The following is a 72,089-nucleotide window of genomic DNA, read 5'->3' as shown; positions in this document are numbered from 1 at the left end:
GATTAAATCACACTGAGTTTAAATTAACATTGTGGGAGGGAGTGTGGAATCAGGATTAAATCACACTGAGAGTTTAAATTAACATTGTGGGAGGGAGTGTGGAATCAGGATTAAATCACAGAGAGAGTTTAAATTAACATTGTGGGAGGGAGTGTGGAATCAGGATTAAATCACACTGAGTTTAAATTAACATTGTGGGAGGGAGTGTGGAATCAGGATTAAATCACACTGAGAGTTTAAATTAACATTGTGGGAGGGAGTGTGGAATCAGGATTAAATCACACTGAGAGTTTAAATTAACATTGTGGGAGGGAGTGTGGAATCAGGATTAAATCACACAGAGTTTAAATTAACATTGTGGGAGGGAGTGTGGAATCAGGATTAAATCACACTGAGAGTTTAAATTAACATTGTGGGAGGGAGTGTGGAATCAGGATTAAATCACACTGAGAGTTTAAATTAACATTGTGGGAGGGAGTGTGGAATCAGGATTAAATCACACTGAGTTTAAATTAACATTGTGGGAGGGAGTGTGGAATCAGGATTAAATCACACTGAGTTTAAATTAACATTGTGGGAGGGAGTGTGGAATCAGGATTAAATCACACTGAGTTTAAATTAACATTGTGGGAGGGAGTGTGGAATCAGGATTAAATCACACTGAGTTTAAATTAACATTGTGGGAGGGAGTGTGGAATCAGGATTAAATCACACTGAGAGTTTAAATTAACATTGTGGGAGGGAGTGTGGAATCAGGATTAAATCACACTGAGAGTTTAAATTAACATTGTGGGAGGGAGTGTGGAATCAGGATTAAATCACACTGAGAGTTTAAATTAACATTGTGGGAGGGAGTGTGGAATCAGGATTAAATCACACTGAGTTTAAATTAACATTGTGGGAGGGAGTGTGGAATCAGGATTAAATCACACTGAGAGTTTAAATTAACATTGTGGGAGGGAGTGTGGAATCAGGATTAAATCACACTGAGTTTAAATTAACATTGTGGGAGGGAGTGTGGAATCAGGAGTAAATCACACTGAGTTTAAATTAACATTGTGGGAGGGAGTGTGGAATCAGGATTAAATCACACAGAGTTTAAATTAACATTGTGGGAGGGAGTGTGGAATCAGGATTAAATCACACTGAGTTTAAATTAACATTGTGGGAGGGAGTGTGGAATCAGTATTAAATCACACTGAGTTTAAATTAACATTGTGGGAGGGAGTGTGGAATCAGGATTAAATCACACAGAGTTTAAATTAACATTGTGGGAGGGAGTGTGGAATCAGGATTAAATCACACTGAGAGTTTAAATTAACATTGTGGGAGGGAGTGTGGAATCAGGATTAAATCACACTGAGAGTTTAAATTAACATTGTGGGAGGGAGTGTGGAATCAGGAGTAAATCACACAGAGAGTTTAAATTAACATTGTGGGAGGGAGTGTGGAATCAGGATTAAATCACAGAGAGTTTAAATTAACATTGTGGGAGGGAGTGTGGAATCAGGATTAAATCACACTGAGTTTAAATTAACATTGTGGGAGGGAGTGTGGAATCAGGATTAAATCACACTGAGTTTAAATTAACATTGTGGGAGGGAGTGTGGAATCAGGATTAAATCACACTGAGTTTAAATTAACATTGTGGGAGGGAGTGTGGAATCAGGATTAAATCACACTGAGTTTAAATTAACATTGTGGGAGGGAGTGTGGAATCAGGATTAAATCACACTGAGAGTTTAAATTAACATTGTGGGAGGGAGTGTGGAATCAGGATTAAATCACACTGAGAGTTTAAATTAACATTGTGGGAGGGAGTGTGGAATCAGGATTAAATCACACTGAGTTTAAATTAACATTGTGGGAGGGAGTGTGGAATCAGGATTAAATCACACTGAGTTTAAATTAACATTGTGGGAGGGAGTGTGGAATCAGGATTAAATCACACAGAGAGTTTAAATTAACATTGTGGGAGGGAGTGTGGAATCAGGATTAAATCATACTGAGTTTAAATTAACATTGTGGGAGGGAGTGTGGAATCAGGATTAAATCACACTGAGTTTAAATTAACATTGTGGGAGGGAGTGTGGAATCAGGATTAAATCACACAGAGTTTAAATTAACATTGTGGGAGGGAGTGTGGAATCAGGATTAAATCACACTGAGTTTAAATTAACATTGTGGGAGGGAGTGTGGAATCAGGATTAAATCACACTGAGTTTAAATTAACATTGTGGGAGGGAGTGTGGAATCAGGATTAAATCACACTGAGTGTTTAAATTAACATTGTGGGAGGGAGTGTGGAATCAGGATTAAATCACACTGAGTGTAAATTAACATTGTGGGAGGGAGTGTGGAATCAGGATTAAATCACACAGAGTTTAAATTAACACTGTGGGAGGGAGTGTGGAATCAGGATTAAATCACACTGAGTTTAAATTAACATTGTGGGAGGGAGTGTGGAATCAGGATTAAATCACACTGAGTTTAAATTAACATTGTGGGAGGGAGTGTGGAATCAGGATTAAATCACACAGAGTTTAAATTAACATTGTGGGAGGGAGTGTGGAATCAGGATTAAATCACACTGAGAGTTTAAATTAACATTGTGGGAGGGAGTGTGGAATCAGGATTAAATCACACAGAGTTTAAATTAACATTGTGGGAGGGAGTGTGGAATCAGGATTAAATCACACTGAGTTTAAATTAACATTGTGGGGGGGAGTGTGGAATCAGGATTAAATCACACAGAGAGTTTAAATTAACATTGTGGGAGGGAGTGTGGGATCAGGATTAAATCACACACAGTTTAAATTAACATTGTGGGAGGGAGTGTGGAATCAGGATTAAATCACACACAGTTTAAATTAACATTGTGGGAGGGAGTGTGGAATCAGGATTAAATCACACTGAGAGTTTAAATTAACATTGTGGGGGGGAGTGTGGAATCAGGATTAAATCACACTGAGTTTAAATTAACATTGTGGGAGGGAGTGTGGAATCAGGATTAAATCACACTGAGTTTAAATTAACATTGTGGGAGGGAGTGTGGAATCAGGATTAAATCACACTGAGTTTAAATTAACATTGTGGGAGGGAGTGTGGAATCAGGATTAAATCACACTGAGTTTAAATTAACATTGTGGGAGGGAGTGTGGAATCAGGATTAAATCACACTGAGTTTAAATTAACATTGTGGGGGGGAGTGTGGAATCAGGATTAAATCACACTGAGAGTTTAAATTAACATTGTGGGAGGGAGTGTGGAATCAGGATTAAATCACACAGAGTTTAAATTAACATTGTGGGAGGGAGTGTGGAATCAGGATTAAATCACACTGAGTTTAAATTAACATTGTGGGAGGGAGTGTGGAATCAGGATTAAATCACACTGAGTTTAAATTAACATTGTGGGAGGGAGTGTGGAATCAGGATTAAATCACACTGAGTTTAAATTAACATTGTGGGAGGGAGTGTGGAATCAGGATTAAATCACACAGAGTTTAAATTAACATTGTGGGAGGGAGTGTGGAATCAGGATTAAATCACACTGAGAGTTTAAATTAACATTGTGGGAGGGAGTGTGGAATCAGGATTAAATCACACTGAGTTTAAATTAACATTGTGGGGGGGAGTGTGGAATCAGGATTAAATCACACTGAGTTTAAATTAACATTGTGGGAGGGAGTGTGGAATCAGGATTAAATCACACTGAGTTTAAATTAACATTGTGGGAGGGAGTGTGGAATCAGGATTAAATCACACACAGTTTAAATTAACATTGTGGGAGGGAGTGTGGAATCAGGATTAAATCACACTGAGAGTTTAAATTAACATTGTGGGAGGGAGTGTGGAATCAGGATTAAATCACACAGAGAGTTTAAATTAACATTGTGGGAGGGAGTGTGGAATCAGGATTAAATCACACAGAGTTTAAATTAACATTGTGGGAGGGAGTGTGGAATCAGGATTAAATCACAGAGTTTAAATTAACATTGTGGGAGGGAGTGTGGAATCAGGATTAAATCACACTGAGAGTTTAAATTAACATTGTGGGAGGGAGTGTGGAATCAGGATTAAATCACAGAGAGTTTAAATTAACATTGTGGGGGGGAGTGTGGAATCAGGATTAAATCACACTGAGTTTAAATTAACATTGTGGGAGGGGGTGTGGAATCAGGATTAAATCACACTGAGTTTAAATTAACATTGTGGGAGGGAGTGTGGAATCAGGATTAAATCACACTGAGTTTAAATTAACATTGTGGGAGGGAGTGTGGAATCAGGATTAAATCACACTGAGTTTAAATTAACATTGTGGGAGGGAGTGTGGAATCAGGATTAAATCACACTGAGTTTAAATTAACATTGTGGGAGGGAGTGTGGAATCAGGATTAAATCACACTGAGTTTAAATTAACATTGTGGGGGGGAGTGTGGAATCAGGATTAAATCACACAGAGAGTTTAAATTAACATTGTGGGAGGGAGTGTGGGATCAGGATTAAATCACACACAGTTTAAATTAACATTGTGGGAGGGAGTGTGGAATCAGGATTAAATCACACACAGTTTAAATTAACATTGTGGGAGGGAGTGTGGAATCAGGATTAAATCACACTGAGAGTTTAAATTAACATTGTGGGGGGGAGTGTGGAATCAGGATTAAATCACACTGAGTTTAAATTAACATTGTGGGAGGGAGTGTGGAATCAGGATTAAATCACACTGAGTTTAAATTAACATTGTGGGAGGGAGTGTGGAATCAGGATTAAATCACACTGAGTTTAAATTAACATTGTGGGAGGGAGTGTGGAATCAGGATTAAATCACACTGAGTTTAAATTAACATTGTGGGAGGGAGTGTGGAATCAGGATTAAATCACACTGAGTTTAAATTAACATTGTGGGGGGGAGTGTGGAATCAGGATTAAATCACACTGAGAGTTTAAATTAACATTGTGGGAGGGAGTGTGGAATCAGGATTAAATCACACAGAGTTTAAATTAACATTGTGGGAGGGAGTGTGGAATCAGGATTAAATCACACTGAGTTTAAATTAACATTGTGGGAGGGAGTGTGGAATCAGGATTAAATCACACTGAGTTTAAATTAACATTGTGGGAGGGAGTGTGGAATCAGGATTAAATCACACTGAGTTTAAATTAACATTGTGGGAGGGAGTGTGGAATCAGGATTAAATCACACAGAGTTTAAATTAACATTGTGGGAGGGAGTGTGGAATCAGGATTAAATCACACTGAGAGTTTAAATTAACATTGTGGGAGGGAGTGTGGAATCAGGATTAAATCACACTGAGTTTAAATTAACATTGTGGGGGGGAGTGTGGAATCAGGATTAAATCACACTGAGTTTAAATTAACATTGTGGGAGGGAGTGTGGAATCAGGATTAAATCACACTGAGTTTAAATTAACATTGTGGGAGGGAGTGTGGAATCAGGATTAAATCACACACAGTTTAAATTAACATTGTGGGAGGGAGTGTGGAATCAGGATTAAATCACACTGAGAGTTTAAATTAACATTGTGGGAGGGAGTGTGGAATCAGGATTAAATCACACAGAGAGTTTAAATTAACATTGTGGGAGGGAGTGTGGAATCAGGATTAAATCACACAGAGTTTAAATTAACATTGTGGGAGGGAGTGTGGAATCAGGATTAAATCACAGAGTTTAAATTAACATTGTGGGAGGGAGTGTGGAATCAGGATTAAATCACACTGAGAGTTTAAATTAACATTGTGGGAGGGAGTGTGGAATCAGGATTAAATCACAGAGAGTTTAAATTAACATTGTGGGGGGGAGTGTGGAATCAGGATTAAATCACACTGAGTTTAAATTAACATTGTGGGAGGGGGTGTGGAATCAGGATTAAATCACACTGAGTTTAAATTAACATTGTGGGAGGGAGTGTGGAATCAGGATTAAATCACACTGAGTTTAAATTAACATTGTGGGAGGGAGTGTGGAATCAGGATTAAATCACACTGAGTTTAAATTAACATTGTGGGAGGGAGTGTGGAATCAGGATTAAATCACACTGAGTTTAAATTAACATTGTGGGAGGGAGTGTGGAATCAGGATTAAATCACACTGAGTTTAAATTAACATTGTGGGAGGGAGTGTGGAATCAGGATTAAATCACACTGAGTTTAAATTAACATTGTGGGAGGGAGTGTGGAATCAGGATTAAATCACACAGAGTTTAAATTAACATTGTGGGAGGGAGTGTGGAATCAGGATTAAATCACACTGAGAGTTTAAATTAACATTGTGGGAGGGAGTGTGGAATCAGGATTAAATCACACTGAGTTTAAATTAACATTGTGGGGGGGAGTGTGGAATCAGGATTAAATCACACTGAGTTTAAATTAACATTGTGGGAGGGAGTGTGGAATCAGGATTAAATCACACTGAGTTTAAATTAACATTGTGGGAGGGAGTGTGGAATCAGGATTAAATCACACACAGTTTAAATTAACATTGTGGGAGGGAGTGTGGAATCAGGATTAAATCACACTGAGAGTTTAAATTAACATTGTGGGAGGGAGTGTGGAATCAGGATTAAATCACACAGAGAGTTTAAATTAACATTGTGGGAGGGAGTGTGGAATCAGGATTAAATCACACAGAGTTTAAATTAACATTGTGGGAGGGAGTGTGGAATCAGGATTAAATCACAGAGTTTAAATTAACATTGTGGGAGGGAGTGTGGAATCAGGATTAAATCACACTGAGAGTTTAAATTAACATTGTGGGAGGGAGTGTGGAATCAGGATTAAATCACAGAGAGTTTAAATTAACATTGTGGGGGGGAGTGTGGAATCAGGATTAAATCACACTGAGTTTAAATTAACATTGTGGGAGGGGGTGTGGAATCAGGATTAAATCACACTGAGTTTAAATTAACATTGTGGGAGGGAGTGTGGAATCAGGATTAAATCACACTGAGTTTAAATTAACATTGTGGGAGGGAGTGTGGAATCAGGATTAAATCACACTGAGTTTAAATTAACATTGTGGGAGGGAGTGTGGAATCAGGATTAAATCACACAGAGTTTAAATTAACATTGTGGGAGGGAGTGTGGAATCAGGATTAAATCACACTGAGTTTAAATTAACATTGTGGGAGGGAGTGTGGAATCAGGATTAAATCACACTGAGTTTAAATTAACATTGTGGGAGGGAGTGTGGAATCAGGATTAAATCACACTGAGTTTAAATTAACATTGTGGGAGGGAGTGTGGAATCAGGATTAAATCACACTGAGTTTAAATTAACATTGTGGGAGGGAGTGTGGAATCAGGATTAAATCACACAGAGAGTTTAAATTAACATTGTGGGAGGGAGTGTGGAACCAGGATTAAATCACACTGAGTTTAAATTAACATTGTGGGAGGGAGTGTGGAATCAGGATTAAATCACACTGAGTTTAAATTAACATTGTGGGAGGGAGTGTGGAATCAGGATTAAATAACACTGAGTTTAAATTAACATTGTGGGAGGGAGTGTGGAATCAGGATTAAATCACACAGAGTTTAAATTAACATTGTGGGAGGGAGTGTGGAATCAGGATTAAATCACACTGAGTTTAAATTAACACTGTGGGAGGGAGTGTGGAATCAGGATTAAATCACACTGAGTTTAAATTAACATTGTGGGAGGGAGTGTGGAATCAGAATTAAATCACACTGAGAGTTTAAATTAACATTGTGGGAGGGAGTGTGGAATCAGGATTAAATCACACTGAGAGTTTAAATTAACACTGTGGGAGGGAGTGTGGAATCAGGATTAAATCACACAGAGTTTAAATTAACATTGTGGGAGGGAGTGTGGAATCAGGATTAAATCACACTGAGTTTAAATTAACATTGTGGGAGGGAGTGTGGAATCAGGATTAAATCACACAGAGTTTAAATTAACATTGTGGGGGGGAGTGTGGAATCAGGATTAAATCACACTGAGTTTAAATTAACATTGTGGGAGGGAGTGTGGAATCAGGATTAAATCACACTGAGTTTAAATTAACATTGTGGGAGGGAGTGTGGAATCAGGATTAAATCACACTGAGTTTAAATTAACATTGTGGGAGGGAGTGTGGAATCAGGATTAAATCACACAGAGTTTAAATTAACATTGTGGGGGGGAGTGTGGAATCAGGATTAAATCACACTGAGTTTAAATTAACACTGTGGGAGGGAGTGTGGAATCAGGATTAAATCACACTGAGAGTTTAAATTAACATTGTGGGAGGGCGTGTGGAATCAGGATTAAATCACACCGAGAGTTTAAATTAACACTGTGGGGGGGAGTGTGGAATCAGGATTAAATCACACTGAGTTTAAATTAACATTGTGGGAGGGAGTGTGGAATCAGGATTAAATCACACTGAGAGTTTAAATTAACATTGTGGGAGGGCGTGTGGAATCAGGATTAAATCACACCGAGAGTTTAAATTAACACTGTGGGGGGGAGTGTGGAATCAGGATTAAATCACACTGAGTTTAAATTAACATTGTGGGAGGGAGTGTGGAATCAGGATTAAATCACACAGAGTTTAAATTAACATTGTGGGAGGGAGTGTGGAATCAGGATTAAATCACACTGAGTTTAAATTAACATTGTGGGAGGGAGTGTGGAATCAGGATTAAATCACACAGAGTTTAAATTAACATTGTGGGAGGGAGTGTGGAATCAGGATTAAATCACACAGAGTTTAAATTAACATTGTGGGAGGGAGTGTGGAATCAGGATTAAATCACACTGAGTTTAAATTAACATTGTGGGAGGGAGTGTGGAATCAGGATTAAATCACACAGAGTTTAAATTAACATTGTGGGAGGGAGTGTGGAATCAGGATTAAATCACACTGAGAGTTTAAATTAACATTGTGGGAGGGAGTGTGGAATCAGGATTAAATCACACAGAGTTTAAATTAACATTGTGGGAGGGAGTGTGGAATCAGGATTAAATCACACAGTTTAAATTAACATTGTGGGAGGGAGTGTGGAATCAGGATTAAATCACACCGAGAGTTTAAATTAACACTGTGGGGGGGAGTGTGGAATCAGGATTAAATCACACTGAGTTTAAATTAACATTGTGGGAGGGAGTGTGGAATCAGGATTAAATCACACAGAGTTTAAATTAACATTGTGGGAGGGAGTGTGGAATCAGGATTAAATCACACTGAGTTTAAATTAACATTGTGGGAGGGAGTGTGGAATCAGGATTAAATCACAGAGTTTAAATTAACATTGTGGGAGGGAGTGTGGAATCAGGATTAAATCACACAGAGTTTAAATTAACATTGTGGGGGGGAGTGTGGAATCAGGATTAAATCACACTGAGTTTAAATTAACATTGTGGGAGGGAGTGTGGAATCAGGATTAAATCACACTGAGAGTTTAAATTAACATTGTGGGAGGGAGTGTGGAATCAGGATTAAATCACACAGAGTTTAAATTAACATTGTGGGGGGGAGTGTGGAATCAGGATTAAATCACACTGAGAGTTTAAATTAACATTGTGGGAGGGAGTGTGGAATCAGGATTAAATCACACTGAGTTTAAATTAACATTGTGGGAGGGAGTGTGGAATCAGGATTAAATCACACTGAGTTTAAATTAACATTGTGGGAGGGAGTGTGGAATCAGGATTAAATCACACAGTTTAAATTAACATTGTGGGAGGGAGTGTGGAATCAGGATTAAATCACACCGAGAGTTTAAATTAACACTGTGGGGGGGAGTGTGGAATCAGGATTAAATCACACTGAGTTTAAATTAACATTGTGGGAGGGAGTGTGGAATCAGGATTAAATCACACAGAGTTTAAATTAACATTGTGGGAGGGAGTGTGGAATCAGGATTAAATCACACTGAGTTTAAATTAACATTGTGGGAGGGAGTGTGGAATCAGGATTAAATCACAGAGTTTAAATTAACATTGTGGGAGGGAGTGTGGAATCAGGATTAAATCACACAGAGTTTAAATTAACATTGTGGGGGGGAGTGTGGAATCAGGATTAAATCACACTGAGTTTAAATTAACATTGTGGGAGGGAGTGTGGAATCAGGATTAAATCACACTGAGAGTTTAAATTAACATTGTGGGAGGGAGTGTGGAATCAGGATTAAATCACACAGAGTTTAAATTAACATTGTGGGGGGGAGTGTGGAATCAGGATTAAATCACACTGAGAGTTTAAATTAACATTGTGGGAGGGAGTGTGGAATCAGGATTAAATCACACTGAGTTTAAATTAACATTGTGGGAGGGAGTGTGGAATCAGGATTAAATCACACAGAGTTTAAATTAACATTGTGGGAGGGAGTGTGGAATCAGGATTAAATCACAGAGTTTAAATTAACATTGTGGGAGGGAGTGTGGAATCAGGATTAAATCACACTGAGAGTTTAAATTAACATTGTGGGGGGGAGTGTGGAATCAGGATTAAATCACAGAGTTTAAATTAACATTGTGGGAGGGAGTGTGGAATCAGGATTAAATCACACTGAGTTTAAATTAACATTGTGGGAGGGAGTGTGTAATCAGGATTAAATCACACTGAGAGTTTAAATTAACATTGTGGGAGGGAGTGTGGAATCAGGATTAAATCACACACAGTTTAAATTAACATTGTGGGAGGGAGTGTGTAATCAGGATTAAATCACACTGAGTTTAAATTAACATTGTGGGAGGGAGTGTGGAATCAGGATTAAATCACACAGAGTTTAAATTAACATTGTGGGAGGGAGTGTGGAATCAGGATTAAATCACACTGAGTTTAAATTAACATTGTGGGGGGGAGTGTGGAATCAGGATTAAATCACACTGAGTTTAAATTAACATTGTGGGAGGGAGTGTGGAATCAGGATTAAATCACACTGAGTTTAAATTAACATTGTGGGGGGGAGTGTGGAATCAGGATTAAATCACTGAGAGTTTAAATTAACATTGTGGGAGGGAGTGTGGAATCAGGATTAAATCACACACAGTTTAAATTAACATTGTGGGAGGGAGTGTGGAATCAGGATTAAATCACACTGAGTGTTTAAATTAACATTGTGGGAGGGAGTGTGGAATCAGGATGAAATCACACTGAGTTTAAATTAACATTGTGGGAGGGAGTGTGGAATCAGGATTAAATCACACTGAGAGTTTAAATTAACATTGTGGGAGGGAGTGTGGAATCAGGATTAAATCACACTGAGAGTTTAAATTAACATTGTGGGAGGGAGTGTGGAATCAGGATTAAATCACACTGAGAGTTTAAATTAACATTGTGGGAGGGAGTGTGGAATCAGGATTAAATCACACTGAGTTTAAATTAACATTGTGGGAGGGAGTGTGGAATCAGGATTAAATCACACAGAGTTTAAATTAACATTGTGGGAGGGAGTGTGGAATCAGGATTAAATCACACACAGTTTAAATTAACATTGTGGGAGGGAGTGTGGAATCAGGATTAAATCACACTGAGTTTAAATTAACATTGTGGGAGGGAGTGTGGAATCAGGATTAAATCACACAGAGTTTAAATTAACATTGTGGGAGGGAGTGTGGAATCAGGATTAAATCACACACAGTTTAAATTAACATTGTGGGAGGGAGTGTGGAATCAGGATTAAATCACACTGAGAGTTTAAATTAACACTGTGGGAGGGGGTGTGGAATCAGGATTAAATCACACAGAGTTTAAATTAACATTGTGGGAGGGAGTGTGGAATCAGGATTAAATCACACTGAGAGTTTAAATTAACACTGTGGGAGGGAGTGTGGAATCAGGATTAAATCACACTGAGTTTAAATTAACATTGTGGGAGGGAGTGTGGAATCAGGATTAAATCACACAGAGTTTAAATTAACATTGTGGGAGGGAGTGTGGAATCAGGATTAAATCACACTGAGAGTTTAAATTAACATTGTGGGGGGGAGTGTGGAATCAGGATTAAATCACACTGAGTTTAAATTAACATTGTGGGAGGGAGTGTGGAATCAGGATTAAATCACACACAGTTTAAATTAACATTGTGGGAGGGGGTGTGGAATCAGGATTAAATCACACTGAGTTTAAATTAACATTGTGGGAGGGGGTGTGGAATCAGGATTAAATCACACTGAGAGTTTAAATTAACATTGTGGGAGGGGGTGTGGAATCAGGATTAAATCACACTGAGTGTTTAAATTAACATTGTGGGAGGGAGTGTGGAATCAGGATTAAATCACACAGTTTAAATTAACATTGTGGGAGGGGGTGTGGAATCAGGATTAAATCACACTGAGTGTTTAAATTAACATTGTGGGAGGGAGTGTGGAATCAGGATTAAATCACACTGAGTTTAAATTAACATTGTGGGAGGGAGTGTGGAATCAGGATTAAATCACACTGAGAGTTTAAATTAACATTGTGGGAGGGAGTGTGGAATCAGGATTAAATCACACTGAGAGTTTAAATTAACATTGTGGGAGGGAGTGTGGAATCAGGATTAAATCACACTGAGTGTTTAAATTAACATTGTGGGAGGGAGTGTGGAATCAGGATTAAATCACACTGAGTTTAAATTAACATTGTGGGAGGGAGTGTGGAATCAGGATTAAATCACACTGAGTTTAAATTAACATTGTGGGAGGGAGTGTGGAATCAGGATTAAATCACACTGAGTTTAAATTAACATTGTGGGAGGGAGTGTGGAATCAGGATTAAATCACACAGAGTTTAAATTAACATTGTGGGAGGGGGTGTGGAATCAGGATTAAATCACACTGAGTTTAAATTAACATTGTGGGAGGGAGTGTGGAATCAGGATTAAATCACACTGAGAGTTTAAATTAACATTGTGGGAGGGAGTGTGGAATCAGGATTAAATCACACTGAGAGTTTAAATTAACATTGTGGGAGGGAGTGTGGAATCAGGATTAAATCACACTGAGTTTAAATTAACATTGTGGGAGGGAGTGTGGAATCAGGATTAAATCACACTGAGAGTTTAAATTAACATTGTGGGAGGGGGTGTGGAATCAGGATTAAATCACACTGAGTTTAAATTAACATTGTGGGAGGGGGTGTGGAATCAGGATTAAATCACACTGAGAGTTTAAATTAACATTGTGGGAGGGAGTGTGGAATCAGGATTAAATCACACTGAGAGTTTAAATTAACATTGTGGGAGGGAGTGTGGAATCAGGATTAAATCACACTGAGTTTAAATTAACATTGTGGGAGGGAGTGTGGAATCAGGATTAAATCACACTGAGAGTTTAAATTAACATTGTGGGAGGGGGTGTGGAATCAGGATTAAATCACACTGAGTTTAAATTAACATTGTGGGAGGGGGTGTGGAATCAGGATTAAATCACACTGAGAGTTTAAATTAACATTGTGGGAGGGGGTGTGGAATCAGGATTAAATCACACTGAGTGTTTAAATTAACATTGTGGGAGGGAGTGTGGAATCAGGATTAAATCACACTGAGTTTAAATTAACATTGTGGGAGGGAGTGTGGAATCAGGATTAAATCACACTGAGTTTAAATTAACATTGTGGGAGGGAGTGTGGAATCAGGATTAAATCACACTGAGTTTCAATTAACATTGTGGGAGGGAGTGTGGAATCAGGATTAAATCACACTGAGAGTTTAAATTAACATTGTGGGAGGGAGTGTGGAATCAGGATTAAATCACACACAGTTTAAATTAACATTGTGGGAGGGGGTGTGGAATCAGGATTAAATCACACTGAGTTTAAATTAACATTGTGGGAGGGGGTGTGGAATCAGGATTAAATCACACTGAGAGTTTAAATTAACATTGTGGGAGGGGGTGTGGAATCAGGATTAAATCACACTGAGTTTAAATTAACATTGTGGGAGGGAGTGTGGAATCAGGATTAAATCACACTGAGTTTAAATTAACATTGTGGGAGCGAGTGTGGAATCAGGATTAAATCACACTGAGTTTAAATTAACATTGTGGGAGGGAGTGTGGAATCAGGATTAAATCACACTGAGTGTTTAAATTAACATTGTGGGAGGGAGTGTGGAATCAGGATTAAATCACACTGAGTTCAAATTAACATTGTGGGAGGGAGTGTGGAATCAGGATTAAATCACACAGAGTTTAAATTAACATTGTGGGAGGGAGTGTGGAATCAGGATTAAATCACACTGAGAGTTTAAATTAACATTGTGGGAGGGAGTGTGGAATCAGGATTAAATCACACTGAGAGTTTAAATTAACATTGTGGGAGGGAGTGTGGAATCAGGATTAAATCACACTGAGAGTTTAAATTAACATTGTGGGAGGGAGTGTGGAATCAGGATTAAATCACACTGAGAGTTTAAATTAACATTGTGGGAGGGAGTGTGGAATCAGGATTAAATCACACAGAGTTTAAATTAACATTGTGGGAGGGAGTGTGGAATCAGGATTAAATCACACTGAGAGTTTAAATTAACATTGTGGGAGGGAGTGTGGAATCAGGATTAAATCACACTGAGTGTTTAAATTAACATTGTGGGAGGGAGTGTGGAATCAGGATTAAATCACACTGAGAGTTTAAATTAACATTGTGGGAGGGGGTGTGGAATCAGGATTAAATCACACAGAGTTTAAATTAACATTGTGGGAGGGAGTGTGGAATCAGGATTAAATCACACTGAGTGTTTAAATTAACATTGTGGGAGGGAGTGTGGAATCAGGATTAAATCACACAGAGTTTAAATTAACATTGTGGGAGGGAGTGTGGAATCAGGATTAAATCACACTGAGTTTAAATTAACATTGTGGGAGGGAGTGTGGAATCAGGATTAAATCACACAGAGTTTAAATTAACATTGTGGGAGGGAGTGTGTAATCAGGATTAAATCACACTGAGTTTAAATTAACATTGTGGGGGGGAGTGTGGAATCAGGATTAAATCACACAGAGTTTAAATTAACATTGTGGGAGGGAGTGTGGAATCAGGATTAAATCACACTGAGTGTTTAAATTAACATTGTGGGAGGGAGTGTGGAATCAGGATTAAATCACACAGAGTTTAAATTAACATTGTGGGAGGGAGTGTGGAATCAGGATTAAATCACACTGAGTTTAAATTAACATTGTGGGAGGGAGTGTGGAATCAGGATTAAATCACACTGAGAGTTTAAATTAACATTGTGGGAGGGAGTGTGGAATCAGGATTAAATCACACAGAGTTTAAATTAACATTGTGGGAGGGAGTGTGGAATCAGGATTAAATCACACTGAGAGTTTAAATTAACATTGTGGGAGGGAGTGTGGAATCAGGATTAAATCACACTGAGAGTTTAAATTAACATTGTGGGAGGGAGTGTGGAATCAGGATTAAATCACACTGAGTTTAAATTAACATTGTGGGAGGGAGTGTGGAATCAGGATTAAATCACACAGAGTTTAAATTAACATTGTGGGAGGGAGTGTGGAATCAGGATTAAATCACACTGAGTTTAAATTAACATTGTGGGAGGGAGTGTGGAATCAGGATTAAATCACACACAGAGTTTAAATTAACATTGTGGGAGGGAGTGTGGAATCAGGATTAAATCACACTGAGTTTAAATTAACATTGTGGGGGGGAGTGTGGAATCAGGATTAAATCACACTGAGAGTTTAAATTAACATTGTGGGAGGGAGTGTGGAATCAGGATTAAATCACACAGAGTTTAAATTAACATTGTGGGAGGGAGTGTGGAATCAGGATTAAATCACACTGAGTTTAAATTAACATTGTGGGAGGGAGTGTGGAATCAGGATTAAATCACACTGAGAGTTTAAATTAACATTGTGGGAGGGAGTGTGGAATCAGGATTAAATCACACTGAGTTTAAATTAACATTGTGGGAGGGAGTGTGGAATCAGGATTAAATCACACAGAGTTTAAATTAACATTGTGGGAGGGAGTGTGGAATCAGGATTAAATCACACTGAGTTTAAATTAACATTGTGGGAGGGAGTGTGGAATCAGGATTAAATCACACTGAGTTTAAATTAACATTGTGGGAGGGAGTGTGGAATCAGGATTAAATCACACTGAGAGTTTAAATTAACATTGTGGGAGGGAGTGTGGAATCAGGATTAAATCACACTGAGAGTTTAAATTAACATTGTGGGAGGGAGTGTGGAATCAGGATTAAATCACACAGAGTTTAAATTAACATTGTGGGAGGGAGTGTGGAATCAGGATTAAATCACACTGAGAGTTTAAATTAACATTGTGGGAGGGAGTGTGGAATCAGGATTAAATCACACAGAGTTTAAATTAACATTGTGGGAGGGAGTGTGGAATCAGGATTAAATCACACTGAGTTTAAATTAACATTGTGGGAGGGAGTGTGGAATCAGGATTAAATCACACAGAGTTTAAATTAACATTGTGGGAGGGAGTGTGGAATCAGGATTAAATCACACTGAGTTTAAATTAACATTGTGGGAGGGAGTGTGGAATCAGGATTAAATCTCACAGAGTTTAAATTAACATTGTGGGAGGGAGTGTGGAATCAGGATTAAATCACACTGAGTTTAAATTAACATTGTGGGGGGGAGTGTGGAATCAGGATTAAATCACACTGAGTTTAAATTAACATTGTGGGGGGGAGTGTGGAATCAGGATTAAATCACACTGAGTTTAAATTAACATTGTGGGGGGGAGTGTGGAATCAGGATTAAATCACACTGAGAGTTTAAATTAACATTGTGGGAGGGAGTGTGGAATCAGGATTAAATCTCACAGAGTTTAAATTAACATTGTGGGAGGGAGTGTGGAATCAGGATTAAATCACACTGAGTTTAAATTAACATTGTGGGGGGGAGTGTGGAATCAGGATTAAATCACACACAGTTTAAATTAACATTGTGGGAGGGAGTGTGGAATCAGGATTAAATCACACTGAGTTTAAATTAACATTGTGGGGGGGAGTGTGGAATCAGGATTAAATCACACTGAGTTTAAATTAACATTGTGGGAGGGAGTGTGGAATCAGGATTAAATCTCACAGAGTTTAAATTAACATTGTGGGAGGGAGTGTGGAATCAGGATTAAATCACACAGAGTTTAAATTAACATTGTGGGAGGGAGTGTGGAATCAGGATTAAATCACACAGAGTTTAAATTAACATTGTGGGAGGGAGTGTGGAATCAGGATTAAATCACACAGAGTTTAAATTAACATTGTGGGAGGGAGTGTGGAATCAGGATTAAATCACACTGAGAGTTTAAATTAACATTGTGGGAGGGAGTGTGGAATCAGGATTAAATCACACACAGTTTAAATTAACATTGTGGGAGGGAGTGTGGAATCAGGATTAAATCACTGAGAGTTTAAGTTAACATTGTGGGGGGGAGTGTGGAATCACGATTAAATCACACAGAGTTTAAATTAACATTGTGGGAGGGAGTGTGGAATCAGGATTAAATCACACTGAGAGTTTAAATTAACATTGTGGGGGGGAGTGTGGAATCACGATTAAATCACACAGAGTTTAAATTAACATTGTGGGAGGGAGTGTGGAATCAGGATTAAATCACACTGAGTTTAAATTAACATTGTGGGAGGGAGTGTGGAATCAGGATTAAATCACACTGAGAGTTTAAATTAACATTGTGGGAGGGAGTGTGGAATCAGGATTAAATCACACAGAGTTTAAATTAACATTGTGGGAGGGAGTGTGGAATCAGGATTAAATCACACTGAGAGTTTAAATTAACATTGTGGGAGGGAGTGTGGAATCAGGATTAAATCACACTGAGAGTTTAAATTAACATTGTGGGAGGGAGTGTGGAATCAGGATTAAATCACACTGAGTTTAAATTAACATTGTGGGAGGGAGTGTGGAATCAGGATTAAATCACACAGAGTTTAAATTAACATTGTGGGGGGGAGTGTGGAATCAGGATTAAATCTCACAGAGTTTAAATTAACATTGTTCGAGGGAGTGTGGAATCAGGATTAAATCACACTGAGAGTTTAAATTAACATTGTGGGAGGGAGTGTGGAATCAGGATTAAATCTCACAGAGTTTAAATTAACATTGTGGGAGGGAGTGTGGAATCAGGATTAAATCACAGAGAGTTTAAATTAACATGTGGGAGGGAGTGTGGAATCAGGATTAAACCACACAGAGTTTAAATTAACATTGTGGGAGGGAGTGTGGAATCAGGATTAAATCACACAGAGTTTAAATTAACACTGTGGGAGGGAGTGTGGAATCAGGATTAAATCACACTGAGTTTAAATTAACATTGTGGGAGGGAGTGTGGAATCAGGATTAAATCACACTGAGTTTAAATTAACATTGTGGGAGGGAGTGTGGAATCAGGATTAAATCACACTGAGAGTTTAAATTAACATTGTGGGAGGGAGTGTGGAATCAGGATTAAATCACACTGAGAGTTTAAATTAACATTGTGGGAGGGAGTGTGGAATCAGGATTAAATCACACTGAGTTTAAATTAACATTGTGGGAGGGAGTGTGGAATCAGGATTAAATCACACAGAGTTTGAATTAACATTGTGGGAGGGAGTGTGGAATCAGGATTAAATCACACAGAGTTTAAATTAACATTGTGGGAGGGAGTGTGGAATCAGGATTAAATCACACTGAGTTTAAATTAACATTGTGGGAGGGAGTGTGGAATCAGGATTAAATCACACTGAGAGTTTAAATTAACATTGTGGGAGGGAGTGTGGAATCAGGATTAAATCACACTGAGAGTTTAAATTAACATTGTGGGAGGGAGTGTGGAATCAGGGTTAAATCACACTGAGTTTAAATTAACATTGTGGGAGGGAGTGTGGAATCAGGATTAAATCACACTGAGTTTAAATTAACATTGTGGGAGGGAGTGTGGAATCAGGATTAAATCACACTGAGTTTAAATTAACATTGTGGGAGGGAGTGTGGAATCAGGATTAAATCACACTGAGTTTAAATTAACATTGTGGGAGGGAGTGTGGAATCAGGATTAAATCACAGAGAGTTTAAATTAACATTGTGGGAGCGAGTGTGGAATCAGGATTAAATCACACTGAGTTTAAATTAACATTGTGGGAGGGAGTGTGGAATCAGGATTAAATCACACTGAGTTTAAATTAACATTGTGGGAGGGAGTGTGGAATCAGGATTAAATCACACTGAGAGTTTAAATTAACATTGTGGGAGGGAGTGTGGAATCAGGATTAAATCACAGAGAGTTTAAATTAACATTGTGGGAGCGAGTGTGGAATCAGGATTAAATCACACTGAGTTTAAATTAACATTGTGGGAGGGAGTGTGGAATCAGGATTAAATCACACAGAGTTTAAATTAACATTGTGGGAGGGAGTGTGGAATCAGGATTAAATCACACTGAGAGTTTAAATTAACATTGTGGGAGGGAGTGTGGAATCAGGATTAAATCACACTGAGAGTTTAAATTAACATTGTGGGAGGGAGTGTGGAATCAGGATTAAATCACACTGAGTTTAAATTAACATTGTGGGAGGGAGTGTGGAATCAGGATTAAATCACACAGAGTTTAAATTAACATTGTGGGAGGGAGTGTGGAATCAGGATTAAATCACACTGAGTTTAAATTAACATTGCGGGAGGGAGTGTGGAATCAGGATTAAATCACACAGAGTTTAAATTAACATTGTGGGAGGGAGTGTGGAATCAGGATTAAATCACACAGAGTTTAAATTAACATTGTGGGAGGGAGTGTGGAATCAGGATTAAATCACACTGAGAGTTTAAATTAACATTGTGGGAGGGAGTGTGGAATCAGGATTAAATCACACTGAGTTTAAATTAACACTGTGGGAGGGAGTGTGTAATCAGGATTAAATCACACAGTTTAAATTAACATTGTGGGAGGGAGTGTGGAATCAGGATTAAATCACACTGAGAGTTTAAATTAACATTGTGGGAGGGAGTGTGGAATCAGGATTAAATCACACTGAGTTTAAATTAACACTGTGGGAGGGAGTGTGGAATCAGGATTAAATCACACTGAGTTTAAATTAACATTGTGGGAGGGAGTGTGGAATCAGGATTAAATCACAGAGAGAGTTTAAATTAACATTGTGGGAGGGAGTGTGGAATCAGGATTAAATCACACAGAGTGTTTAAATTAACATTGTGGGAGGGAGTGTGGAATCAGGATTAAATCACACTGAGTTTAAATTAACATTGTGGGAGGGAGTGTGGAATCAGGATTAAATCACAGAGAGAGTTTAAATTAACATTGTGGGAGGGAGTGTGGAATCAGGATTAAATCACACTGAGTTTAAATTAACATTGTGGGAGGGAGTGTGGAATCAGGATTAAATCACACTGAGTTTAAATTAACATTGTGGGAGGGAGTGTGGAATCAGGATTAAATCACACAGAGTTTAAATTAACATTGTGGGAGGGAGTGTGGAATCAGGATTAAATCACACTGAGAGTTTAAATTAACATTGTGGGAGGGAGTGTGGAATCAGGATTAAATCACACTGAGTTTAAATTAACATTGTGGGAGGGAGTGTGGAATCAGGATTAAATCACAGAGAGAGTTTAAATTAACATTGTGGGAGGGAGTGTGGAATCAGGATTAAATCACACTGAGTTTAAATTAACATTGTGGGAGGGAGTGTGGAATCAGGATTAAATCACACTGAGTTTAAATTAACATTGTGGGAGGGAGTGTGGAATCAGGATTAGATCACAGAGAGAGTTTAAATTAACATTGTGGGAGGGAGTGTGGAATCAGGATTAAATCACACTGAGTTTAAATTAACATTGTGGGAGGGAGTGTGGAATCAGGATTAAATCACACTGAGTTTAAATTAACATTGTGGGAGGGAGTGTGGAATCAGGATTAAATCACACAGTTTAAATTAACATTGTGGGAGGGAGTGTGGAATCAGGATTAAATCACACAGAGTTTAAATTAACATTGTGGGGGGGAGTGTGGAATCAGGATTAAATCACACTGAGTTTAAATTAACATTGTGGGAGGGAGTGTGGAATCAGGATTAAATCACAGAGAGAGTTTAAATTAACATTGTGGGAGGGAGTGTGGAATCAGGATTAAATCACACTGAGTTTAAATTAACATTGTGGGAGGGAGTGTGGAATCAGGATTAAATCACAGAGAGAGTTTAAATTAACATTGTGGGAGGGAGTGTGGAATCAGGATTAAATCACACTGAGTTTAAATTAACATTGTGGGAGGGAGTGTGGAATCAGGATTAAATCACACTGAGTTTAAATTAACATTGTGGGAGGGAGTGTGGAATCAGGATTAAATCACACTGAGAGTTTAAATTAACATTGTGGGAGGGAGTGTGGAATCAGGATTAAATCACACTGAGTTTAAATTAACATTGTGGGAGGGAGTGTGGAATCAGGATTAAATCACACTGAGTTTAAATTAACATTGTGGAGGGAGTGTGGAATCAGGATTAAATCACACTGAGTTTAAATTAACATTGTGGGAGGGAGTGTGGAATCAGGATTAAATCACACAGAGTTTAAATTAACATTGTGGAGGGAGTGTGGAATCAGGATTAAATCACACTGAGTTTAAATTAACATTGTGGAGGGAGTGTGGAATCAGGATTAAATCACACTGAGTTTAAATTAACATTGTGGGGGGGAGTGTGGTATCAGGATTAAATCACACTGAGTTTAAATTAACATTGTAGGAGGGAGTGTGGAATCAGGATTAAATCACACTGAGAGTTTAAATTAACATTGTGGGGGGGGAGTGTGGAATCAGGATTAAATCACACAGAGTTTAAATTAACATTGTGGGAGGGAGTGTGGAATCAGGATTAAATCACACTGAGAGTTTAAATTAACACTGTGGGAGGGAGTGTGGAATCAGGATTAAATCACACTGAGTTTAAATTAACATTGTGGGAGGGAGTGTGGAATCAGGATTAAATCACACACAGTTTAAATTAACATTGTGGGAGGGAGTGTGGAATCAGGATTAAATCACACTGAGTTTAAATTAACATTGTGGGAGGGAGTGTGGAATCAGGATTAAATCACACTGAGTTTAAATTAACATTGTGGGAGGGAGTGTGGAATCAGGATTAAATCACACACAGTTTAAATTAACATTGTGGGAGGGAGTGTGGAATCAGGATTAAATCACACAGAGTTTAAATTAACATTGTGGGAGGGAGTGTGGAATCAGGATTAAATCACACTGAGTTTAAATTAACACTGTGGGAGGGAGTGTGGAATCAGGATTAAATCACACTGAGTTTAAATTAACATTGTGGGAGGGAGTGTGGAATCAGGATTAAATCACACTGAGTTTAAATTAACATTGTGGGAGGGAGTGTGGAATCAGGATTAAATCACACTGAGTTTAAATTAACACTGTGGGAGTGTGGAATCAGGATTAAATCACACAGAGTTTAAATTAACATTGTGGGAGGGAGTGTGGAATCAGGATTAAATCACACTGAGAGTTTAAATTAATATTGTGGGAGGGAGTGTGGAATCAGGATTAAATCACACTGAGTTTAAATTAACATTGTGGGAGGGAGTGTGGAATCAGGATTAAATCACACTGAGTTTAAATTAACACTGTGGGAGGGAGTGTGGAATCAGGATTAAATCACAGAGAGAGTTTAAATTAACATTGTGGGAGGGAGTGTGGAATCAGGATTAAATCACAGAGAGAGTTTAAATTAACATTGTGGGAGGGAGTGTGGAATCAGGATTAAATCACACTGAGTTTAAATTAACACTGTGGGAGGGAGTGTGGAATCAGGATTAAATCACACAGAGTTTAAATTAACATTGTGGGAGGGAGTGTGGAATCAGGATTAAATCACACTGAGTTTAAATTAACATTGTAGGAGGGAGTGTGGAATCAGGATTAAATCACACTGAGAGTTTAAATTAACATTGTGGGAGGGAGTGTGGAATCAGGATTAAATCACACTGAGTTTAAATTAACATTGTAGGAGGGAGTGTGGAATCAGGATTAAATCACACTGAGAGTTTAAATTAACATTGTGGGAGGGAGTGTGGAATCAGGATTAAATCACAGAGAGTTTAAATTAACATTGTGGGAGGGAGTGTGGAATCAGGATTAAATCACACTGAGAGTTTAAATTAACATTGTGGGAGGGAGTGTGGAATCAGGATTAAATCACACTGAGTTTAAATTAACACTGTGGGAGAGAGTGTGGAATCAGGATTAAATCACACTGAGAGTTTAAATTAACATTGTGGGAGGGAGTGTGGAATCAGGATTAAATCACACAGAGTTTAAATTAACATTGTGGGAGGGAGTGTGGAATCAGGATTAAATCACAGAGAGTTTAAATTAACATTGTGGGAGGGAGTGTGGAATCAGGATTAAACCACACAGAGTTTAAATTAACATTGTGGGAGGGAGTGTGGAATCAGGATTAAATCACACAGAGTTTAAATTAACATTGTGGGAGGGAGTGTGGAATCAGGATTAAATCACAGAGAGTTTAAATTAACATTGTGGGAGGGAGTGTGGAATCAGGATTAAACCACACAGAGTTTAAATTAACATTGTGGGAGGGAGTGTGGAATCAGGATTAAATCACAGAGAGTTTAAATTAACACTGTGGGAGGGAGTGTGGAATCAGGATTAAATCACACTGAGTTTAAATTAACATTGTGGGAGGGAGTGTGGAATCAGGATGAAATCACACTGAGAGTTTAAATTAACATTGTGGGGGGGGAGTGTGGAATCAGGATTAAATCACACAGAGTTTAAATTAACACTGTGGGAGGGAGTGTGGAATCAGGATTAAATCACACTGAGAGTTTAAATTAACATTGTGGGAGGGAGTGTGGAATCAGGATTAAATCACACAGAGTTTAAATTAACATTGTGGGAGGGAGTGTGGAATCAGGATTAAATCACAGAGTTTAAATTAACATTGTGGGAGGGAGTGTGGAATCAGGATTAAATCACAGAGAGTTTAAATTAACATTGTGGGAGGGAGTGTGGAATCATCATGCGACGCATGGCAAAGCAATAGACCTTTATTTGATCCAACAGATACAAAATAGTGAGGGGTCACTCACCACGTTTCAAATATATAACACTGATTTTTTTTACTCAAAAACACTGGCATTGGTACGCGTAACGTGGAGTATAAAAGACAGTCAAGGAGGTGGAAGACTACAGAAGCTGCCCTCTTTGAGAATGATCGAACTTCAGTAAACTGGGACAGAGGGTGAGGACGCGCTTGCGAATAACTGTGGAGTAATAGCGTGTTGGCTAAGAATCTACAGCTCTGCTTGTGACAGAGTGCGAGTGCGACATAGTGAACAATATGCGTCAACGTTGTAGCTGATCTGATATAGATGATACATAGTCGAGCGAGGCCTTAGTACTGATGCCTGGGCCCAGAGTTATTGCAGTTTAATGCTGAGTTCTAATGCTCTTGCCCGTTCGAGACTTCAGAACATGAGCACAAAACAGCTGAAACTTCAAAAACAAAAGAACCTTGGCGTTTATACGGGGAGTGAGGGGCAAGGGGCTAGTCGCCATCAGAACCCTTTGAGTGTTAACCTGACCGTGCTTGGGTCTGTGATGTGGGGGCTACCTCCCGGCTCGCCGCAATGTCACTGTCCTTCTCACGGTCAATCATTATTGCTTTTCGGTCGTATTTATTGACAGGAGGGAGGCAGCTTTAAAGGAGGAAAGTGCCTTATTCTCCGAAGACCGGGGTATGGGTTGAGAAGGAGTGACGAGAGTCCGCCGGTGGACAGCTGGAGGGGATTAACAGCAAGCGCCACCAGGTAGAGACCGTCGAGGTTCAGAGTGAAGCTGCCCGGCTGCTGGTGCTCAGGGCCTGCCTCAGTCCAGCTGTCGGGCGGACGGTTGTGGGGCGGAGGGGTGTGAGGGACGGAGGTGTGTGTGGGGACGGAGGGGTGTGAGGGACGGAGGGGTGTGAGGGACGGAGGGGTGTGAGGGACGGAGGGGTGTGAGGGACGGAGGGGTGTGAGGGACGGAGGGGTGTGAGGGACGGAGGGGTGTGAGGGACGGAGGGGTGTGAGGGACGGAGGGGTGTGAGGGACGGAGAGGTGTGAGGGACGGAGGGTTGTGAGGGACGGAGGGGTGTGAGGGACGGAGGGGTGTGAGGGACGGAGGTCTGTGAGGGGCGGAGGGGTGTGAGGGACGGAGGGGTGTGAGGGACGGAGGGGTGTGAGGGACGGAGGGGTGTGAGGGACGGAGGGGTGTGAGGGGCGGAGGGGTGTGAGGGACGGAGGTGTGTGAGGGACGGAGGGGTGAGAGGGACGGAGGGGTGAGAGGGACGGAGGGGTGAGAGGGACGGAGGGGTGAGAGGGACGGAGGGGTGTGAGGGTCGGAGGGGTGTGAGGGACGGAGGGGTGTGAGGGACGGAGGGGTGTGAGGGACGGAGGGATGTGAGGGACGGAGGGGTGTGAGGGACGGAGGGGTGTGAGGGGCGGAGGGGTGTGAGGGACGGAGGTGTGTGAGGGACGGAGGGGTGTGAGGGACGGAGGGGGGTGAGGGACGGAGGGGTGAGAGGGACGGAGGGGTGAGAGGGACGGAGGGGTGAGAGGGACGGAGGGGTGAGAGGGACGGAGGGGTGAGAGGGACGGAGGGGTGAGAGGGACGGAGGGGTGTGAGGGACGGAGGGGTGTGAGGGACGGAGGGGTGTGAGGGACGGAGGTGAGAGGGACGGAGGGGTGTGAGGGACGGAGGGGTGTGAGGGACGGAGGGGTGTGAGGGACGGAGGGGTGTGAGGGACGGAGGGGTGTGAGGGACGGAGGGATGTGAGGGATGGAGGGGTGTGAGGGACGGAGGGGTGTGAGGGACGGAGGGGTGTGAGGGACGGAGGGGTGTGAGGGACGGAGGGGTGTGAGGGACGGAGGGGTGTGAGGGACGGAGGGGTGTGAGGGATGGAGGGATGTGAGGGACGGAGGGGTGTGAGGGACGGAGGGGTGTGAGGGGCGGAGGGGTGTGAGGGACGGAGGGGTGTGAGGGACGGAGGGATGTGAGGGACGGAGGGGTGTGAGGGACGGAGGGGTGTGAGGGACGGAGGGGTGTGAGGGACGGAGGGGTGAGAGGGACGGAGGGGTGTGAGGGACGGAGGGGTGTGAGGGACGGAGGGGTGTGAGGGACGGAGGGGTGTGAGGGACGGAGGGGTGAGAGGGACGGAGGGGTGTGTGGGACGGAGGGGTGAGAGGGACGGAGGGGTGTGAGGGACGGAGGGGTGTGAGGGACGGAGGGGTGTGAGGGACGGAGGGATGTGAGGGACGGAGGGGTGAGAGGGACGGAGGGGTGTGAGGGGCCTGGGGGTGTGAGGGACGGAGGGGTGTGAGGGACGGAGGGGTGTGAGGGACGGAGGGGTGTGAGGGACGGAGGGGTGTGAGGGTTGGAGGGGTGTGAGGGACGGAGGGGTGTGAGGGACGGAGGGGTGTGTGGGACGGAGGGGTGTGAGGGACGGAGGGGTGAGAGGGACGGAGGGGTGTAAGGGGCGGAGGGGTGTGAGGGACGGAGGGGTGTGAGGGACGGAGGGGTGTGAGGGACGGAGGGGTGTGAGGGACGGAGGTGAGAGGGACGGAGGGGTGTGAGGGACGGAGGGGTGTGAGGGACGGAGGTGAGAGGGACGGAGGGGTGTGTGGGGACGGAGGGGTGTGGGGACGGAGGGGTGTGAGGGACGGAGGGGGGTGAGGGACGGAGGGGTGTGAGGGACGGAGGGGTGTGAGGGACGGAGGGGTGAGAGGGACGGAGGGGTGAGAGGGACGGAGGGGTGAGAGGGACGGAGGTGTGTGAGGGACGGAGGGGTGAGAGGGACGGAGGGGTGAGAGGGACGGAGGGGTGAGAGGGACGGAGGGGTGTGAGGGACGGAGGGGTGTGAGGGACGGAGGGGTGTGAGGGACGGAGGGGTGAGAGGGACGGAGGGGTGAGAGGGACGGAGGTGTGTGAGGGACGGAGGGGTGAGAGGGACGGAGGTGTGTGAGGGACGGAGGGGTGAGAGGGACGGAGGGGTGAGAGGGACGGAGGTGTGTGAGGGACGGAGGTGTGTGAGGGACGGAGGGGTGAGAGGGACGGAGGGGTGAGAGGGACGGAGGGGTGAGAGGGACGGAGGGGTGTGAGGGACGGAGGGGTGTGAGGGACGGAGGGGTGTGAGGGACGGAGGGGTGTGAGGGACGGAGGGGTGTGAGGGACGGAGGGGTGAGAGGGACGGAGGTGTGTGAGGGACGGAGGTGTGTGAGGGACGGAGGGGTGAGAGGGACGGAGGGGTGAGAGGGACGGAGGGGTGAGAGGGACGGAGGTGTGTGAGGGACGGAGGTGTGTGAGGGACGGATGGGTGAGAGGGACGGAGGGGTGTGAGGGACGGAGGGGTGTGAGGGACGGAGGGGTGTGAGGGACGGAGGGGTGTGAGGGACGGAGGGGTGAGAGGGACGGAGGGGTGTGAGGGACGGAGGGGTGTGAGGGACGGAGGGGTGAGAGGGACGGAGGGGTGAGAGGGACGGAGGGGTGTGAGGGACGGAGGGGTGTGAGGGACGGAGGGGTGTGAGGGACGGAGGGGTGAGAGGGACGGAGGGGTGAGAGGGACGGAGGGGTGTGAGGGACGGAGGGGTGAGAGGGACGGAGGGGTGTGAGGGACGGAGGGGTGTGAGGGACGGAGGGGTGAGAGGGACGGAGGGGTGAGAGGGACGGAGGGGTGAGAGGGACGGAGGGGTGAGAGGGACGGAGGGGTGAGAGGGACGGAGGGGTGAGAGGGACGGAGGGGTGAGAGGGACGGGGGTGTGTGAGGGACGGAGGGGTGAGAGGGACGGAGGGGTGAGAGGGACGGAGGGGTGAGAGGGACGGGGGTGTGTGAGGGACGGAGGGGTGAGAGGGACGGAGGGGTGAGAGGGACGGAGGGGTGTGAGGGACGGAGGGGTGAGAGGGACGGGGGTGTGTGAGGGACGGAGGGGTGAGAGGGACGGAGGGGTGAGAGGGACGGAGGGGTGAGAGGGACGGAGGGGTGAGAGGGACGGAGGGGTGTGAGGGACGGAGGGGTGTGAGGGACGGAGGGGTGAGAGGGACGGAGGGGTGAGAGGGACGGAGGGGTGAGAGGGACGGAGGGGTGAGAGGGACGGAGGGGTGAGAGGGACGGAGGGGTGAGAGGGACGGAGGGGTGTGAGGGACGGAGGGGTGAGAGGGACGGAGGGGTGAGAGGGACGGAGGGGTGTGAGGGACGGAGGGGTGTGAGGGACGGAGGGGTGTGAGGGACGGAGGGGTGAGAGGGACGGAGGGGTGTGAGGGACGGAGGGGTGTGAGGGACGGAGGGGTGTGAGGGACGGAGGGGTGAGAGGGACGGAGGGGTGTGAGGGACGGAGGGGTGTGAGGGACGGAGGGGTGTGAGGGACGGAGGGGTGGGTGGGGCGAACGCCCTCTAGCAATTGGTGGTGTGTTTGCCGCCCAGCTGGCCCAAGGCCAGGATGAGGATGTCCTTCTTCTCCTTGTAGAAGCGCAGCTCCTTGCCCGCCAGCCTGGCGTCCTCCAGCTCTCGCTCGGCCGTGGCCAGCTCGCTGCCGATTACCCCCAGCAGCTGGTGCTCCCGGTTGACCCAGTCCATTGCCATGTGGGTGCGCATGTCATCGTCCAGGGCTCGGTGCGAATAGTGAGCCAACACCTCCTGGGGAAAGGAAGAGAAGATGCATATCAGTATTCGGGGCACATCGGGACCCCGACAGGGGAGTGGGCACATCGGGACCCTTCGACAGGGGCGTGGGCATGCTGAGACCCTTCGACAGGAGCGTGGGCACGCTGGGACCCTTCGACAGGGGAGTGGGCAGATCGAGACCCTTCGACAGGGGCGAGGGCACATCGGGACCCTTCGACAGGGGCGTGGGCATGCTGAGACCCTTCGACAGGGGCGTGGGCAGATCGAGACCCTTCGACAGGGGAGTGGGCACGCTGGGACCCTTCGACAGGGGCGTGGGCACGCTGGGACCCTTCGACAGGGGCGTGGGCAGATCGAGACCCTTCGACAGGGGCGAGGGCACATCGGGACCCTTCGACAGGGGCGTGGGCACGCTGGGACCCTTCGACAGGGGCGTGGGCACATCGGGACCCTTCGACAGGGGCGTGGGCACGCTGGGACCCTTCGACAGGGGCATGGGCAGATCGGGACCCTTCGACAGGGGAGTGGGCACGCTGAGACCCTTCGACAGGGGCGTGGGCACATCGGGACCCTTCGACAGGGGACTGGGCACGCTGAGACCCTTCGACAGGGGCGTGGGCACGCTGAGACCCTTCGACAGGGGTGTGGGCAAGCTGGGACCCTTCGACAGGGGAGTGGGCACATCGGGACCCTTCGACAGGGGACTGGGCACGCTGGGACCCTTCGACAGAGGCGTGGGCACGCTGAGACCCTTCGACAGGGGAGTGGGCACATCGGGACCCTTCGACAGGGGACTGGGCACGCTGGGACCCTTCGACAGGGGCGTGGGCACGCTGAGACCCTTCGACAGGGGTGTGGGCACATCGGGACCCTTCGACAGGGGAGTGGGCACGCTGAGACCCTTCGACAGGGGCGAGGGCACGCTGAGACCCTTCGACAGGGGCGTGGGCACATCGGGACCCTTCGACAGGGGCGTGGGCACGCTGAGACCCTTCGACAGGGGAGTGGGCATGTCAAGACCCTTCGACAGGGGAGTGGGCACGCTGAGACCCTTCGACAGGGGCGTGGGCACGCTGAAACCCTTCGACAGGAGCGTGGGCACGCTGGGACCCTTCGACAGGGGAGTGGGCACATCGGGACCCTTCGACAGGGGACTGGGCACGCTGGGACCCTTCGACAGGGGCGTGGGCACGCTGAGACCCTTCGACAGGGGCGTGGGCACATCGGGACCCTTCGACAGGGGCGTGGGCACGCTGAGACCCTTCGACAGGGGAGTGGGCATGTCAAGACCCTTCGACAGGGGAGTGGGCACGCTGGGACCCTTCGACAGGGGCGTGGGCACCCTGAGACCCTTCGACAGGGGAGTGGGCATGTCAAGACCCTTCGACAGGGGAGTGGGCACGCTGGGACCCTTCGACAGGGGAGTGGGCACGCTGAGACCCTTCGACAGGGGAGTGGGAACGCTGAGACCCTTCGACAGGGGAGTGGGCATGTCAAGACCCTTCGACAGGGGAGTGGGCACGCCGGGACCCTTCGACAGGGGAGTGGGCACGCTGAGACCCTCCGACAGGGGCGTGGGGACGCTGAGACCCTTCGACGGGGCGTGGGCACGCTGTGACCCTTCGACAGGGGAGTGGGCACGCTGGGACCCGTCGACAGGGGAGTGGGCACATCGGGACCCTTCGACAGGGGTGTGGGCACATCGGGACCCTTCGACAGGGGCGTGGGCACATCGGGACCCTTCGACAGGGGTGTGGGCACATCGGGACCCTTCGACAGGGGAGTGGGCACGCTGGGACCCTTCGACAGGAGCGTGGGCACGCTGAGACCCTTCGACAGGGGAGTGGGCACGCTGGGACCCTTCGACAGGGGCGTGGGCACGCTGGGACCCTTCGACAGGGGAGTGGGCACGCTGGGACCCTTCGACAGGGGCGTGGGCACATCGGGACCCTTCGACAGGGGTGTGGGCACGCTGAGACCCTTCGACAGGAGCGTGGGCATGCTGGGACCCTTCGACAGGAGCGTGGGCATGCTGGGACCCTTCGACAGGGGCGTGGGCATGCTGGGACCCTTCGACAGGGGCGTGGGCACGCTGAGACCCTTCGACAGGAGCGTGGGCACGCTGAGACCCTTCGACAGGGGAGTGGGCACGCTGAGACCCTTCGACAGGAGCGTGGGCACGCTGGGACCCTTCGACAGGGGCGTGGGCATGCTGGGACCCTTCGACAGGGGCGTGGGCACGCTGAGACCCTTCGACAGGGGACTGGGCACGCTGAGACCCTTCGACAGGGGCGTGGGCACGCTGAGACCCTTCGACAGGGGAGTGGGCACGCTGAGACCCTTCGACAGGGGAGTGGGCACGCTGAGACCCTTCGACAGGGGCGTGGGCACGCTGAGACCCTTCGACAGGGGAGTGGGCACATCGGGACCCTTCGACAGGGGAGTGGGCACGCTGAGACCCTTCGACAGGGGCGAGGGCACGCCGAGACCCTTCGACAGGGGAGTGGGCACGCTGAGACCCTTCGACAGGGGAGTGGGCACGCTGAGACCCTTCGACAGGGGCGTGGGCACGCTGAGACCCTTCGACAGGGGAGTGGGCACGCTGAGACCCTTCGACAGGGGAGTGGGCACGCTGAGACCCTTCGACAGGGGTGTGGGCACGCTGGGACCCTTCGACAGGGGCGTGGGCATGCTGGGACCCTTCGACAGGGGCGTGGGCACGCTGAGACCCTTCGACAGGGGAGTGGGCACGCTGAGACCCTTCGACAGGGGACTGGGCACGCTGAGACCCTTCGACAGGGGAGTGGGCACATCGGGACCCTTCGACAGGGGAGTGGGCACGCTGAGACCCTTCGACAGGGGCGAGGGCACGCCGAGACCCTTCGACAGGGGAGTGGGCACATCGGGACCCTTCGACAGGGGAGTGGGCACGCTGAGACCCTTCGACAGGGGCGAGGGCACGCCGAGACCCTTCGACAGGGGAGTGGGCACACCGAGACCCTTCGACAGGGGAGTGGGCACGCTGAGGCCCTTCGACAGGGGCGTGGGCACGCTGGGACCCTTCGACAGGGGCGTGGGCACGCTGAGACCCTTCGACAGGGGTGTGGGCACGCTGAGACCCTTCGACAGGGGAGTGGGCACGTTGGGACGCTTCGACAGGGGAGTGGGCACGCTGGAACCCTTCGACAGGGGCGTGGGCACGCTGAGACCCTTCGACAGGGGTGTGGGCACGCTGAGACCCTTCGACAGGGGTGTGGGCACGCTGGGACCCTTCGACAGGGGAGTGGGCACGTTGGGACGCTTCGACAGGGGCGTGGGCACGCTGAGACCCTTCGACAGGGGTGTGGGCACGCTGAGACCCTTCGACAGGGGCGTGGGCACGCTGGGACCCTTCGACAGGGGAGTGGGCACGCTGAGACCCTTCGACAGGGGAGTGGGCACGCTGAGACCCTCCGACAGGGGCCTGGGCACGCTGAGACCCTTCGACAGGGGAGTGGGCACGCTGGGACCCTTCGACAGGGGAGTGGGCACGTTGAGACCCTTCGACAGGGGAGTGGGCACGCTGGGACCCTTCGACAGGGGAGTGGGCACGCTGGGACCCTTTGACAGGGGAGTGGGCACGCTGAGACCCTTCGACAGTGGAGTGGGCACGCTGAGACCCTTCGACAGGGGCGAGGGCACGCCGAGACCCTTCGACAGGGGAGTGGGCACACCGAGACCCTTCGACAGGGGAGTGGGCACGCCGAGGTCCTTCGACAGGGGCGTGGGCACGCTGAGACCCTTCGACAGGGGAGTGGGCACGTTGGGACGCTTCGACAGGGGAGTGGGCACGCTGGGACCCTTCGACAGGGGCGTGGGCACGCTGGGACCCTTCGACAGGGGAGTGGGCACGTTGAGACCCTTCGACAGGGGAGTGGGCACGCTGGGACCCTTTGACAGGGGAGTGGGCACGCTGAGACCCTTTGACAGGAGCGTGGGCTTGCTGGGACCCGTCGACAGGGGCGTGGGCACGCTGAGACCCTTCGACAGGAGCGTGGGCACGCTGGGACCCTTCGACAGGGGACTGGGCACGCTGAGACCCTTCGACAGGGGCGTGGGCACGCTGGGACCCTTCGACAGGGGAGTGGGCACGCTGAGACCCTTCGACAGGGGCGTGGGCACGCTGAGACCCTTCGACAGGGGTGTGGGCACATCGGGACCCTTCGACAGGGGAGTGGGCACGCTGGGACTCTTCGACAGGGGAGTGGGCACGCTGAGACCCTTCGACAGGAGCGTGGGCACGCTGGGACCCTTCGACAGGGGCGTGGGCACGCTGGAACCCTTCGACAGGGGCGTGGGCACGCTGGAACCCTTCGACAGGGGCGAGGGCACATCGGGACCCTTCGACAGGGGCGTGGGCACACTGAGACCCTTCGAAAGGAGCATGGGCACACTGAGACCCTTCGAGAGGGGGAGGTGTGGCGCTGCGAGTCAAGAGCAGTATTACGGTGGCGGAGAGGATGCTAGATGGGGACTCTTCTTCCGAGGTAGTATTGGCTGAAGTTAGAAACAGGAAAGGAGAGGTCACCCTGTTGGGAGTTTTTTATAGGTCTCCTAATAGTTCTAGGGATGTAGAGGAAAGGATGGCGAAGATGATTCTGGATAAGAGCGAAAGTAACAGGGTAGTTATTATGGGAGACTTTAACTTTCCAAATATTGACTGGAAACGATATAGTTCGAGTACAATAGATGGGTCGTTTTTTGTACAGTGTGTGCAGGAGGGTTTCCTGAAACAATATGTTGACAGGCCAACAAGAGGCGAGGCTACGTTGGATTTTGTTTTGGGTAATGAACCAGGCCAGGTGTTGGATTTGGAGGTAGGAGAGCACATTGGGGACAGTGACCACAATTCGGTGACGTTTACGTTAATGATGGAAAGGGATAAGTATACACCGCAGGGCAAGAGTTATAGCTGGGGGAAGGGCAATTATGATGCCATTAGACGTGACTTGGGGGGGATAAGGTGGAGAAATAGGCTGCAAGTGTTGGGCACACTGGATAAGTGGGGCTTGTTCAAGGATCAGCTACTGCGTGTTCTTGATAAGTATGTACCGGTCAGACAGGGAGGAAGGCGTCGAGCGAGGGAACCGTGGTTTACCAAGGAAGTGGAATCTCTTGTTAAGAGGAAGAAGGAGGCCTATGTGAAGATGAGGTGTGAAGTTTTGGTTGGGGCGATGGATAGTTACAAGGTAGCGAGGAAGGATCTAAAGAGAGAGCTAAGACGAGCAAGGAGGGGACATGAGAAGTATTTGGCAGGAAGGATCAAGGAAAACCCAAAAGCTTTCTATAGGTATGTCAGGAATAAGCGAATGACTAGGGAAAGAGTAGGACCAGTCAAGGACAGGGATGGGAAATTGTGTGTGGAGTCTGAAGAGATAGGCGTGATACTAAATGAATATTTTTCGTCAGTATTCACTCAGGAAAAAGATAATGTTGTGGAGGAGAATGCTGAGACCCAGGCTAATAGAATAGATGGCATTGAGGTACGTAGGGAAGAGGTGTTGGCAATTCTGGACAGGCTGAAAATAGATAAGTCCCCGGGACCTGATGGGATTTATTCTAGGATTCTCTGGGAGGCCAGGGAAGAGATTGCTGGACCTTTGGCTTTGATTTTTATGTCATCATTGGCTACAGGAATAGTGCCAGAGGACTGGAGGACAGCAAATGTGGTCCCTTTGTTCAAAAAGGGGAGCAGAGACAACCCCGGCAACTATAGATCGGTGAGCCTCACGTCTGTAGTGGGTAAAGTCTTGGAGGGGATTATAAGAGACAAGATTTATAATCATCTAGATAGGAATAATATGATCAGGGATAGTCAGCATGGCTTTGTGAAGGGTAGGTCATGCCTCACAAACCTTATTGAGTTCTTTGAGAAGGTGACTGAACAGGTAGACGAGGGTAGAGCAGTTGATGTGGTGTATATGGATTTCAGCAAAGCGTTTTTCCCCATGGTAAGCTATTGCAAAAAATACCGAGGCTGGGGATTGAGGGTGATTTAGAGATGAGGATCAGAAATTGGCTAGCTGAAAGAAGACAGAGGGTGGTGGTTGATGGGAAATGTTCAGAATGGAGTTCAGTCACAAGTGGAGTACCACAAGGATCTGTTCTGGGGCCGTTGCTGTTTGTCATTTTTATCAATGACCTAGAGGAAGGCGCAGAAGGGTGGGTGAGTAAATTTGCAGACGATACTAAAGTCGGTGGTGTTGTCGATAGTGTGGAAGGATGTAGCAGGTTACAGAGGGATATAGATAAGCTGCAGTGCTGGGCTGAGATGTGGCAAATGGAGTTTAATGTAGAGAAGTGTGAGGTGATTCACTTTGGAAGGAATAACAGGAATGCGGAATACAAAATGATCAGGGGGTTGGATAGGGTGGACAGTGAGAGCCTTCTCCCGCGGATGGATATGGCTGGCACGAGGGGACATAACTTTAAACTGAGGGGTAATAGATATAGGACAGAGGTCAGAGGTAGGTTCTTTACGCAAAGAGTAGTGAGGCCGTGGAATGCCCTACCTGCTACAGTAGTGAACTCGCCAACATTGAGGGCATTTAAAAGTTTATTGGATAAACATATGGATGATAATGGCATAGTGTAGGTTAGATGGCTTTTGTTTCGGTGCAACATCGAGGGCCGAAGGGCCTGTACTGCGCTGTATTGTTCTATGTTCTATGTTCTAACACTGTAACGGGGATTACCTGTCGTGAACACTGTAACGGGGATTACCTGCTGTGAACACTGTAACGGGGATTACCTGCCGTGAACACTGTAACGGGGATTTCCTGCCGTGAACACTGTAACGGGGATTTCCTGCCGTGAACACTGGAACGGGGATTATCTGCCGTGAACACACTAACGGGGATTACCTGCTGTGAACACTGTAACGGGTATTACCTGCCGTGAACACTGTAACGGGGATTACCTGCCGTGAACACTGTAACGGGGATTACCTGCCGTGAACACTGTAACGGGGATTACCTGCCGTGAACACTGTAACGGGGATTACCTGCTGTGAACACTGTAACGGGGATTACCTGCCGTGAACACTGTAACGGGGATTACCTGCTGTGAACACTGTAACGGGGATTTCCTGCCGTGAACACTGTAACGGGGATTTCCTGCCGTGAACACTGTAACGGGGATTACCTGCCGTGAACACTGTAACGGGGATTATCTGCCGTGAACACACTAACGGGGATTACCTGCCGTGAACACTGTAACGGGGATTACCTGCCGTGAACACTGTAACGGGGATTATCTGCCGTGAACACTGTAACGGGGATTACCTGCTGTGAACACTGGAACGGGGATTACCTGCCGTGAACACTGTAACGGGGGATTACCTGCCGTGAACACTGTAACGGGGATTACCTGCCGTGAACACTGTAACGGGGATTACCTGCCGTGAACACTGTAACGGGTATTACCTGCCGGGAACACTGTAACGGGGATTACCTGCCGTGAACACTGTAACGGGGATTACCTGCCGTGAACACTGTAACGGGGATTACCTGCCGTGTACACTGTAACGGGGATTACCTGCCGTGAACACTGTAACGGGGATTACCTGCCGTGAACACTGTAACGGGTATTACCTGCCGGGAACACTGTAACGGGGATTACCTGCCGTGAACACTGTAACGGGGATTACCTGCCGTGAACACTGTAACGGGGATTACCTGCCGTGAACACTGTAACGGGGATTACCTGCCGTGAACACTGTAACGGGGATTACCTGCCGGGAACACTGTAACGGGGATTACCTGCCGTGAACACTGTAACGGGGATTACCTGCCGTGTACACTGTAACGGGGATTACCTGCTGTGAACACTGTAACGGGGGATTACCTGCCGTGAACACTGTAACGGGGATTACCTGCCGTGAACACTGTAACGGGGATTATCTGCCGTGAACACTGTAACGGGGATTACCTGCTGTGAACACTGTAACGGGGATTACCTGCCGTGAACACTGTAACGGGGATTACCTGCCTTGAACACTGTAACGGGGATTACCTGCCGTGAACACTGGAACGGGGATTACCTGCCGTGAACACTGTAACGGGGATTACCTGCTGTGAACACTGTAACGGGGATTACCTGCCGTGAACACTGTAACGGGGATTACCTGCCGTGAACACTGTAACGGGGATTACCTGCTGTGAACACTGTAACGGGGATTATCTGCCGTGAACACTGTAACGGGGATTACCTGCTGTGAACACTGTAACGGGGATTACCTGCTGTGAACACTGTAACGGGGATTACCTGCTGTGAACACTGTAACGGGGATTACCTGCCGTGAACACTGTAACGGGGATTACCTGCCGTGAACACTGTAACGGGGATTACCTGCCGTGAACACTGTAACGGGGATTACCTGCTGTGAACACTGTAACGGGGATTACCTGCCGTGAACACTGTAACGGGGATTACCTGCTGTGAACACTGTAACGGGGATTACCTGCCGTGAACACTGTAACGGGGATTACCTGCTGTGAACACTGTAACGGGGATTACCTGCTGTGAACACTGTAACGGGGATTACCTGCCGTGAACACTGTAACGGGGATTACCTGCCGTGAACACTGTAACGGGGATTACCTGCTGTGAACACTGTAACGGGGATTACCTGCTGTGAACACTGTAACGGGGATTACCTGCTGTGAACACTGTAACGGGGATTATCTGCCGTGAACACTGTAACGGGGATTACCTGCCGTGAACACTGTAACGGGGATTACCTGCCGTGAACACTGTAACGGGGATTACCTGCCGTGAACACTGTAACGGGGATTACCTGCTGTGAACACTGTAACGGGGATTACCTGCTGTGAACACTGTAACGGGGATTACCTGCTGTGAACACTGTAACGGGGATTACCTGCTGTGAACACTGTAACGGGGATTACCTGCCGTGAACACTGTAACGGGGATTACCTGCCGTGAACACTGTAACGGGGATTACCTGCCGTGAACACTGTAACGGGGATTACCTGCCGTGAACACTGTAACGGGGATTACCTGTCGTGAACACTGTAACGGGGATTACCTGCTGTGAACACTGTAACGGGTATTACCTGCCGTGAACACTGTAACGGGGATTACCTGCCGTGAACACTGTAACGGGGATTACCTGCCGTGAACACTGTAACGGGGATTACCTGCCGTGAACACTGTAACGGGGATTACCTGCCGGGAACACTGTAACGGGGATTACCTGCTGTGAACACTGTAACGGGGATTACCTGCTGTGAACACTGTAACGGGGATTACCTGCCGTGAACACTGTAACGGGGATTACCTGCTGTGAACACTGTAACGGGGATTACCTGTCGTGAACACTGTAACGGGGATTACCTGCCGTGAACACTGTAACGGGGATTACCTGCCGTGAACACTGTAACGGGGATTACCTGCCGTGAACACTGTAACGGGGATTACCTGCTGTGGACACTGTAACGGGGATTACCTGCTGTGAACACTGTAACGGGGATTACCTGCTGTGAACACTGTAACGGGGATTACCTGTCGTGAACACTGTAACGGGGATTACCTGCCGTGAACACTGTAACGGGGATTATCTGCCGTGAACACTGTAACGGGGATTACCTGCCGTGAACACTGTAACGGGGATTACCTGCTGTGAACACTGTAACGGGGATTACCTGCTGTGAACACTGTAACGGGGATTACCTGCCGTGAACACTGTAACGGGGATTACCTGCCGTGAACACTGTAACGGGGATTACCTGCCGGGAACACTGTAACGGGGATTACCTGCCGGGAACACTGTAACGGGGATTACCTGCCGGGAACACTGTAACGGGGATTACCTGCTGTGAACACTGTAACGGGGATTACCTGCCGTGAACACTGTAACGGGGATTACCTGCTGTGAACACTGTAACGGGGATTACCTGCCGTGAACACTGTAACGGGGATTACCTGCCGGGAACACTGTAACGGGGATTACCTGCCGGGAACACTGTAACGGGGATTACCTGCCGGGAACACTGTAACGGGGATTACCTGCTGTGAACACTGTAACGGGGATTACCTGCCGTGAACACTGTAACGGGGATTACCTGCTGTGAACACTGTAACGGAGATTACCTGCCGTGAACACTGTAACGGGGATTACCTGCCGTGAACACTGTAACGGGGATTATCTGCCGTGAACACTGTAACGGGGATTACCTGCTGTGAACACTGTAACGGGGATTACCTGCCGTGAACACTGTAACGGGGATTACCTGCCGTGAACACTGTAACGGGGATTACCTGCCGTGAACACTGTAACGGGGATTACCTGCCGTGAACACTGTGACGGGGATTACCTGCTGTGAACACTGTGACGGGGATTACCTGCCGTGAACACTGTAACGGGGGATTACCTGCCGTGAACACTGTAACGGGGATTACCTGCTGTGAACACTGTGACGGGGATTACCTGCTGTGAACACTGTAACGGGGATTACCTGCCGTGAACACTGTAACGGGGATTACCTGCTGTGAACACTGTAACGGGGATTACCTGCTGTGAACACTGTAACGGGGATTACCTGCCGTGAACACTGTAACGGGGATTACCTGCTGTGAACACTGTAACGGGGATTACCTGCCGTGAACACTGTAACGGGGATTACCTGCCGGGAACACTGTAACGGGGATTACCTGCCGTGAACACTGTAACGGGGATTACCTGCTGTGAACACTGTAACGGGGATTACCTGCCGTGAACACTGTAACGGGGATTACCTGCTGTGAACACTGTAACGGGGATTACCTGCCATGAACACTGTAACGGGGATTACCTGCTGTGAACACTGTAACGGGGATTACCTGCCGTGAACACTGTAACGGGGATTACCTGCTGTGAACACTGTAACGGGGATTACCTGCCGTGAACACTGTAACGGGGATTACCTGCTGTGAACACTGTAACGGGGATTACCTGCCATGAACACTGTAACGGGGATTACCTGCTGTGAACACTGTAACGGGGATTACCTGCTGTGAACACTGTAACGGGGATTACCTGCTGTGAACACTGTAACGGGGATTACCTGCCATGAACACTGTAACGGGGATTACCTGCTGTGAACACTGTAACGGGGATTACCTGCTGTGAACACTGTAACGGGGATTACCTGCTGTGAACACTGTAACGGGGATTACCTGCTGTGTGCACTGTAACGGGGATTACCTGCCGGGAACACTGTAACGGGGATTACCTGCCGTGAACACTGTCACGGGGATTATCTGCTGTGAACACTGTAACGGGGATTACCTGCCGTGAACACTGTAACGGGGGATTACCTGCCGTGAACACTGTAACGGGGATTACCTGCCGTGAACACTGTAACGGGGATTACCTGCCGTGAACACTAACGGGGATTACCTGCCGTGAACACTGTAACGGGGATTACCTGCCGTGAACACTGTAACGGGGATTACCTGCCGGGAACACTGTAACGGGGATTACCTGCCGTGAACACTGTAACGGGGGATTACCTGCTGTGAACACTGTAACGGGGATTACCTGCCGTGAACACTGTAACGGGGATTACCTGCTGTGAACACTGTAACGGGGATGACCTGCTGTGAACACTGTAACGGGGATTACCTGCCGTGAACACTGTAACGGGGATTACCTGCTGTGAACACTGTAACGGGGATTACCTGCTGTGAACACTGTAACGGGGGATTACCTGCTGTGAACACTGTAACGGGGATTACCTGCCGTGAACACTGTAACGGGGGATTACCTGCTGTGAACACTGTAACGGGGATTACCTGCCGTGAACACTGTAACGGGGATTACCTGCTGTGAACACTGTAACGGGGATTACCTGCTGTGAACACTGTAACGGGGATTACCTGCCGTGAACACTGTAACGGGGATTACCTGCTGTGAACACTGTAACGGGGATTACCTGCTGTGAACACTGTAACGGGGATTACCTGCTGTGAACACTGTAACGGGGATTACCTGCTGTGAACACTGTAACGGGGATTACCTGCCGTGAACACTGTAACGGGGATTACCTGCTGTGAACACTGTAACGGGGATTACCTGCTGTGAACACTGTAACGGGGATTACCTGCCGTGAACACTGTAACGGGGATTATCTGCCGTGAACACTGTAACGGGGATTACCTGCCGTGAGCACTGTAACGGGGATTACCTGCCATGAATACTGTAACGGGGATTACCTGCCGTGAACACTGTAACGGGGATTACCTGCTGTGAACACTGTAACGGGGATTCCCTGCCTTGAACACTGTAACGGGGATTACCTGCCGTGAACACTGGAACGGGGATTATCTGCCGTGAACACACTAACGGGGATTACCTGCCGTGAACACTGGAACGGGGATTACCTGCCGTGAACACTGTAACGGGGATTACCTGCTGTGAACACTGTAACGGGGATTACCTGCCGTGAACACTGTAACGGGGATTACCTGCTGTGAACACTGTAACGGGGATTATCTGCCGTGAACACTGTAACGGGGATTACCTGCCGTGAACACTGGAACGGGGATTACCTGCCGTGAACACACTAACGGGGATTACCTGCTGTGAACACTGTAACGGGGATTACCTGCCGTGAACACTGTAACGGGGATTACCTGCCGTGAACACTGTAACGGGGATTATCTGCCGTGAACACACTAACGGGGATTACCTGCCGTGAACACTGGAACGGGGATTACCTGCCGTGAACACTGTAACGGGGATTACCTGCTGTGAACACTGTAACGGGGATTACCTGCTGTGAACACTGTAACGGGGATTACCTGCTGTGAACACTGTAACGGGGATTACCTGCTGTGAACACTGGAACGGGGATTACCTGCCGTGAACACACTAACGGGGATTACCTGCTGTGAACACTGTAACGGGGATTACCTGCCGTGAACACTGTAACGGGGATTACCTGTCGTGAACACTGTAACGGGGATTACCTGCCGTGAACACTGGAACGGGGATTATCTGCCGTGAACACACTAACGGGGATTACCTGCCGTGAACACTGGAACGGGGATTACCTGCCGTGAACACTGTAACGGGGATTACCTGCTGTGAACACTGTAACGGGGATTACCTGCCGTGAACACTGTAACGGGGATTACCTGCTGTGAACACTGTAACGGGGATTACCTGCCGTGAACACTGTAACGGGGATTACCTGCTGTGAACACTGTAACGGGGATTACCTGCTGTGAACACTGTAACGGGGATTACCTGCTGTGAACACTGTAACAGGGATTATCTGTCGTGAACACTGTAACGGGGATTACCTGCCGTGAACACTGTAACGGGGATTACCTGCTGTGAACACTGTAACAGGGATTATCTGTCGTGAACACTGTAACGGGGATTACCTGTCGTGAACACTGTAACGGGGATTACCTGCTGTGAACACTGTAACGGGGATTACCTGCCGTGAACACTGTAACGGGGATTACCTGTCGTGAACACTGTAACGGGGATTACCTGCTGTGAACACTGTAACGGGGATTACCTGCCGTGAACACTGTAACGGGGATTACCTGCTGTGAACACTGTAACGGGGATTACCTGTCGTGAACACTGTAACGGGGATTACCTGCTGTGAACACTGTAACGGGGATTACCTGCCGTGAACACTGTAACGGGGATTACCTGCCGGGAACACTGTAACGGGTATTACCTGCTGTGAACACTGTAACGGGGATTACCTGTCGTGAACACTGTAACGGGTATTACCTGTCGTGAACACTGTAACGGGGATTACCTGCCGGGAACACTGTAACGGGGATTACCTGCCGTGAACACTGTAACGGGGATTACCTGCCGTGAACACTGTAACGGGGATTACCTGCTGTGAACACTGTAACGGGGATTACCTGCCGTGAACACTGTAACGGGGATTACCTGTCGTGAACACTGTAAAGGGGATTACCTGCCGTGAACACTGTAACGGGGATTACCTGCTGTGAACACTGTAACGGGGATTTCCTGCCGTGAACACTGTAACGGGGATTACCTGCCGTGAACACTGTAACGGGGATTACCTGCCGTGAACACTGTAACGGGGATTACCTGCTGTGAACACTGTAACGGGGATTACCTGCCGTGAACACTGTAACGGGGATTACCTGCTGTGAACACTGTAACGGGGATTACCTGTCGTGAACACTGTAACGGGGATTACCTGCCGTGAACACTGTAACGGGGATTACCTGCTGTGAACACTGTAACGGGGATTACCTGCCGTGAACACTGTAACGGGGATTACCTGCCGTGAACACTGTAACGGGGATTACCTGCTGTGAACACTGTAACGGGGATTACCTGCCGTGAACACTGTAACGGGGATTACCTGCCGGGAACACTGTAAAGGGGATTACCTGCTGTGAACACTGTAACGGGGATTACCTGCCGTGAACACTGTAACGGGGATTACCTGCTGTGAACACTGTAACGGGGATTACCTGCCGTGAACACTGTAACGGGGATTACCTGCCGTGAACACTGTCACGGGGATTATCTGCTGTGAACACTGTAACGGGGATTACCTGCTGTGAACACTGTAACGGGGATTACCTGCCGTGAACACTGTCACGGGGATTACCTGTCGTGAACACTGTAACGGGGATTACCTGCTGTGAACACTGTAACGGGGATTACCTGCCGTGAACACTGTAACGGGGATTACCTGCTGTGAACACTGTAACGGGGATTACCTGCTGTGAACACTGTAACGGGGATTACCTGCCGTGAACACTGTAACGGGGATTACCTGCTGTGAACACTGTAACGGGGATTACCTGCCGTGAACACTAACGGGGATTACCTGCTGTGAACACTGTAACGGGGATTACCTGCTGTGAACACTGTAACGGGGATTACCTGCCGTGAACACTGTAACGGGGATTACCTGCTGTGAACACTGTAACGGGGATTACCTGCTGTGAACACCTTAACGGGGATTACCTGCCGTGAACACTGTAACGGGGATTACCTGCCGTGAACACTGTAACGGGGATTACCTGACGTGAACACTGTAACGGGGATTACCTGCCGTGAACACTGTAACGGGGATTACCTGCCGTGAACACTGTAACGGGGATTACCTGCTGTGAACACTGTAACGGGGATTACCTGCTGTGAACACTGTAACGGGGATTACCTGCCGTGAACACAGTAACGGGGATTACCTGCTGTGAACACTGTAACGGGGATTACCTGCCGTGAACACTGTAACGGGGATTACCTGCCGTGAACACTGTAACGGGGATTACCTGCTGTGAACACTGTAACGGGGATTACCTGTCGTGAACACTGTAACGGGGATTACCTGTCGTGAACACTGTAACGGGGATTACCTGCCGGGAACACTGTAACGGGGATTACCTGCTGTGAACACTGTAACGGGGATTACCTGCCGGGAACACTGTAACGGGGATTACCTGCTGTGAACACTGTAACGGGGATTACCTGCCGGGAACACTGTAACGGGGATTACCTGCCGTGAACACTGTAACGGGGATTACCTGCTGTGAACACTGTAACGGGGATTACCTGCTGTGAACACTGTAACGGGGATTACCTGCTGTGAACACTGTAACGGGGATTACCTGCTGTGAACACTGTAACGGGGATTACCTGCCGTGAACACTGTAACGGGGATTACCTGCTGTGAACACTGTAACGGGGATTACCTGCCGTGAACACTGTAACGGGGATTACCTGCTGTGAACACTGTAACGGGGATTACCTGCTGTGAACACTGTAACGGGGATTACCTGCTGTGAACACTGTAACGGGGATTACCTGCCGGGAACACTGTAACGGGGATTACCTGCTGTGAACACTGTAACGGGGATTACCTGCCGTGAACACTGTAACGGGGATTACCTGCCGGGAACACTGTAACGGGGATTACCTGCCGTGAACACTGTAACGGGGATTACCTGCCGTGAACACTGTAACGGGGATTACCTGCCGGGAACACTGTAACGGGGATTACCTGCCGTGAACACTGTAACGGGGATTACCTGCCGTGAACACTGTAACGGGGATTACCTGCTGTGAACACTGTAACGGGGATTACCTGCCGTGAACACTGTAATGGGGATTATCTGCCGTGAACACTGTAACGGGGATTACCTGCCGTGAACACTGTAACGGGGATTACCTGCCGTGAACACTGTAACGGGGATTACCTGCCGTGGACACTGTAACGGGGATTACCTGCCGTGAACACTGTAACGGGGATTACCTGCTGTGAACACTGTAACGGGGATTACCTGCTGTGAACACTGTAACGGGGATTACCTGCCGTGAACACTGTAACGGGGATTACCTGCCGTGAACACTAACGGGGATTACCTGCTGTGAACACTGTAACGGGGATTACCTGCCGTGAACACTGTAACGGGGATTACCTGCCGTGAATACTGTAACGGGGATTACCTGCCGTGAACACTGTAACGGGGATTACCTGCTGTGAACACTGTGACGGGGATTACCTGCCGTGAACACTGTAACGGGGATTACCTGCCGTGAACACTGTAACGGGGATTACCTGCTGTGAACACTGTAACGGGGATTACCTGCCGTGAACACTGTAACGGGGATTACCTGCCGTGAACACTGTAACGGGGATTACCTGCCGTGAACACTGAAACGGGGATTGCCTGCTGTGAACACTGTAACGGGGATTACCTGTCGTGAACACTGTAACGGGGATTACCTGCTGTGAACACTGTAACGGGGATTACCTGCCGGGAACACTGTAACGGGGATTACCTGCCGTGAACACTGTAACGGGGATTACCTGCCGTGAACACTGTAACGGGGATTACCTGCCGGGAACACTGTAACGGGGATTACCTGCCGTGAACACTGTAACGGGAATTACCTGCCGTGAACACTGTAACGGGGATTACCTGCCGTGAACACTGTAACGGGGATTACCTGCTGTGAACACTGTAACGGGGATTACCTGCCGGGAACACTGTAACGGGGATTACCTGCTGTGAACACTGTAACGGGGTTTATCTGCCGTGAACACTGTAACGGGGATTACCTGCCGTGAACACTGTAACGGGGATTACCTGCCGGGAACACTGTAACGGGGATTACCTGCTGTGAACACTGTAACGGGGATTACCTGCCGGGAACACTGTAACGGGGATTACCTGCCGTGAACACTGTAACGGGGATTACCTGCCGTGAACACTGTAACGGGGATTACCTGCTGTGAACACTGTAACGGGGATTACCTGCTGTGAACACTGTAACGGGGATTACCTGCCGGGAACACTGTAACGGGGATTACCTGCTGTGAACACTGTAACGGGGATTACCTGCCGGGAACACTGTAACGGGGATTACCTGCCGTGAACACTGTAACGGGGATTACCTGCTGTGAACACTGGAACGGGGATTATCTGCCGTGAACACTGTAACGGGGATTACCTGCCGGGAACACTGTAACGGGGATTACCTGCCGGGAACACTGTAACGGGGATTACCTGCCGGGAACACTGTAACGGGGATTACCTGCCGTGAACACTGTAACGGGGATTACCTGCCGTGAACACTGTAACGGGGATTACCTGCCGTGAACACTGAAACGGGGATTACCTGCCGTGAACACTGTAACGGGGATTACCTGCCGGGAACACTGTAACGGGGATTACCTGCTGTGAACACTGTAACGGGGATTACCTGCCGTGAACACTGTAACGGGGATTACCTGCCGGGAACACTGTAACGGGGATTACCTGCCGTGAACACTGTAACGGGGATTACCTGCCGGGAACACTGTAATGGGGATTACCTGCTGTGAACACTGTAACGGGGATTACCTGCCGGGAACACTGTAACGGGGATTACCTGCCATGAACACTGTAACGGGGATTACCTGCCGGGAACACTGTAACGGGGATTACCTGCTGTGAACACTGTAACGGGGATTATCTGCCGTGAACACTGTAACGGGGATTACCTGCCGTGAACACTGTAACGGGGATTACCTGCCGGGAACACTGTAACGGGGATTACCTGCTGTGAACACTGTAACGGGGATTACCTGCCGGGAACACTGTAACGGGGATTACCTGCCGTGAACACTGTAACGGGGATTACCTGCTGTGAACACTGTAACGGGGATTACCTGCCGGGAACACTGTAACGGGGATTACCTGCCGTGAACACTGTAACGGGGATTACCTGCCGTGAATACTGTAACGGGGATTACCTGCCGTGAACACTGTAACGGGGATTACCTGCTGTGAACACTGTGACGGGGATTACCTGCCGTGAATACTGTAACGGGGATTACCTGCCGTGAACACTGTAACGGGGATTACCTGCTGTGAACACTGTGACGGGGATTACCTGCCGTGAACACTGTAACGGGGATTACCTGCCGTGAACACTGTAACGGGGATTACCTGCTGTGAACACTGGAACGGGGATTACCTGCCGTGAACACTGTAACGGGGATTACCTGCCGTGAACACTGTAACGGGGATTACCTGCCGTGAACACTGAAACGGGGATTGCCTGCTGTGAACACTGTAACGGGGATTACCTGTCGTGAACACTGTAACGGGGATTACCTGCTGTGAACACTGTAACGGGGATTACCTGCCGGGAACACTGTAACGGGGATTACCTGCCGTGAACACTGTAACGGGGATTACCTGCCGTGAACACTGTAACGGGGATTACCTGCCGGGAACACTGTAACGGGGATTACCTGCCGTGAACACTGTAACGGGAATTACCTGCCGTGAACACTGTAACGGGGATTACCTGCCGTGAACACTGTAACGGGGATTACCTGCTGTGAACACTGTAACGGGGATTACCTGCCGGGAACACTGTAACGGGGATTACCTGCTGTGAACACTGTAACGGGGTTTATCTGCCGTGAACACTGTAACGGGGATTACCTGCCGTGAACACTGTAACGGGGATTACCTGCCGGGAACACTGTAACGGGGATTACCTGCTGTGAACACTGTAACGGGGATTACCTGCCGGGAACACTGTAACGGGGATTACCTGCCGTGAACACTGTAACGGGGATTACCTGCCGTGAACACTGTAACGGGGATTACCTGCTGTGAACACTGTAACGGGGATTACCTGCTGTGAACACTGTAACGGGGATTACCTGCCGGGAACACTGTAACGGGGATTACCTGCCGTGAACACTGTAACGGGGATTACCTGCCGGGAACACTGTAACGGGGATTACCTGCTGTGAACACTGTAACGGGGATTACCTGCCGGGAACACTGTAACGGGGATTACCTGCCGTGAACACTGTAACGGGGATTACCTGCTGTGAACACTTGAACGGGGATTATCTGCCGTGAACACTGTAACGGGGATTACCTGCCGGGAACACTGTAACGGGGATTACCTGCCGTGAACACTGTAACGGGGATTACCTGCCGGGAACACTGTAACGGGGATTACCTGCCGGGAACACTGTAACGGGGATTACCTGCCGTGAACACTGTAACGGGGATTACCTGCCGTGAACACTGTAACGGGGATTACCTGCCGTGAACACTGAAACGGGGATTACCTGCCGTGAACACTGTAACGGGGATTACCTGCCGGGAACACTGTAACGGGGATTACCTGCTGTGAACACTGTAACGGGGATTACCTGCCGTGAACACTGTAACGGGGATTACCTGCCGGGAACACTGTAACGGGGATTACCTGCCGTGAACACTGTAACGGGGATTACCTGCCGGGAACACTGTAATGGGGATTACCTGCTGTGAACACTGTAACGGGGATTACCTGCCGGGAACACTGTAACGGGGATTACCTGCCATGAACACTGTAACGGGGATTACCTGCCGGGAACACTGTAACGGGGATTACCTGCTGTGAACACTGTAACGGGGATTATCTGCCGTGAACACTGTAACGGGGATTACCTGCCGTGAACACTGTAACGGGGATTACCTGCCGGGAACACTGTAACGGGGATTACCTGCTGTGAACACTGTAACGGGGATTACCTGCCGGGAACACTGTAACGGGGATTACCTGCCGTGAACACTGTAACGGGGATTACCTGCCGTGAACACTGTAACGGGGATTACCTGCTGTGAACACTGTAACGGGGATTACCTGCCGGGAACACTGTAATGGGGATTACCTGCCGGGAACACTGTAACGGGGATTACCTGCCGTGAACACTGTAACGGGGATTACCTGCCGGGAACACTGTAACGAGGATTACCTGCCGGGAACACTGTAACGGGGATTACCTGCCGGGAACACTGTAACGGGGATTACCTGCCGTGAACACTGTAACGGGGATTACCTGCCGTGAACACTGTAACGGGGATTACCTGCCGTGAACACTGTAACGGGGATTACCTGCCATGAACACTGTAACGGGGATTACCTGCCGGGAACACTGTAACGGGGATTACCTGCTGTGAACACTGTAACGGGGATTGCCTGCCGTGAACACTGTAACGGGGATTACCTGCTGTGAACACTGTAACGGGGATTACCTGCCGTGAACACTGTAACGGGGATTACATGCCGGGAACACTGTAACGGGGATTACCTGCCGTGAACACTGTAACGGGGATTACCTGCCGTGAACACTGTAACGGGGATTACCTGCCGTGAACACTGTAACGGGGACGACCTGCCGGGAACACTGTAACGGGGATTACCTGCCGTGAACACTGTAACGGGGATTACCTGCCGTGAACACTGTAACGGGGATTACCTGCCGGGAACACTGTAACGGGGATTACCTGCCGTGAACACTGTAACGGGGATTACCTGCCGGCAACACTGGAACGGGGATTACCTGCTGTGAACACTGTAACGGGGATTACCTGCCGTGAACACTGTAACGGGGATTACCTGCCGTGAACACTGTAACGGGGATTACCTGCCGTGAACACTGTAACGGGGATTACCTGCTGTGAACACTGTAACGGGGATTATCTGCCGTGAACACTGTAACGGGGATTATCTGCCGTGAACACTGTAACGGGGGATTATCTGCCGTGAACACTGTAACGGGGATTACCTGCCGGGAACACTGTAACGGGGATTACCTGCCGTGAACACTGTAACGGGGGATTATCTGCCGTGAACACTGTAACGGGGATTACCTGCCGTGAACACTGTAACGGGGATTACCTGCCGGGAACACTGTAACGGGGATTACCTGCCGTGAACACTGTAACGGGGGATTATCTGCCGTGAACACTGTAACGGGGATTACCTGCCGTGAACACTGTAACGGGGATTACCTGCCGTGAACACTGTAACGGGGATTACCTGCCATGAACACTGGAACGGGAATTACCTGCCGTGAACACTGTAACGGGGATTACCTGCTGTGAACACTATAACGAGGATTACCTGCCGGGAACACTGTAACGGGGATTACCTGCCGGGAACACTGTAACGGGGATTACCTGCCGGGAACACTGTAACGGGGATTACCTGCCGGGAACACTGTAACGGGGATTACCTGCTGTGAACACTGTAACGGGGATTACCTGCCGTGAACACTGTAACGGGGATTACCTGCTGTGAACACTGTAACGGGGATTACCTGCTGTGAACACTGTAACGGGGATTACCTGCCGTGAACACTGTAACGGGGGATTACCTGCCGGGAACACTGTAACGGGGATTACCTGCTGTGAACACTGTAACGGGGATTTCCTGCCGTGAACACTGTAACGGGGATGACCTGCCGGGAACACTGTAACGGGGATTACCTGCCGTGAACACTGTAACGGGGATTACCTGCTGTGAACACTGTAACGGGGATTACCTGCTGTGAACACTGTAACGGGGATTTCCTGCCGTGAACACTGTAACGGGGATTACCTGCTGTGAACACTGTAACGGGGATTACCTGCCGTGAACACTGTAACGGGGATTACCTGCCGTGAACACTGTAACGGGGATTACCTGCTGTGAACACTGTAACGGGGATTAGCTGCCGTGAACACTGTAACGGGGATTACCTGCCGTGAACACTGTAACGGGGGATTACCTGCCGGGAACACTGTAACGGGGATTACCTGCTGTGAACACTGTAACGGGAATTACCTGCCGTGAACACTGTAACGGGGATTACCTGCTGTGAACACTGTAACGGGGATTACCTGCCGGGAACACTGTAACGGGGATTACCTGCTGTGAACACTGTAACGGGGATTACCTGCCGTGAACACTGTAACGGGGGATTATCTGCCGTGAACACTGTAACGGGGATTACCTGCCGTGAACACTGTAACGGGGATTACCTGCCGTGAACACTGTAAGGGGGATTACCTGCCGGGAACACTGTAAGGGGGATTACCTGCCTTGAACACTGTAACGGGGATTACCTGCTGTGAACACTGTAACGGGGATTTCCTGCCGTGAACACTGTAACGGGGATTACCTGCCGGGAACACTGTAACGGGGATTACCTGCCGTGAACACTGTAACGGGGATTACCTGCTGTGAACACTGGAACGGGGATTACCTGCCGTGAACACTGGAACGGGGATTATCTGCCGTGAACACTGTAACGGGGATTACCTGCTGTGAACACTGTAACGGGGATTACCTGCCGTGAACACTGTAACGGGGATTATCTGCCGTGAACACTGTAACGGGGATTATCTGCCGTGAACACTGTAACGGGGATTACCTGCTGTGAACACTGTAACGGGGATTATCTGCCGTGAACACTGTAACGGGGATTACCTGCCGTGAACACTGTAACGGGGATTACCTGCCGGGAACACTGTAACGGGGATTACCTGCCGTGAACACTGTAACGGGGGTTACCTGCTGTGAACACTGTAACGGGGATTACCTGCCGTGAACACTGTAACGGGGATTACCTGCCGGGAACACTGTAACGGGGATTACCTGCCGTGAACACTGTAACGGGGATTACCTGCTGTGAACACTGTAACGGGGATTACCTGCCGTGAACACTGTAACGGGGATTACCTGCCGTGAACACTGTAACGGGGATTACCTGCCGGGAACACTGTAACGGGGATTACCTGCTGTGAACACTGTAACGGGGATTACCTGCCGGGAACACTGTAACGGGGATTACCTGCCGGGAACACTGTAACGGGGATTACCTGCCGTGAACACTGTAACGGGGATTACCTGCCGGGAACACTGTAACGGGGATTACCTGCCGGGAACACTGTAACGGGGATTACCTGCCGTGAACACTGTAACGGGGATTACCTGCCGTGAACACTGTAACGGGGATTACCTGCCGTGAACACTGTAACGGGGATTACCTGCCGTGAACACTGTAACGGGGATTACCTGCCGGGAACACTGTAACGGGGATTACCTGCTGTGAACACTGTAACGGGGATTACCTGCCGTGAACACTGTAACGGGGATTACCTGCCGGGAACACTGTAACGGGGATTACCTGCCGTGAACACTGTAACGGGGATTACCTGCCGGGAACACTGTAACGGGGATTACCTGCTGTGAACACTGTAACGGGGATTACCTGCCGGGAACACTGTAACGGGGATTACCTGCCATGAACACTGTAACGGGGATTACCTGCCGGGAACACTGTAACGGGGATTACCTGCTGTGAACACTGTAACGGGGATTATCTGCCGTGAACACTGTAACGGGGATTACCTGCCGTGAACACTGTAACGGGGATTACCTGCCGGGAACACTGTAACGGGGATTACCTGCTGTGAACACTGTAATGGGGATTACCTGCCGGGAACACTGTAACGGGGATTACCTGCCGTGAACACTGTAACGGGGATTACCTGCCGTGAACACTGTAACGGGGATTACCTGCCGTGAACACTGTAATGGGGATTACCTGCTGTGAATACTGTAACGGGGATTACCTGCCGTGAACACTGTAACGGCGATTACCTGCTGTGAACACTGTAACGGGGATTACCTGCTGTGAACACTGTAACGGGGATTACCTGCCATGAACACTGTAACGGGGATTACCTGCTGTGAACACTGTAACGGGGATTACCTGCTGTGAATACTGTAACGGGGATTACCTGCCGGGAACACTGTAACGGGGATTACCTGCCGTGAACACTGTAACGGGGATTACCTGCCGGGAACACTGTAACGGGGATTACCTGCTGTGAACACTGTAACGGGGATTACCTGCTGTGAATACTGTAACGGGGATTACCTGCCGGGAACACTGTAACGGGGATTACCTGCCGTGAACACTGTAACGGGGATTACCTGCCGGGAACACTGTAACGGGGATTACCTGCTGTGAACACTGTAACGGGGATTACCTGCCGGGAACACTGTAACGGGGATTACCTGCCGTGAACACTGTAACGGGGATTACCTGCTGTGAACACTGGAACGGGGATTATTTGCCGTGAACACTGTAACGGGGATTACCTGCCGGGAACACTGTAACGGGGATTACCTGCCGTGAACACTGTAACGGGGATTACCTGCCGTGAACACTGTAACGGGGGATTACCTGCCGTGAACACTGTAACGGGGGATTACCTGCCGTGAACACTGTAACGGGGGATTACCTGCCGTGAACACTGTAACGGGGGATTACCTGCCGTGAACACTGTAACGGGGGATTACCTGCTGTGAACACTGTAACGGGGATTACCTGCTGTGAACACTGTAACGGGGATTACCTGCCGTGAACACTGTAACAGGGATTACCTGTCGTGAACACTGTAACGGGGATTACCTGCCGTGAACACTGTAATGGGGATTACCTGCCGTGAACACTGTAACGGGGATTACCTGCCGTGAACACTGTAACGGGGATTACCTGCCGTGAACACTGTAACGGGGATTACCTGCCGGGAACAGTGTAACGGGGATTACCTGCCGTGAACACTGTAACGGGGATTACCTGTCGTGAACACTGTAACGGGGATTACCTGCTGTGAACACTGTAACGGGGATTACCTGCCGTGAACACTGTAACGGGGATTACCTGCCGTGAACACTGTAACGGGGATTACCTGCCGGGAACAGTGTAACGGGGATTACCTGCTGTGAACACTGTAACGGGGATTACCTGCCGTGAACACTGTAACGGGGATTACCTGCCGTGAACACTGTAACGGGGATTACCTGCCGTGAACACTGTAACGGGGATTACCTGTCGTGAACACTGTAACGGGGATTACCTGCTGTGAACACTGTAACGGGGATTACCTGCTGTGAACACTGTAACGGGGATTACCTGTCGTGAACACTGTAACGGGGATTACCTGCCGGGAACAGTGTAACGGGGATTACCTGCTGTGAACACTGTAACGGGGATTACCTGCCGTGAACACTGTAACGGGGATTACCTGCTGTGAACACTAACGGGGATTACCTGCTGTGAACACTGTAACGGGGATTACCTGCTGTGAACACTGTAACGGGGATTACCTGTCGTGAACACTGTAACGGGGATTACCTGCTGTGAACACTGTAACGGGAATTACCTGCCGTGAACACTGTAACGGGAATTACCTGCTGTGAACACTGTAACGGGGATTACCTGCCGTGAACACTGTAACGGGGATTACCTGCCGTGAACACTGTAACGGGGATTACCTGCCGTGAACACTGTAACGGGGATTACCTGCCGTGAACATTGTAACGGGGATTACCTGCCGTGAACACTGTAACGGGGATTACCTGCCGTGAACACTGTAATGGGGATTACCTGTCGTGAACACTGTAACGGGGATTACCTGCCGTGAACATTGTAACGGGGATTACCTGCCGTGAACACTGTAACGGGAATTACCTGCTGTGAACACTGTAACGGGGATTACCTGCCGTGAACACTGTAACGGGGATTACCTGCCGTGAACACTGTAACGGGGATTACCTGCCGTGAACACTGTAACGGGGATTACCTGCCGTGAACACTGTAACGGGGATTACCTGCCGTGAACACTGTAACGGGGATTACCTGCTGTGAACACTGTAACGGGGATTACCTGCTGTGAACACTGTAACGGGAATTACCTGCCGTGAACACTGTAACGGGGATTACCTGCTGTGAACACTGTAACGGGGATTACCTGCCGGGAACACTGTAACGGGGATTACCTGCTGTGAACACTGTAACGGGGATTACCTGCCGTGAACACTGTAACGGGGATTACCTGCCGGGAACACTGTAACGGGGATTACCTGCTGTGAACACTGTAACGGGGATTACCTGCCGTGAACACTGTAACGGGGATTACCTGCCGTTAACACTGTAACGGGGATTACCTGCCGTGAACACTGTAACGGGGTATTACCTGCTGTGAACACTGTAACGGGGATTACCTGCTGTGAACACTGTAACGGGGATTACCTGCCGGGAACACTGTAACGGGGATTACCTGCCGGGAACACTGTAACGGGGATTACCTGCCGTGAACACTGTAACGGGGATTACCTGCCGTGAACACTGTAACGGGGATTACCTGCTGTGAACACTGTAACGGGGATTACCTGCCGGGAACACTGTAACGGGGATTACCTGCCGTGAACACTGTAACGGGGGATTACCTGCTGTGAACACTGTAACGGGGATTACCTGCCGTGAACACTGTAACGGGGATTACCTGCCGTGTAACGGGGATTACCTGCCGGGAACACTGTAACGGGGATTACCTGCCGTGAACACTGTAACGGGGATTACCTGCCGTGAACACTGTAACGGGGATTACCTGCCGTGAACACTGTAACGGGGATTACCTGATGTGAACACTGTAACGGGGATTACCTGCTGTGAACACTGTAACGGGGATTACCTGCCGTGAACACTGTAACGGGGATTACCTGCCGGGAACACTGTAACGGGGATTACCTGCCGGGAACACTGTAACGGGGATTACCTGCCGTGAACACTGTAACGGGGATTACCTGCCGTGAACACTGTAACGGGGATTACCTGCTGTGAACACTGTAACGGGGATTACCTGCCGGGAACACTGTAACGGGGATTACCTGCTGTGAACACTGTAACGGGAATTACCTGCTGTGAACACTGTAACGGGGATTACCTGCCGTGAACACTGTAACGGGGATTACCTGCCGGGAACACTGTAACGGGGATTACCTGCCGGGAACACTGTAACGGGGATTACCTGCCGGGAACACTGTAACGGGGATTACCTGCCGTGAACACTGTAACGGGAATTACCTGCCGTGAACACTGTAACGGGGATTACCTGCTGTGAACACTGTAACGGGAATTACCTGCTGTGAACACTGTAACGGGGATTACCTGCCGTGAACACTGTAACGGGGATTACCTGCCGGGAACACTGTAACGGGGATTACCTGCCGGGAACACTGTAACGGGGATTACCTGCTGTGAACACTGTAACGGGGATTACCTGCCGGGAACACTGTAACGGGGATTACCTGCCGGGAACACTGTAACTGGGATTACCTGCCGGGAACACTGTAACGGGGATTACCTGCTGTGAACACTGTAACGGGGATTACCTGCCGTGAACACTGTAACGGGGATTACCTGCCGTGAACACTGTAACGGGGATTATCTGACGTGAACACTAACGGGGATTACCTGCTGTGAACACTGTAACGGGGATTACCTGCCGTGAACACTGTAACGGGGATTACCTGCCGTGAACACTAACGGGGATTACCTGCTGTGAACACTATAACGGGGATTACCTGCTGTGAACACTGTAACGGGGATTACCTGCTGTGAACACTGTAACGGGGATTACCTGCTGTGAACACTGTAACGGGGATTACCTGCCGTGAACACTGTAACGGGGATTACCTGCCGGGAACACTGTAACGGGGATTACCTGCCGTGAACACTGTAACGGGGGATTACCTGCTGTGAACACTGTAACGGGGATTACCTGCCGTGAACACTGTAACGGGGATTACCTGAACACTGTAACGGGGATTACCTGCCGTGAACACTGTAACGGGGATTACCTGCCGTGAACACTGTAACGGGAATTACCTGCCGTGAACACTGTAACGGGGATTACCTGCCGTGTAACGGATTTACCTGCCGGGAACACTGTAACGGGGATTACCTGCCGTGAACACTGTAACGGGGATTACCTGCCGTGAACACTGTAACGGGGATTACCTGCCGTGAACACTGTAACGGGGATTACCTGCCGTGAACACTGTAACGGGGATTACCTGCCGTGTAACGGGGATTACCTGCTGTGAACACTGTAACGGGGATTACCTGCCGTGTAACGGGGATTACCTGCCGTGTAACGGGGATTACCTGCCGTGTAACGGGGATTACCTGCCGTGTAACGGGGATTACCTGCCGTGAACACTGTAACGGGGATTACCTGCCGTGAAACGGGGATTACCTGCCGTGAACACTGTAACGGGGATTACCTGCCGTGAACACTGTAACGGGGATTACCTGCTGTGAACACTGTAACGGGGATTACCTGCCGTGAAGACTGTAACGGGGATTACCTGCCGTGAAGACTGTAACGGGGATTACCTGCCGTGTAACGGGGATTACCTGCCGGGAACACTGTCTCTCCCTCATTGCTTTCAGACTCCCGTTCCAATGGAGAAGCTGGAAAACTGTCATCAGCTCCTGGAACACAGAGCCCCCAGATTAATCCATCTGACACCGAGTGAGAGGGGGAGCTCCCTCGCGTGTCCCTCCTTAGCTGCCCCGCAATGGCCCCACCCAGTCCCAGATCCTCCCCACCCTCCTCCTCGAGTGCCCTCTCCTTCCTTCCCAGTGTCTCCAGTTCCTCCCTCCCTCCCTCGCAGTCCCTCCCACGCCGTCCCCCTCCCTCCCTCCCTCGCCGTCCCCCTCCCTCCCTCGCCGTCCCCCTCCCTCCCTCGCCGTCCCCCTCCCTCCCTCGCAGTCCCCCCTCCCTCCCTCGCAGTCCCCCCTCCCTCCCTCGCAGTCCCCCCTCCCTCGCAATGGCCCCTCCGTCCCTCGCAGTCCCTCCCTCGCAGTCCTCCCTCCCTCCCTCGCAGTCCCTCCCTCGCCGTCCCCCTCCCTCCCTCGCCGTCCCCCTCCCTCCCTCGCCGTCCCCCTCCCTCCCTCGCCGTCCCCCTCCCTCCCTCCAGTCCCCCTCCCTCCCTCGCAGTCCCCCCTCCCTCGCAATGGCCCCTCCGTCCCTCGCAGTCCTCCCTCCCTCGCAGTCCCCCCCTCCCTCCCTCGCCGCCCCCCTCCATCCCTCGCCGTCCCCACCCTCCCTCGCCGTCCCCACTCCCTCCCTCGCCGTCCCCCTCCCTCCCTCGCCGTACCCCTCCCTCCCTCGCCGTACCCCTCCCTCCCTCCAGTCCCCCTCCCTCCCTCGCAGTCCCCCCTCCCTCCCTCGCAATGGCCCCTCCGTCCCTCGCAGTCCCTCCCTCGCAGTCCCTCCCTCGCAGTCCCCCCTCCCTCCCTCGCCGTCCCCATTCCCTCCTTCGCCGTCCCCCACCCTCCCTCCAGTCCCCCTCCCTCCCTCGCAGTGGCCCCTCCCTCCCTCGCAGTCCTCCCTCCCTCGCAGTCCCCCCTCCCTCCCTCGCCGTCCCCCTCCCTCCCTCGCTGTCCCCCTCCCTCCCTCGCCGTCCCCCTCCCTCCCTCGCTGTCCCCCTCCCTCCCTCCAGTCCCCCTCCCTCCCTCGCAGTCCCCCCTCCCTCGCAATGGCCCCTCCGTCCCTCGCAGTCCTCCCTCCCTCGCAGTCCCCCCCTCCCTCCCTCGCCGCCCCCCTCCATCCCTCGCCGTCCCCACCCTCCCTCGCCGTCCCCACTCCCTCCCTCGCCGTCCCCCTCTCTCCCTCGCCGTACCCCTCCCTCCCTCGCCGTACCCCTCCCTCCCTCCAGTCCCCCTCCCTCCCTCGCAGTCCCCCCTCCCTCCCTCGCAATGGCCCCTCCGTCCCTCGCAGTCCCTCCCTCGCAGTCCCTCCCTCGCAGTCCCCCCTCCCTCCCTCGCCGTCCCCATTCCCTCCTTCGCCGTCCCCCACCCTCCCTCCAGTCCCCCTCCCTCCCTCGCAGTGGCCCCTCCCTCCCTCGCAGTCCTCCCTCCCTCGCAGTCCCCCCTCCCTCCCTCGCCGTCCCCCTCCCTCCCTCGCCGTCCCCCCTCCCTCCCTCGCCGTCCCCCCTCCCTCCCTCGCCGTCCCCCCTCCCTCCCTCGCAGTCCCCCCTCCCTCGCAGTCCCCCCTCCCTCCCTCGCAGTCCCCCCTCCCTCCCTCGCAGTCCCCCCTCCCTCCCTCGCAGTCCCCCCTCCCTCCCTCGCAGTCCCCCCTCCCTCCCTCGCAGTCCCCCCTCCCTCCCTCGCAGTCCCCCCTCCCTCCCTCGCAGTCCCCCCCCCCCTCCCTCCCTCGCAGTCCCGCCCTCGCCGTCCCCCTCCCTCCCTCGCCGTCCCCCTCCCTCCCTCGCCGTACCCCTCCCTCCCTCCAGTCCCCCTCCCTCCCTCGCAGTCCCCCTCCCTCCCTCGCAGTCCCCCTCCCTCCCTCGCAATGGCCCCTCCGTCCCTCGCAGTCCCTCCCTCGCAGTCCCCCCTCCCTCCCTCGCCGTCCCCCTCCATCCCTCGCCGTCCCCATTCCCTCCTTCGCCGTCCCCCACCCTCCCTCCAGTCCCCCTCCCTCCCTCGCAGTGGCCCCTCCCTCCCTCGCAGTCCTCCCTCCCTCGCAGTCCCCCCTCCCTCCCTCGCCGTCCCCCTCCCTCCCTCGCCGTCCCCCCTCCCTCCCTCGCCGTCCCCCCTCCCTCCCTCGCCGTCCCCCCTCCCTCCCTCGCCGTCCCCCCTCCCTCCCTCGCAGTCCCCCCTCCCTCCCTCGCAGTCCCCCCTCCCTCCCTCGCAGTCCCCCCTCCCTCCCTCGCAGTCCCCCCTCCCTCCCTCGCAGTCCCCCCTCCCTCCCTCGCAGTCCCTCCCTCGCAGTCCCCCCTCCCTCCCTCCCTCGCAGTCCCTCCCTCCCTCCCTCGCAGTACCTCCCTCGCAGTCCCTCCCTCGCCATCCCCCTCCCTCCTTCGCCTTCCCCCTCCCTCCCTCGCAGTCCCTCCCTCCCTCGCAGTCCCTCCCTCGCCATCCCCCTCCCTCCCTCGCCGTCCCCCTCCCTCTCTCGCCGTCCTCCCTCCCTTCCTCGCCGTCCCCCCTCTCTCCCTCGCCGTCCCCCCTCCCTCCCTCGCCGTCCCCCCTCCCTCCCTCGCCGTCCCCCCCTCCCTCCCTCGCCGTCCCCCCTCCCTCCCTCGCAGTCCCTCCCTCCCTCCCTCGCAGTCCCTCCCTCCCTCGCAGTCCCCCCTTCCTCCCTCCCTCGCAGTCCCACCCTCGCAGTCCCCCCTCCCTCCCTCCCTCGCAGTCCCTGCCTCGCAGTCCCTGCCTCGCAGTCCCTGCCTCGCAGTCCCTCCCTCGCAGTCCCTCCCTCGCAGTCCCTCCCTCGCAGTCCCCCCTCCCTCCCTCGCAGTCCCCCCTCCCTCCCTCGCAGTCCCCCTCCCTCCCTCGCAGTCCCCCCTCCCTCCCTCGCAGTCCCCCCTCCCTCCCTCGCAGTCCCTCCCTCCCTCCCTCGCAGTCCCTCCCTCCCTCCCTCGCAGTCCCTCGCAGTCCCTCCCTCGCAGTCCCTCCCTCCCTCCCTCGCAGTCCCACAGTCCCTCCCTCGCAGTCCCTCCCTCGCAGTCCCTCCCTCGCAGTCCCTCCCTCGCAGTCCCTCCCTCGCAGTCCCTCCCTCGCAGTCCCTCCCTCGCAGTCCCTCCCTCGCAGTCCCTCCCTCGCAGTCCCTCCCTCGCAGTCCCTCCCTCGCAGTCCCTCCCTCGCAGTCCCTCCCTCCCTCCCTCGCAGTCCCTCCCTCCCTCCCTCGCATTCCCTCCCTCGCAGTTCCTCGCAGTCCCTCCCTCGCTGTCCCTCCCTCCCTCCCTCGCAGTCCCTCCCTCCCTCCCTCGCATTCCCTCCCTCGCAGTTCCTCGCAGTCCCTCCCTCGCTGTCCCTCCCTCCCTCGAAGTCCCTCCCTCCCTCGCTGTCCCTCCCTCCCTCGCTGTCCCTCCCTCCCTCGCTGTCCCTCCCTCCCAGTCCCTCCCTCCCTCGCAGTCCCTCCCTCGCAGTCCCTCCCGCCCTCGCAGTCCCTCCCTCCCTCGCAGTCCCTCCCGCCCTCGCAGTCCCTCCCTCCCTCGCTGTCCCTCCCTCCCTCGCTGTCCCTCCCTCCCTCGCAGTCCCTCCCTCCCTCGCTGTCCCTCCCTCCCTCGCAGTCCCTCCCTCCCTCGCAGTCCCTCCCTCCCTCGCTGTCCCTCCCTCCCTCGCTGTCCCTCCCTCCCTCGCAGTCCCTCCCTCCCTCGCTGTCCCTCCCTCCCTCGCAGTCCCTCCCGCCCTCCCTCGCAGTCCCTCCCTCCCTCGCTGTCCCTCCCTCCCTCGCTGTCCCTCCCTCCCTCGCAGTCCCTCCCTCCCTCGCAGTCCCTCCCGCCCTCCCTCGCAGTCCCTCCCTCCCTCGCTGTCCCTCCCTCCCAGTCCCTCCCTCGCAGTCCCTCCCGCCCTCGCAGTCCCTCCCGCCCTCCCATGCAGTCCCTCCCGCGCAGTCCCTCCCTCGCAGTCCCTCCCTCGCAGTCCCTCCCGCCCTCCCTCGCAGTCCCTCCCTCCCTCGCAGTCCCTCCCGCCCTCGCAGTCCCTCCCGCCCTCGCAGTCCCTCCCGCCCTCCCATGCAGTCCCTCCCTCGCAGTCCCTCCCTCGCAGTCCCTCCCTCGCAGTCCCTCCCGCCCTCCCATGCAGTCCCTCCCGCGCAGTCCCTCCCTCGCAGTCCCTCCCTCGCAGTCCCTCCCTCGCAGTCCCTCCCTCGCAGTCCCTCCCTCGCAGTCCCTCCCTCGCAGTCCCTCCCTCGCAGTCCCTCCCTCGCAGTCCCTCCCTCGCAGTCCCTCCCTCGCAGTCCCTCCCTCGCAGTCCCTCCCTCGCAGTCCCTCCCTCGCAGTCCCTCCCTCGCAGTCCCTCCCGCGCAGTCCCTCCCTCGCAGTCCCTCCCTCGCAGTCCCTCCCTCGCAGTCCCTCCCTCGCAGTCCCTCCCTCCCAGTCCCTCCCTCCCAGTCCCTCGCAGTCCCTCCGTCCCTCCCTCGCAGTCCCTCCCTCGCAGTCCCTCCCTCGCAGTCCCTCCCTCGCAGTCCCTCCCTCCCTCCCTCGCAGTCCCTCCGTCCCTCCCTCGCAGTCCCTCCCTCCCTCCCTCCCTCACAGTCCCTCCCTCCCGCAGTCCCTCCGTCCCTCCCTCGCAGTACCCCCTCCCTCCCTCGCAGTCCCCCTCCCTCCCTCCCTCGCAGTCCCCCCTCCCTCCCTCCCTCGCAGTCCCTCCCTCCCTCCCTCCCTCACAGTCCCTCCCTCCCGCAGTCCCTCCGTCCCTCCCTCGCAGTACCCCCTCCCTCCCTCGCAGTCCCCCTCCCTCCCTCCCTCCCTCGCAGTCCCCCCTCCCTTCCTCCCTCCCTTGCAGTCCCCCTCCCTCCCTCCCTCCCTCGCAGTCCCCCCTCCCTTCCTCCCTCCCTCGCAGTCCCCCTCCCTCGCAGTCCCCCTCCCTCCCTTGCAGTCCCCCCTCCCTCCCTCGCAGTCCCCCCTCCCTCCCTCGCAGTCCCCCCTCCCTTCCTCCCTCCCTCGCAGTCCCCCTCCCTCGCAGTCCCCCTCCCTCCCTCCCTCGCAGTCCCCCCTCCCTCCCTCGCAGTCCCCCTCCCTCCCTCCCTCCCTCGCAGTCCCCCCTCCCTCCCTCCCTCGCAGTCCCCCCTCCCTCCCTCGCAGTCCCCCTCCCTCCCTCCCTCCCTCGCAGTCCCCCCTCCCTCCCTCCCTCGCAGTCCCTCCCTCCCTCCCTCACAGACCCTCCCTCCCGCAGTCCCTCCGTCCCTCCCTCGCAGTACCCCCTCCCTCCCTCGCAGTCCCCCCTCCCTTCCTCCCTCCCTTGCAGTCCCCCTCCCTCCCTCCCTCGCAGTCCCCCCTCCCTTCCTCCCTCCCTCGCAGTCCCCCTCCCTCGCAGTCCCCCTCCCTCCCTCCCTCGCAGTCCCCCCTCCCTTCCTCGCAGTCCCCCCTCCCTCCCTCGCACCCTCGCAGTCCCCCTCCCTCGCAGTCCCCCTCCCTCCCTCGCAGTCCCCCTCCCTCCCTCCCTCCCTCGCAGTCCCCCTCCCTCGCAGTCCCCCTCCCTCCCTCCCTCGCAGTCCCCCCTCCCTCCCTCGCAGTCCCCCTCCCTCCCTCCCTCGCAGTCCCCCTCCCTCGCAGTCCCCCTCCCTCCCTCGCAGTCCCTCCCTCCCTCGCAGTCCCTCCCTCCCTCGCAGTCCCTCCCGCCCTCGCCAGTCCCTCCCGCCCTCGCCAGTCCCTCCCGCCCTCCTTCCTTCCCCCCCTCCCTCCTTCCCTCCCTCGCAGTCCCTCCCGCCCTCCCATGCAGTCCCTCCCGCGCAGTCCCTCCCTCGCAGTCCCTCCCTCGCAGTCCCTCCCTCGCAGTCCCTCCCTCGCAGTCCCTCCCTCGCAGTCCCTCCCTCGCAGTCCCTCCCTCCCTCCCTCGCAGTCCCTCCCTCCCTCCCTCGCAGTCCCTCCCTCCCTCCCTCGCAGTCCCTCCCGCGCAGTCCCTCCCTCGCAGTCCCTCCCTCGCAGTCCCTCCCTCGCAGTCCCTCCCTCGCAGTCCCTCCCTCGCAGTCCCTCCCTCCCTCCCTCGCAGTCCCTCCGTCCCTCCCTCGCAGTCCCTCCCTCCCTCCCTCCCTCACAGTCCCTCCCTCCCGCAGTCCCTCCGTCCCTCCCTCGCAGTACCCCCTCCCTCCCTCGCAGTCCCCCTCCCTCCCTCCCTCGCAGTCCCCCCTCCCTCCCTCCCTCGCAGTCCCTCCCTCCCTCCCTCACAGTCCCTCCCTCCCTCCCTCCCTCACAGTCCCTCCCTCCCGCAGTCCCTCCGTCCCTCCCTCGCAGTACCCCCTCCCTCCCTCGCAGTCCCCCCTCCCTCCCTCCCTCGCAGTCCCCCCCTCCCTCCCTCGCAGTCCCTCCCTCCCTCCCTCACAGTCCCTCCCTCCCGCAGTCCCTCCGTCCCTCCCTCGCAGTACCCCCTCCCTCCCTCGCAGTCCCCCTCCCTCCCTCCCTCCCTCGCAGTCCCCCCTCCCTTCCTCCCTCCCTTGCAGTCCCCTCTCTCCCTCCCTCCCTCGCAGTCCCCCCTCCCTTCCTCCCTCCCTCGCAGTCCCCCTCCCTCGCAGTCCCCCTCCCTCCCTTGCAGTCCCCCCTCCCTCCCTCGCAGTCCCCCCTCCCTCCCTCGCAGTCCCCCCGCCCTTCCTCCCTCCCTCGCAGTCCCCCTCCCTCGCAGTCCCCCTCCCTCCCTCCCTCGCAGTCCCCCCTCCCTCGCAGTCCCCCTCCCTCCCTCCCTCCCTCGCAGTCCCCCCTCCCACCCTCGCAGTCCCCCCTCCCTCCCTCGCAGTCCCCCTCCCTCCCTCCCTCCCTCGCAGTCCCCCCTCCCTCCCTCCCTCGCAGTCCCTCCCTCCCTCCCTCCCTCACAGACCCTCCCTCCCGCAGTCCCTCCGTCCCTCCCTCGCAGTACCCCCTCCCTCCCTCCCTCCCTCGCAGTCCCCCCTCCCTTCCTCCCTCCCTTGCAGTCCCCCCTCCCTCCCTCCCTCGCAGTCCCCCCTCCCTTCCTCCCTCCCTCGCAGTCCCCCTCCCTCGCAGTCCCCCTCCCTCCCTCCCCTCGCAGTCCCCCTCCCTCGCAGTCCCCCCTCCCTCCCTCGCAGTCCCCCTCCCTCCCTCCCTCCCTCGCAGTCCCCCTCCCTCGCAGTCCCCCTCCCTCCCTCGCAGTCCCCCTCCCTCCCTCCCTCCCTCGCAGTCCCCCTCCCTCGCAGTCCCCCTCCCTCCCTCGCAGTCCCCCTCCCTCCCTCCCTCCCTCGCAGTCCCCCTCCCTCGCAGTCCCCCTCCCTCGCTGTGTCGCTGTTTTACCTGAAACTCCAGCATCGACTTTCCTTTGTTGGACTCCAGCATGAATCGAAACGCTCCGATGCCGGTGATGGGAATGTCGGCCTCTTCCCTGTTTCCCTGTAAGAGTTCCAAAGCAGACGGGAGGTGTGTAAATGGCGTTATCCGGGTGAGTGCCGATCCGGATGGGACAGACGTATCCGGATTGCTGGGTTAGCTGAGCCCTGAGAGGACAACTGGGAGCGGAACTAATGGGACGTACTGACTGAGCCAGCACGGGCAGCGGGGGCCGCACGGGCAGCGGGGGCGGCGGGGGCGGCGGGGGCAAGCGGGGGCCGCACGGGCAGCGGGGGCAGCGGGGGCAGCAGGGGCCGCACGGGCAGCGGGGGCAGCACGGGCAGCAGGGGCCGCGGGGGCGGCGGGGCAGCACGGGCAGCGGGGGCCGCGGGGGCGGCGGGGGCAGCACGGGCAGCGGGGGCCGCACGGGCAGCGGGGGCCGCGGGGCGGCGGGGGCAGCACGGGCAGCGGGGGCCGCACGGGCAGCGGGGGCAGCACGGGCAGCGGGGGCCGCACGGGCAGCGGGGGCCGCACGGGCAGCGGGGGCCGCTGGGGGCGGCACGGGCAGCAGGGGCGGCACGGGCAGCGGGGGCCGCGGGGGCGGCACGGGCAGCGGGGGCGGCACGGGCAGCGGGGGCGGGACGGGCAGCGGGGGCGGGACGGGCAGCGGGGGCGGCACGGGCAGCGGGGGCGGCACGGGCAGCGGGGGCGGCACGGGCAGCGGGGGCAGCACGGGCAGCGGGGGCAGCACGGGCAGCGGGGGCAGCGGGGGCGGCGGGGGCAGCGGGGGCAGCGGGGGCAGCACGGGCCGCGGGGGCAGCGGGGGCAGCACGGGCAGCGGGGGCCGCACGGGCCGCGGGGGCGGCGGGGGCAGCACGGGCAGCACGGGCAGCGGGGGCCGCACGGGCAGCGGGGGCAGCGGGGGCGGCGGGGGCAGCACGGGCAGCGGGGGCCGCGGGGGCGGCGGGGGCAGCGGGGGCAGCACGGGCCGCGGGGGCGGCGGGGGCAGCACGGGCAGCGGGGGCAGCACGGGCCGCGGGGGCAGCGGGGGCCGCACGGGCAGCGGGGGCAGCACGGGCCGCGGGGGCAGCGGGGGCGGCACGGGCAGCAGGGGCGGCACGGGCAGCGGGGGGCCGCGGGGGGCGGCACGGGCAGCGGGGGCGGCACGGGCAGCGGGGGCGGGACGGGCAGCGGGGGCGGGACGGGCAGCGGGGGCGGCACGGGCAGCGGGGGCGGCACGGGCAGCGGGGGCGGCACGGCAGCGGGGGCAGCACGGGCAGCGGGGGCAGCACGGGGCAGCGGGGGCAGCGGGGGCGGCGGGGGCAGCGGGGGCAGCGGGGGCAGCACGGGCCGCGGGGGCAGCGGGGGCAGCACGGGCAGCGGGGGCCGCACGGGCCGCGGGGGCGGCGGGGGCAGCACGGGCAGCACGGGCAGCGGGGGCCGCACGGGCAGCGGGGGCAGCGGGGGCGGCGGGGGCAGCACGGGCAGCGGGGGCCGCGGGGGCGGCGGGGGCAGCGGGGCAGCACGGGCCGCGGGGGCGGCGGGGCAGCACGGGCAGCGGGGGCAGCACGGGCCGCGGGGGCAGCGGGGGCCGCACGGGCAGCGGGGGCAGCACGGGCAGCGGGGGCAGCACGGGCCGCGGGGGCAGCGGGGGCGGCGGGGGCAGCACGGGCAGCGGGGGCCGCACGGGCAGCGGGGGCCGCACGGGCAGCGGGGGCCGCACGGGCAGCGGGGGCCGCACGGGCAGCGGGGGCCGCACGGGCAGCGGGGGCCGCACGGGCAGCGGGGGCCGCAACGGGCAGCGGGGGCCGCACGGGCAGCGGGGGCCGCACGGGCAGCGGGGGCCGCACGGGCAGCGGGGGCCGCACGGGCAGCGGGGGCCGCGGGGGCGGCGGGGGCCGCACGGGCAGCGGGGGCCGCACGGGCAGCGGGGGCCGCACGGGCAGCGGGGGCCGCACGGGCAGCGGGGGCCGCACGGGCAGCGGGGGCCGCACGGGCAGCGGGGCAGCGGGGGCCGCACGGGCAGCGGGGGCCGCACGGGCAGCGGGGCAGCGGGGGCCGCGGGGGCAGCGGGGGCCGCACGGGCAGCGGGGGCAGCACGGGCAGCGGGGGCCGCACGGGCAGCGGGGGCAGCGGGGGCCGCACGGGCAGCGGGGGCAGCACGGGCAGCGGGGGCAGCACGGGCAGCGGGGGCCGCACGGGCAGCGGGGGCCGCACGGGCAGCAGGGGCCGCACGGGCAGCGGGGCCGCACGGGCAGCGGGGGACGCGGGGGCAGCGGGGGACGCGGGGGACGCGGGGGCAGCGGGGGCGGCACGGGCAGCGGGGGGCGGCACGGGCAGCGGGGGCGGCACGGGCAGCGGGGGCGGCACGGGCAGCGGGGGCGGCACGGGCAGCGGGGGCGGCACGGGCAGCGGGGGCGGCACGGGCAGCGGGGGCAGCACGGGCAGCGGGGGCCGCACGGGCAGCGGGGGCCGCACGGGCAGCGGGGGCCGCACGGGCAGCGGGGGCCGCACGGGCAGCGGGGGCCGCACGGGCAGCGGGGGCCGCACGGGCAGCGGGGGCCGCACGGGCAGCGGGGGCCGCACGGGCAGCGGGGGCCGCACGGGCAGCGGGGGCAGCACGGGCAGCGGGGGCAGCACGGGCAGCGGGGGCAGCGGGGGCGGCGGGGGCGGCGGGGGCAGCGGGGGCGGCGAGGGCAGCGGGGGCGGCGGGGCAGCGGGGGCGGCGGGGGCAGCGGGGGCAGCGGGGCAGCGGGGGCAGCGCGGGCAGCGGGGGCAGCACGGGCAGCGGGGGGCAGCACGGGCAGCGGGGGCGGCGGGGGCAGCACGGGCAGCGGGGGCAGCACAGGCAGCGGGGGCAGCACGGGCAGCGGGGGCAGCACGGGCAGCGGGGGCAGCGGGGGCAGCACGGGCAGCGGGGGCCGCACGGGCAGCGGGGGCGGCGGGGGCAGCGGGGTCAGCACGGGCAGCGGGGTCAGCGCGGGCAGCGGGGGCAGCACGGGCAGCGGGGGCAGCACGGGCAGCGGGGGCGGCGGGGGCAGCACGGGCAGCGGGGGCAGCGGGGGCAGCACGGGCGGCGGGGGCAGCACGGGCAGCGGGGTCAGCGGGGGCAGCACGGGCAGCGGGGGGCGGCGGGGGCAGCGGGGGCGGCGGGGGCGGCGGGGTCAGCACGGGCAGCGGGTCAGCGGGGGCAGCACGGGCAGCGGGGGCAGCACGGGCAGCGGGGGCGGCGGGGTCAGCACGGGCAGCGGGGTCAGCGCGGGCAGCGGGGGCAGCGCGGGCGGCGGGGGCAGCGCGGGCAGCGGGGGCAGCACGGGCAGCGGGGGGCGGCGGGGCAGCACGGGCAGCGGGGGCAGCACGGTCAGCGGGGGCAGCACGGGCGGCGGGGGCAGCACGGGCAGCACGGGCAGCGGGGGCAGCACGGGCAGCACGGGCGGCGAGGGCAGCGGGGGCAGCACGGGCAGCGGGGGCCGCACGGGCAGCGGGGGCCGCACGGGCAGCGGGGGCCGCACGGGCAGCGGGGGCGGTGGGGGCAGCACGGGCAGCGGGGGCAGCACGGGCGGGCGGGGGCAGCACGGGCGGTGGGGGCAGCACGGGCGGTGGGGGCAGCACGGGCAGCGGGGGCAGCACGGGCGGCGGGGGCAGCACGGGCGGCGAGGGCAGCGGGGGCAGCACGGGCAGCGGGGGCCGCACGGGCAGCGGCGGCCGCACGGGCAGCGGGGGCGGTGGGGGCAGCACGGGCAGCGGGGGCAGCACGGGCGGCGGGGGCAGCACGGGCGGTGGGGGCAGCACGGGCAGCACGGGCAGCGGGGGCAGCACGGGCGGCGGGGGCCGCACGGGCAGCGGGGGCAGCGGGGGCCGCAGGGGCAGCGGGGGCAGCAGGGGCAGCGGGGGCAGCGCGGGCAGCGGGGGCCGTGCGGGCAGCGGGGGCCGCACGGGCAGCGGGGGCAGCACGGGCAGCGGGGGCAGCACGGGCAGCACGGGCAGCGGGGGCAGCACGGGCAGCGGGGGCAGCACGGGCAGCGGGGGCAGCACGGGCGGCGGGGCAGCACGGGCAGCGGGGGCAGCACGGGCGGCGGGGGCAGCACGGGCAGCTGGGGCCGCACGGGCAGCGGGGGCAGCACGGGCGGCGGGGGCAGCACGGGCAGCGGGGGCAGCACGGGCAGCGGGGGCAGCTGGGGCCGCAACGGGCAGCGGGGGCAGCTGGGGCCGCACGGGCTGCGGGGGCCGCACGGGCAGCGGGGGCAGCACGGGCAGCGGGGGCAGCACGGGCAGCGGGGGCAGCACGGGCAGCGGGGGCAGCACGGGCAGCGGGGGCAGCACGGGCAGCACGGGCAGCGGGGGCAGCACGGGCAGCGGGGGCAGCGGGGGCAGCACGGTAAACACGGGCAGCGGGGTCAGCGGGGGCAGCACGGGCGGCGGGGGCAGCACGGGCGGCGGGGGCAGCGGGGGCGGCACGGGCAGCACGGGCGGCGGGGGCAGCACGGGCGGCGGGGGCAGCACGGGCGGCGGGGGCAGCTCGGGCGGCGGGGCAGCACGGGCGGCGGGGGCAGCACGGGCGGCGGGGGCAGCACGGGCGGCGGGGGCAGCTCGGGCGGCGGGGGCAGCACGGGCGGCGGGGGCAGCACGGGCGGCGGGGGCAGCACGGGCGGCGGGGGCAGCACGGGCGGCGGGGGCAGCACGGGCGGCGGGGGCAGCACGGGCGGCGGGGGAGCACGGGCGGCGGGGGCAGCACGGGCGGCGGGGCAGCACGGGCGGCGGGGGCAGCACGGGCGGCGGGGGCAGCACGGGCGGCGGGGGCAGCACGGGCGGCGGGGGCAGCACGGGCGGCGGGGGCAGCACGGGCGGCGGGGGCAGCACGGGCGGCGGGGGCAGCACGGGCGGCGGGGGCAGCACGGGCGGCGGGGGCAGCACGGGCGGCGGGGGCAGCACGGGCGGCCGGGGGCAGCACGGGGGGCGGGGGCAGCACGGGGGGCGGGGGCAGCTCGGGCAGCGGGGGCAGCACGGGCAGCGGGGGCAGCACGGGCAGCGGGGGCCGAACGGGCAGCGGGGGCAGCACGGGCAGCGGGGGCCGCACGGGCAGCGGGGGCCGCACGGGCAGCGGGGCGGCGGGGGTAGCACGGGCGGCGGGGGCAGCACGGGCGGCGGGGGCAGCACGGGCGGCGGGGGCAGCACGGGCAGCGGGGGCAGCACGGGCAGCGGGGGCAGCACGGGCAGCGGGGGCAGCACGGGCAGCGGGGGCAGCACGGGCAGCGGGGGCAGCACGGGCAGCGGGGGCAGCACGGGCAGCGGGGGCAGCGTGGGCAGCACGGGCAGCGGGGGCAGCACGGGCAGCGGGGGCAGCGGGGGCAGCGGGGGCAGCGTGGGCAGCGGGGGCAGCGTGGGCAGCGGGGGCAGCACGGGCAGCGGGGCAGCGGGGGCAGCGGGGGCAGCACGGGCAGCGGGGCAGCGGGGGCAGCACGGGCAGCGGGGGCCGCACGGGCAGCGGGGGCCGCACGGGCAGCGGGGGCCGCACGGGCAGCGGGGGCAGCACGGGCAGCGGGGGCCGCACGGGCAGCGGGGGCAGCGTGGGCAGCGGGGCCAGCGGGGGCCGCACGGGCAGCGGGGGCAGCGGGGGCCGCACGGGCAGCGGGGGCCGCACGGGCAGCGGGGGCCGCACGGGCAGCGGGGGCCGCACGGGCAGCGGGGGCCGCACGGGCAGCGGGGGCCGCACGGGCAGCGGGGGCCGCACGAGCAGCGGGGGCCGCACGGGCAGCGGGGCCGCACGGGCAGCGGGGGCCGCACGGGCAGCGGGGGCCGCACGGGGCAGCGGGGGCCGCACGGGCAGCGGGGGCCGCACGGGCAGCAGGGGCGGCACGGGCAGCAGGGGCGGCACGGGCAGCACGGACGGCGGGGGCAGCGGGGCCAGCGGGGGCAGCGGGGCAGCGGGGGCAGCACGGGCAGCGGGGGCAGCGTGGGCAGCGGGGCAGCGGGGGCCGCACGGGCCGCACGGGCAGCGGGGGCAGCACGGGCAGCGGGGGCAGCACGGGCCGCACGGGCAGCGGGGGCCGCACGGGCAGCGGGGGCCGCACGGGCAGCGGGGGCCGCACGGGCAGCGGGGGCCGCAGGGGCAGCGTGGGCAGCGGGGGCAGCGTGGGCAGCGGGGCCAGCGGGTGCCACACGGGCAGCGGGGGCCGCACGGGCAGCGGGGGCCGCACGGGCAGCGGGGGCCGCACGGGCAGCGGGGGCCGCACGGGCAGCGGGGGCCGCACGGGCAGCGGGGGCCGCACGGGCAGCGGGGGGCCGCACGGGCAGCGGGGGCAGCGGGGGCCGCACGGGCAGCGGGGGCCGCACGGGAAGCGGGGGCCGCACGGGCAGCGGGGGCCGCACGGGCAGCGGGGGCCGCACGGGCAGCGGGGGCCGCACGGGCAGCGGGGGCCGCACGGGCAGCGGGGGCCGCACGGGCAGCTGGGGCCGCACGGGCAGCGGGGGCCGCACGGGCAGCGGGGGCCGCACGGGCAGCGGGGGCCGCACGGGCAGCGGGGGCGGCGGGGGCAGCACGGGCAGCGGGGGCCGCACGGGCAGCGGGGGCCGCACGGGCAGCGGGGGCAGCACGGGCAGCGGGGGCCGCACGGGCAGCGGGGGCAGCGGGGCCAGCGGGGGCCGCACGGGCAGCGGGGGCAGCACGGGCAGCGGGGGCCGCACGGGCAGCGGGGCCGCACGGGCAGCGGGGGCCGCACGGGCAGCGGGGGCCGCACGGGCAGCGGGGGCCGCACGGGCAGCGGGGGCCGCACGGGCAGCACGGACGGCGGGGGCAGCGGGGGCCGCACGGGCAGCGGGGGCAGCACGGGTACCGGGGCCGCACGGGCAGCACGGGCAGCGGGGGCAGCGGGGGCCGCACGGGCAGCGGGGGCCGCACGGGCAGCACGGGCGGCGGGGGCAGCGGGGGCGGCGGGGGCAGCACGGGCAGCGGGGGCAGCACGGGCAGCGGGGGCCGCACGGGCAGCGGGGGCAGCACGGGCAGCGGGGGCAGCACGGGCAGCGGGGGCAGCACGGTCAACACGGGCAGCGGGGGCAGCACGGTCAACACGGGCAGCGGGGGCAGCGGGGCCAGCGGGGGCCGCACGGGCAGCGGGGGCAGCGGGGGCCGCACGGGCAGCGGGGGCCGCACGGGCAGCGGGGGCCGCACGGGCAGCGGGGGCAGCACGGGCAGCGGGGGCAGCACGGGCAGCGGGGGCAGCACGGGCAGCGGGGGCAGCACGGGCAGCGGGGGCAGCACGGGCAGCGGGGGCAGCACGGGCAGCGGGGGGCAGCACGGGCAGCGGGGGCCGCACGGGCGGCGGGGGCAGCACGGGCGGCGGGGGCCGCACGGGCAGCGGGGGCCGCACGGGCAGCGGGGGCCGCACGGGCAGCGGGGCCAGCGGGGGCCGCACGGGCAGCGGGGGCAGCACGGGCAGCACGGACGGCGGGGGCAGCGGGGCCAGCACGGG

At 55.1% G+C, this 72,089-nt stretch overlaps 1 protein-coding gene across 1 annotated transcript; it reads right to left on the bottom strand.

The window, feature by feature from the left end:
• Positions 1-28,428: 28,428 nt before the first annotated feature.
• LOC140402825 (LIX1-like protein) lies at positions 28,429-64,685 on the bottom strand. The gene is made up of 3 exons (XM_072490444.1): positions 64,588-64,685; positions 57,260-57,337; positions 28,429-28,673 (listed from the first exon to the last, which is right to left on the bottom strand). Exons 1-3 carry the CDS (start codon positions 64,627-64,629, stop codon positions 28,431-28,433), a joined length of 363 nt encoding a protein of 120 aa, XP_072346545.1. The 5' UTR covers positions 64,630-64,685; the 3' UTR covers positions 28,429-28,430.
• Positions 64,686-72,089: the final 7,404 nt, after the last annotated feature.

The sequence above is a fragment of the Scyliorhinus torazame genome, chromosome 26 (genome assembly GCF_047496885.1).
Source record: "Scyliorhinus torazame isolate Kashiwa2021f chromosome 26, sScyTor2.1, whole genome shotgun sequence".
Classification (NCBI taxonomy): Eukaryota; Metazoa; Chordata; class Chondrichthyes; order Carcharhiniformes; family Scyliorhinidae; genus Scyliorhinus; species Scyliorhinus torazame.
The sequence above is the reverse complement of the archived record's forward strand: the minus strand, read 5'-3'. Positions and strand labels throughout refer to the sequence as shown.

Coding starts and splice junctions, on each gene's coding strand:
- LOC140402825 (XM_072490444.1), bottom strand. CDS start 64,629: ATGCTGGAGTCCAACAAAGGAAAGTCGATGCTGGAGTTTCAG. Junction 57,338..64,587: donor AGTCGATGCTGGAGTTTCAG/GTAAAACAGCGA, acceptor TCTGTGTTCCAG/GAGCTGATGACAGTTTTCCA. Junction 28,674..57,259: donor AGAGACAGTGTTCCCGGCAG/GTAATCCCCGTT, acceptor TCCTTTCCCCAG/GAGGTGTTGGCTCACTATTC.